This window comes from Pinus tabuliformis, chromosome 4_2 (genome assembly GCF_031772625.1).
Source record: "Pinus tabuliformis cultivar Carrire ecotype Pingquan chromosome 4_2, CPIR1, whole genome shotgun sequence".
Classification (NCBI taxonomy): Eukaryota; Viridiplantae; Streptophyta; class Pinopsida; order Pinales; family Pinaceae; genus Pinus; species Pinus tabuliformis.
The window spans coordinates 951,805,411-951,877,499 of NC_142304.1; positions in this window are offsets into that span (position 1 = coordinate 951,805,411).

Here is a 72,089-nt window from a genome sequence, read left to right on the forward strand (position 1 = left end):
TACCAGCCATTACCATTCTGTATATTTGGACAATAATTCTGAATGGTATGCTAGCTGGCAAGCGGGGTCTGCCTAGTTGGTTCCAGTCAAAGGACACAACCAGGTTGCTTGGTGGTGGGACCGAGTAAATGGCCGGATAGCGCTCTGATGAACTTCCTTCCTGCGATAAAGGAATGGTGGCATTGCCCCCATGATCATCAAAGTCAGTGCTGATGAAGAGAATTTGGACGGTGTCGTCTTTATTCTCCTCTGTGATGGTGTCATCCGAAGATAGAGCCTCTGAAGGCAAAACCGGGTCAACTGCCGTTTCAACCTTTAGACTTCCATCAGGTATGGATTCAAACGGTTCATCTTCAATGACAGGTACTTCGGCTGACCACCTGGGCGGGTCAACCGAATTCTCAACTAGCGAGGGATTTGGAAAGAGATTTTGATATCCAGGAGGAAGATTCGCTCGTAATATCGGGCGATCTTCCAGAACTCTTTTCGCCTCGTCTAAGAAGGGACAACGGTGGATGGCGTGATCACCTTCACACAGTCTGCAGGGAAATTTAGCTTTCCGGCTTTGTCCTGGAGCTTCACTCCCACTAGTTGACGGTGAACAATTGACATGGCTATCAGAGGTCGATGCTACCGAATTGTGCAAACGGGGGGACCAGTCTCTTAATATCCGGGGGATACATGGACAATCTCTATGGAAGTGGTCTCCCCTGCATATGACGCATGGCGATTTAGGCCTTACGAGTGCTGTGTGTGGATTTTTGTTAGATGACGATTGTTTGCCCCCAGTCGCCTTAGGCTCCTTCTGCTTCTTTTCTTTCTTCTTCTTCTCCTTCTTCTCCTTAGGAACCCAGTTCTTTGAACGACCAGTTCCTTCAAGCAAAGAGGAAAGAGGAGAGGAAGATGAAGTGGAAGGCTGGTGGGCAACTCTTGTCTGATCTAACTGTTGACTTGACTGTTCAGGAATGGTGGCATTCTGAACGACATTGGTTGAAAAGAGCCAAACTGGTAGGCCAATTGTCAGTCCCGGAAGCGACAATGTGGCCATGTGGGGCGCACCAACATCTCCCCAAGAGGAGAAGGGACTAGGATTTCCACCAAGGGGAACTCCTCGGTTGGAGTGCTCCATCTTTTCAAGCTAAAGATCAACGCGGGAATAAGGGTGATTGTTCCGTTTAAAATAAATTGTTAACGACGCTTTAGACCCAACTTGCTTTTTCAGTTTTAAAGAGTCGAGAAAAAGCTAAAGATGACTCTAGTCTCCTTCGATGTTTTAACGAGCCCGAAGTGACAAATGCTCGGTTGGACTTTTTCTGTTATAGAGTCTGAAAAATGCCAAAAGAAACTGCTCTGGAGATCTAGGCAGAGGGTGTGCCAAACCTTTCGAAAAACCACAGAATACGTTTTACGGTACGGGTGGTCAATCTTCGTGAATGTTATGTTCACTGCATTGCGATCAGTAGGGCGGCCGACACGGCTTCCTAAGGATAAAGGATATATGCCTATAGGGGTCTCCCAATATATACGCGACGGTACGTGGGAGCACAAGTCCGTATTAGTGTTATCGTCCCTCAGGAGGAATCACCCACCTTCTTAGAGATCGACAGTCACTACGTTTAACGACGCCGGAACACGTCTCTACCTAGACCTCTACGATGAGTGTTATGTTGCAAAGCGTTGTTAGGTTCATTCAATATATTTTAAGTTGATCTTTTTAAAGTTTGTCTTTCAGGATCACCACGAGATGTATTGGTACAAATTCCTAAATGCAGTCTAAGATGATAAGCAAGCTTTATAATCTTTCAACTTTGAACATCCTAGCTACTAAGGGAAAAGAGAGCGACTATCTTTTCTCAAAGAGCAATCAGCACACTCTAATGCACTCTTCCTAAATCCAACACGCAAACTTATCAAAATGCAAATGCACAATGCAGGTGTTTGTTTTCACTTTCTTAGTATAAATGCCTACAAAGAAAGTTGTTTGCACAACTTCGAATTTGCTTTTAAATGACTGAAAATAAACAAGTTTACTTTTTCCCAAATCAGTAAGGGTAGAAGAGATTACAATCACTTTGCGATTTTTCGAAAGAAATACTTGTTTCGACACTTAAAAGTGACAAATTCAAACCAATAAGCAAAAGAAAATGATAATCAAACTGCAAACAGCCAATGAACTCTCTCCTAAGATCACAATCAATCACTGAATCAGATCTGAATCAAGGCTACAGGATGACTATTTCACTCATGCAAAGGAAAACTGTAAATGATGCCACAAACACATAAAAACACTTACAGTCTTTTTGTACAAAAATGAGGCGGAATACAAGCAAAGAAAAGGGGTTATCAGAGGTTGTACCTATGCTGGTTAAAGGCTGCAAAAACAGAGATCAAAACAGGGCAAAAGACAGCAAGGAACCCCAGCTGCACAAGGCCACACTGGTTCAGCGCAGGTGTAACACTGTCAGTTTGACATTCAGCGCAAGTAGCCTTCACGGGACCTGCGTTGAAATTCAGACTGCCTTCACAATGCCTGCACTGAAAGGAGAAACTCTCGTTTCACTTGGTTTCCGAGTCATAAAATGCTCAAAAATCAATTGTTTCAGGCCAAATCAGAAACACGAGAAAGGTATAAACAGAGGGATGCTTTGAGAGGGTACTAAAGACTATCAAAAAGGATCATCAAGTCATTTGTGAGTCCATTGTTGAGATCATAGACAAAAACCCAGTGAAGGATCAAAGCAGCAACATTCTACATCGCAAAGCAGCTCGATTGTTGCTGTTGAGTCTCTGAAGTAAACAATGATGTAAACACAAACAAAATGACTAAAACAAATGTCCCCAGTGGAGTTGCCAATTTGTTGTGGGGAAAAATGCCTATGCAGGACGATCCTATCCACCTAAGGCGTGATAGTGCCTTAGCAACAAACGAATGCAGCTACTTCGGTTTCTTCCTTTATGAAATATGAAAGAGAGGAGATTGGTAGACTTACCGTTATCTTTCGGTTGTCCCTCGATCTAGATCCTCTCCTCTTTGGGTGTCCACAGCTACTTGCCTCCTTGCTTTTGCTCCCACGAGATCACAAGAGAACAGCTACCTGTGACAAGAGAACAGCTACATGCAACAAGAGAAGGACACAACACAAAGAAAAATTATAATATTCATAAATGATTCAGGATTAGAAGTAAATCAAATACACTAATGCAAATCATACAATAAACACCAGCATATAGGAAGGAACCAAGAAGCTTTTTTTATTGATAAACAAGGTTCAGGAAGAGATACAACCCATAGGGTTCCAACCCAGCATCTCCTTCCCAGCAGAATGGAATTCCTTCTTCAGCCCCTTTCAAAGCATAAACACCCAATGATCCAACCACAAATCAATAGCAATTCTTTGCAATTACAATAATCCAGCCTCCCTTGACCTCATGAGAGAGATCTATATATAGGAGTTTTGGAGAAAGGATGAGTCAGCTTGAGGCTGGCATGAATTTGACTAGTGTCCTCTCCCACTTCAGTTCTTGAGTCCACTTGGAGGTTCTTTCTTCCACTTGGAGATTTGGAACCTCTTACTCATCACCAGTCGAATTCCCTGATCCAAGTGTCATTTTGGAAGCTTCCTGGGCATTGACACCTTGAGAAATGAGTCTGCCACTTGTCCAGTTACGCTCAGCGCAGGTAGCCTTCTTTGTAGTTGACATTCAGCGCAGGTAGACAGTGGAGCAGTTGACATTCAGCGCAGATGCTCAGTGGAGCAGTTGACATGATCCAGAAATGGCCTGTTTTTGAGTGTTTTCAGGTGGAGAACTTTTGTGAACTGCTGTGGTTTGCTGGCCTTGTTCCTCTAGGGGTAGGAACAACATGTTTAGGGACTTTGGATCCCTTAATTATTGACATTTCATGCTCAGTGATGCAAGGCACAAAAATGTCTATAACATAAACCTATAAGGTTTCTCATCTCAGGCAGAAGCAGTGGCGAACCAAGTGCTTCCCAAGCTGTTGAAGAAAGGATACTCACAGGAGATCCCTCATCAATAATTGTACCGGCCATAACCATTCGGTAGACTTGGACTATAATTCAAATTGGTATGGAGGCTGGTAACCGAGGATTGCCTAGTTGATCCCAACTGAAGGAAACAACTAGGTTCCTTGGAGGTGGGACCAGATAAATGGCCGGATATGATTCTAATGGACTTTCTTCCTGTTGCGAAGGAATGAGAGGGATGCTCACTTGATCATTAGAGTCTATGTTGATGAATAGAATTTGGACGGTGGGGTCTTCATTCTTTGCAGTGATAATATCATCTGAGGATGGAACTTCTGAAGGAAAAACTGGGTCAACTGTAATCTAGACCTTTTGAAAGACCGGGTCAACTGTCATCTGGACCTTTGGACTTTCGTCTGGTTTGGATTCAGATGTAATATCATTTGAGGATGGAACTTCTGAAGGGAAAACCGGGTCAACTGTCATCTGGACCTTTGGACTTTCGTTTAGTTTGGATTCAGATGGTTCATCCTTGATGATAAAGTGGTGCATAGATGATGAATGTAAATCAACACTCGTTCCGACCAGGGACTGGTCTGGAACAGGCTGAGCACAGCTAGGTTCGGGAAGAGAGGGCTAGATCAAAGGGGAATCATGCTTGATCACTTGGTTAGCGGAGAGATGATCTGCAGTTGCAAAAAGACGCTGATATCCAGCGGGTAGTTGGGGTAAGGGAGCTGACAGACTTTCCAAAAGACGGGAGGCTTCATCCATAAGTGGACAAAGGCGAAGGAGTTGATTACCTTCACAAAGTCGACAAGGGAAACGAACCTTTCCTTTTCTCTTACCAACTGATAAGGTATTGTCAATCTGCGACGACAAGGGGCGAGTCGGGTCACGGGACCATATATCTAGGATCCTGGGAATACCAGGACAATCAGAAAGAAAATGGTCCTCCTTGCATAATCGAAAAGGAGACTTAGCCTTCCGCGGAGGAGCAGAAGGTGGTTCTACTTCAGGTATTTTCGGGGTAGATGTGACCTTTCCCTTAGGAGACTTCTTCTTTTTGGTCTTCTTCTTCTTCTTCTTAGCCACCTGGTTACTGAAATCCAGAGTTTCACCAGGCGAAGTAGAAGAGGAGGACGCAGCAATAGGCGAAGAAGGGGAGGGTTCCACCTTAGAATCAACATGGTGTTGTTCGGGTGGAGGAGGTGGTGGTGGAATAGGAGTTATCACACTCGAGACCACCGAGTTTGAAAACAAGCATACGGGCAAACCAATGGTTAACCCAGGCAAAGACAAAGTTGCGATATACTGAACACTGACATTTCCAACATAAGGAAATGGATGAGGGTTTCCATCAGGAGGAACACCTTGGCTGGTGGGCGCAGGGAAGGCTGCCATTGAACGAGAAATAATCCTACTCAAGCTAACGCAAACAAAATCTAATTTGGTAGATGTTATCGTGGCCAATAAATTTTAAGACACTGAACTTAACCTTTTCATATTTTAAGAGTCGAGAAAAGGATAAAAGATGACTCTAGTCTCCTTCGAATATTTAATGAGCACGAAGTGACAAGACGCTCACAGGCACCTTTTCTTTTAGGGAGTCTGAAAAGGATCAAAAGTGACTACTCTGGAGACTCTAGGTAAAAGTTTTACCAAACAATCCGTAAAACTGCTTATACACCTCGGCAATCAGATGAAAACCAAGGACTTCCCGTACTGCAGTCAATCTTCCCAAATGCTGTGTTCAGTGCATTATGGCTTGTAAGGCGGCAGACTCGGCTTCCTATGGATAAAGGATGATAGCCTAGTGGGGTCTCCCGTATATACGCGATGGTACGTGGGAGCTCAGTCCGTATTGGCACCTATTGTTTCACCGTGGAGGAATCACCCAACCACTCGATGATAAACTACCAGGTTTAAAGACGCCGAAACACGTCTCTAACATAGACCTCTAGAATATTTGCGTTATGTTCCAATGCGTTGTTATGTTCATTGAGTTTATTTTAATGTTTATCTTCAATTATGTTTCAGTTTTTTGGTCCTACCGTATGTGATATCTCAAAAACTTCTTAAATGCAAACTACATGCCAAAACTATACCATTTCATTCGATGAATTCTATCTACAGGAGGGTTGAGATATTTACACAAGCGAAATGATCACTTAGCAAACAACAAAGATCCTAATGCAGCTAATAACAAGAAATGAAATTTTGTCTGTTTCTTTTTAATAGCAACAAATAACAATAAACGCTAACTAATATGATGCAAAAGATCTTTTGTTTTTCTTTACTTTAAGATGGCATGATGCATTTAAACAAATCTTAAGAAATATGCACAAGTATACACAATCCAAGCTTACTCAATGAAATAGAACCAATTCTGAAACACCAAAATGAACTATGCAAGCAAGGAAAAACACAAAGACTTTCAATGAACCATGTAATCTAAGTTCAAATGAAGTCGAGTAAAAATCCAAAGAGGCTAGAAGTGAATCACCCAAAGCATAGAAGATCAAGCTTTAACAAACCACTGGATAGGTGCGGAGCACAACCAACAAGTTGACTGGAAAATCAAAAGACCGAAACTTCCCACAGAAGGCTAGACATGCAAAGCCACTAGATGTTCTAGGGCTGAGACGGAAATCAATAGAAATAAGCAAACAACTGAAGGATAAAGGGTAAAACCAGTCAAACAGGGGTTCAACACACTTCCAGAGGCTGTAAGAGATATAAAAAGAGGCTGAAAGAGCTTCCCACCCATACACAGGCAAAATTTACAGGGTTGGCGCGACTGTCAGCCTGCAACTTGTGCTACCAAAGGATTGGCGCGAGTTGCTTTTGAGCAACATGCGCCAACTGGCGCGACTGTCAGAGTAAAAACCGTGCCAATTAAGCTTGCCCGCTAAAAAAATAAATAACACGACCCCAGGTTGGGCTGACAGTGCTCAGATGGATCAAACCATAAAGAATAATCTCAAAACTGACCCAGAAAGCTCATTCACTCAAGCAAGCAAGAGAAAATTAACATGCAAGACAAACTCCAAATAGCTTCTCCCCAGTGGAGTCGCCAAATTGTTGCGTAGGTAAATCCCCTCTGCAGACAGAGGCGATCCCACTAGCCTAAAATAGAACTAGCCACAATCGATTCATGCTGCCACGCAAGTTCCTAGTTGCACACTAAAAGTGAATTAAGATGACCAACCTGGAATCCAATGCTATAGTCGAAGCAGAGTTGGTATTCCCGCTCCCTCGCTCCAGCAAGTCACAATCTTTGCGATCCTTGCAAACGGACACCTACACATGCAAAGGAAGAAACAGATACAAGCATAAAATCCACCAAGGCACAACTATATTTCAGTCAGAAAGGAAATAAATCAAACATCACTATAATAGACGATGAGATTGGAACTATAATAGCAGTCGTTCATTAATTAATAATAGACAGGAAAAGTTACAACCAAGGTTCTGACGTTGAACCTCTCCTCTGGCTGGGTGAGCAACTATATGTGTCTTGCAATGTACCTCCTCTCTGGCAACATAACCTCTCTATGTCAGCGGTGTAGGCCTTCTCAAAACCAACATCTTCGGGCCTGAAAAACCTTTTAACTGTAACCTTTACAGACTTCAGGTCAGCTTTCTTTAAGCCATTTGCAAGTTTGATTTCCAAAATTTGGCAAACGGCATAGGCTTTAAGTCCTTTATTTCTACCTGCTTTGAATTTTTCAATTTCCAGGGATGTCCTTTTTCATAAAGTTGTGTCTCTCGGGCCCGAAAAAGTATAAAATAATACCCGAAAGAACCGCCCGACCATTACGATCAAGGAGTACTTTTCATAATTAGTGATTTCGACCTGAAAAAGTAAAAAAGTGATCAAAATCATGTCGTTTCGTAACCATTAACGAGTTTGAAACGACAAAAACCCGGTAATCTTTTTATGTTTTAACAGTCGACAAAAAGAACTTAAAATGACCACCCCTTATTAACGTTTAACGAGTCAAGAGGGAAACTCGGCAATCTTTTCGTTTTTAAATGGTCAGAAAAGAGCTGAAAGCGGACCTCCATTTTTATTCTCTTTAACGAGTCAAAAAGGAAAAATACTCGGCAATCTTTTCATATTTTACGAGTCAGAAAAGAGCATAAAGGCGACTCGTCCTGAAGGAACGAGTGGTATAAAGGGTAGCAACTGGTTCCGGTAATGGTGGAACTTGCTCAAAACATGTAATGGTCAAGAGGCTGGCTAATAAAACCACTCATCGCTGCGGTTCCTCAGGAAAGGATAAACAACCAGGTGAAAGCATATGATCGGCCAAAGAGATGGTGGCGATGGAATGAAACAACCAAGGCTCATCTAGCAGAATTTAGCAGATAAAAGGCAATCACGGGATGTAAATCAGGTATGGGTTCATTTTTACACAATCTTGAACCATGGAGAACTTTGCTTGGATTCGGTTTCATCTTTACACAAGCTTGAAACGAAAAACTATGCTTACTATAAATTTGCATTCCCCCAGCATGATAACGCAAATCGAGGTACATGCCCCCCAAGCTTCATGGCATTCACGGAGTCCTTCAGGACGAGTCGCCTTTACGCTCTTTTATGACTCGTAAAATATGAAAAGATTGCCGAGTATTTTTCCTTTTTGACTCGTTAAAGAGAATAAAAATGGAGGTCCGCTTTCAGCTCTTTTCTGACCATTTAAAAACGAAAAGATTGCCGAGTTTCCCTCTTGACTCGTTAAACGTTAATAAGGGGCGGCAATTTTAAGTTCTCTTTGTCGACCGTTAAAACATAAAAAGATTACCGGGTTTTTGTCGTTTCAAACTCGTTAATGGTTACGAAACAACGTGATTTTGATCACTTTTTTACTTTTTCAGGTCGAAATCACTAATTATGAAAAGTACTCCTCGATCGTAATGGTCGGGCGGTTCTTTCGGGCAAGGAAAATTTTAAGGATGGAAAATTTTCTTGAAGTTTAAAACATTGGCGAATCTCACTAATCCCTAATATGCAAATTATAAATTTATATTGATATATTTGTAAAATTAATCAAATTTATAATTATTTTATATATAGTCTCTCTATAATGTTGGCGATTTTTAAGGTAAAATAATTTTATATTCTAAAATTTGGGCGAATCGTCTTTTATAAAATTGGAAATTGGCGAATCTTTTTTGTGGAAAAATCATGGAAAATTAGCCCACTGGGCGAACATTAGCCCCTAAAATTTTCCATGCTTTCGGGTATTATTTTATACTTTTTTGGGCCCGAGAGACACAACTTTATGAAAAAGGACACCCCTGGAAATTGAAAATTCAAAGCAGGCAGAAATAAAGGACTTAGCGAGTTGCTTTTGAGCAACATGCGCCAACTGGCGCGACTGTCAGAGTAAAAACCGTGCCAATTAAGCTTGTCGGCTAAAAAAAATAAATAACACGACCCCAGGTCGGGCTGACAGTGCTCAGATGGATCAAACAGTAAAGAATAATCTCAAAACTGACCCAGAAAGCTCATTCACTCAAGCAAGCAAGAGAAAATTAACATGCAAGACAAACTCCAAATAGCTTCTCCCCAGTGGAGTCGCCAAATTGTTGGATAGGTAAATCACCTCTGCGGACAGAGGCGATCCTACTAGCCTAAAACAGAACTAGCCACAATCGATTCACACTGCCACGCAAGTTCCTAGTTGCACACTAAAAGTGAATTAAGATGACCAACCTGGAATCCAATGCTATAGTCGAAGCAGAGTTGGTATTCCCGCTCCCTCGCTCCAGCAGGTCACAATATTTGCGATCCTTGCAAACGGACACCTACACATGCAAAGGAAGAAACAGATACAAGCATAAAATCCACCAAGGCACAACTATATTTCAGTCAGAAAGGAAATAAATCAAACATCACTGTAATAGACGATGAGATTGGAACTATAATAGCAGTCGTTCATTAATTAATAATAGACAGGAAAAGTTACAACCAAGGTTCTGACGTTGAACCTCTCCTCTCGCTGGGCGAGCAGTTATATGTGTCTTGCAATGTACCTCCTCTCCGATAGCATAACCTCTCTATGCTTCACTATCACTCATGACAAGCCTAATCACAACTAGCATTCCTCCAAGAGCTCCAAAACTTTCACTCATTGTCTAATGCATGAGGACAGATATTTATAGATGGAGAAGGTAGAAAGATTCGATGAACCAGGACACCTATTGTGGATTGGCATTATCTCTGAAAAATCCACTGTGGATAGATGTCAAGGATAGATGTGACTCTCGACCTCTATCAACCGGATTTTACCCTTAAAAGACTTCGTGATCTGAAGGGAAAAAGCAGAAGGGCGTGATTTTGGCAAAAATCATTACCAAACTAGGCTGGCGCAGGTGTTGTTCTGTGGCAGAGCGCCAATGGTCGCGCCCTCTTTTGAGGATCTCAGTGATTGGCGCGGGTAAGATACTATGGACCTGCGCCAATGGAAAAAGATCACTTTCCAGGGATAATTTGTAGAAGGTGTCTTCAGGGAACATGAAGTACATACTCAGGGGAACATAATGCAAGTGTTTTTGGGTTATGTCACTGCTCACAGGTCCCGGAATGCGTCCTCCAATGTATGGAAACGGGGCGATAGGGACGGTGACTAACGGTGACAAATTACTGTGTAACACCTAGCAAAAGTAAAGCCATTAAGGAATGGAAAATCCCCACATCCATAAAGCATCTGCGAGGATTTCTTGGCTTGATAGGGTATTAGCACAAGTTTGTTCAAAATTATGGGAGAATAGCAGCACCTCTAACAACATTATTGAAGAAAGATGCATTTTCATGGACTCCAGAAGCAACAAAGGCCTTCGAGCATCTTAAAGAGGCAATGTGCCAAGCACCGGTCTTAGCTACACCAGACTTCACAAAAACCTTTATTATGTAATGTGATTCTTTAGGAAATGGAATTGGTGTTGTTTTAATGCAAGATGAAAGACCCATTGCTTTTGAAAGTCGTCCAATCAAGGGAAAGTTTTTACAAAAAGCTATTTATGAGAAGGAAATGTTGGAAATACTCCATGCACTTAAGAAATGGTGACCCTACCTAATGGGAAGACACTTCAAGGTAAAAACGGATCATGATAGCTTTAAATACTTTTTAGAACAAAGATTGTCCTCTGAAGAGAAACAAAAGTGGGTCATAAAGATGTTGGGTTATGACTTTGAAATCATCTACAAAAAAGGGAAGCAAAATGTGGTGGCAAATGCACTCTCAAGAAAGGATGAGGATGTGGAAGCATTGTTGTGCATTATTTCTATTATCCAACCAGATTGGATAAACGAAGCAAGGGAGGAATGGAAGAACGATGAAGAAGTGTGGGCACTTATTTGAAAGTTACAACAAGACTCCAGTATGTCTGATACATTTAGCTGGAAAAATGATTCGTTATGGTACAAAGATCGCTTATACCTCTGTAAGAATTCCCAGCTAAAACAAACGATTCTTATGGAATTGCACGCTTCTCCCTTAGGAGGGCACTCAGGATTTTTAAAAACTTACCACAGGGTTAAGAAGGAATTTTTTTGGGAGGGACTTAAATCAGATATTCAAAAGTTTGTGGCGGAATGTTTGGTTTGCCAACAAAATAAAGTTGAAACAATTAAGATATCGGGTCTATTACAACCTTTATCCATTCCAAGCCAACATTGGGAGGAGGTTTCAATGGATTTTATCACAGGTTTACCCAAGTTCGAGGGAAAGAGTGTCGTCATGGTGGTAGTTGACAGACTTACCAAGTATGCACATTTTTGTGCATTATCACATCCATTTAAAGCCAGTATAGTTTCTACTGCATTTATGTAAACAATTCAAAAGCTACATGGAAACCCAAAGATTATTGTAAGTGACAGAGATCCCATTTTCACTGGAAATTTTTGGACAGAATTATTTTCTTGTCTTGGTACTCAGTTAGCTCATAGCTCATCTTAAACAGGCCAAAAGGAGCATATAATGTACACACGCACTTTCATAGAATGAAAAGCGCATATATCTTAGAAAACTAAGTTTTGGTCCAAGGTATTTGGTCCATGGTATTTTAATCCATGGTATTGGTCCATTGTATCTGGTCCGAGGTATTGACCCTAGGTATTTGGTTCAAGGTATTGGTCCTAAGTGGTTTTGGTCCATGGTATTGAGAAAGGCCTAAGACTATAAAAGTAAGAAAAAATCATTAGGCCAGGGTGTGCAAGAATTGAACATCTGATGAAGTGTGCGATCTAATATGCAGGTTATGGGCTTATGGTGTTGTGCCTGATATAAATCAAGGATGAACCTTAGTGGTTGATGAGGGATAAGATCTAATGATGGATCATGATCTTAAGGCTTGAAAAGAATTATCATTATCCAGTTTGATTATGTATAATCTATATCTGAATGTTAACGCATGGGTTATTCTATAAATGTCATGATCTGGGTATGACTGAATTCTGAAATAGATGTGAAGTTGTGTAAGTTAGTATTTTCCAATCTGTATGCAGGTTCGATTTGGTAAAAGCGTGTATACACGTTGGTTTGGCTCATCAAAGTAGCATATATATTATGAAATATAATATCTGAATTTGCAGTTGGTTCTAGTGGTTGTTGCAGAGTTTTTGGTTTTGTTCTGTGTTCTGGTGACTGTGTATTGATGACAGGCTTTTGATGATTTAGTTGTGGGTGATTCAAAGATTGATGATTTAGTATTTAATGATTGGTTAATCCAATGGTTGTATTGCAATGGTGATTTATTTTGAGCTTCAATGTTATTGATGGGTCCAGTATGAAAATTGGATGAAACAAGGCCTTCAGATTATGGTGTTGTGTTCCAGGAGTATCCAGTCTCAAAATTTACGAAACGTGGTCCCTGGAGGAAGAGAGAAGGTCATAGCCTTCTGTAGGTTGGCACCTACATACTGGTAAACATATCGGCCAGTACAAGAGCTGAGGGGTTGGAGCTCCCTTCCAGCAGTAGCTGGAAAATGAGTGAAGGTTAGAGCCTTCAGTAGGCTGGCACCTACGGACTAGTAAATAGATCGGCTAGTACAAGAGCTAGGGGGTTGTAGCTCCCTTCCAGTAGAAGCTGGAGGACAAGAGAAGGTAGTAGCCTTTTGGAGGTGGGTGCCTACATATTGGTATGAGTCTGTACCAGTACAAGATTGTAAATAGGTTTTTCTTATATTAAAAGGAAGACAGCAACAGGTGGTTTTTGTCCCGCATTGGGTTTCCACCTTATATCTTGGTGTTCATGTGTGTTTCTTATGTGTGATGGTCTGTTATGTTTTTACTGCACCTAGTTACTGTTTATATGGTTAATGAAGTATTGATACACTGATTAAAGATCAACATATGATGAATTAACTGAATCATAAGTTTGATGGATATACGCTAGTTTCCTTAAACACAGTTGCGTGTACATGTGGGTTACCTTCATTGGAGTAGCGTATATGAATTTGAGTATGCAGAAAGAAAAATATTATTGACTTGACTAATACTGATTCACCCCCCCCTCAGTATTATTTCCAACAATTGGTATCAGGGCAATTCCTTCAAAAGAAGATTGATCGATTGAAGGGAGATCCATCAAAATGAATAATTAAGAGAGCATGGGATCCAACTAACCGCCAATCTTCGATGGGAGCAATTTTTTTTACTGGAAAATAAGAACCATAGCCTATCTACAATCACTTGGAACGGATGTTTGGGAAATTGTGGAAAAAGGATATACATTTCCAACAACCATTCCTACAGACACGGTAGGTAAAAAGGATTATGAAACCAATGCCAAAGCTATCACTATTTTATTGGGAAGTTTGTCAAAATCAGAGTTTGTCAAAGTCATGCAGCTCAAATCAGTGAAAGAAATATGGGACAAAATCGTTCTAAGCTACGAAGGAGACTCTCAGGTAAAACATGCTAAGCTTCAAACTCTCAAAATTCAGTATGAAACTCTTAAGATGCATAGTGATGAAAGCATAGCAAATTACTTCCTACATATAGATGAGATTGTCAATTGAATGAAGAATCTGGATGAAGAAATTAAGGAAGTTGTCTTAGTTGAGAAAGTTTTGAGATCCTTGTCTGCTAAATTTGAACCCAAAGTGTCTGCCATAGAAGAAAAATAGGATCTGCAAATATCACTATGACACAGCTTCACGGAATCTTAACTACCTTGTGGATGAGAAAAGGAAGACCATCAGATATGAGAGAAGCCATGTTTAAAGCATCAGCAAAGGGAAAAGAAAAAATCTGTGAATCAGGACACATTTTAGAAGAAGAAGATGAGGTAAATTTTGTCAAGAAACTTCAACGGGGTTCTGGAAGGTTCAAAGGTAAGCTACCTTTCAAATGTTTTTCTTGTGGTAGAGTTGGTCATTACGCTACTAGATGCCCTCATAACAAAGGAAAGATGTCTGAAGAAGGTAATAGAAGTTATTATACTCATGATGATAGTGATGGCTTGTCCAATAGTGATGAAGATGATCAAGAAATTAAACTACTCATGGCATATTAAAATAATGGCTTAGAAAAGGAATATTTCCTTAAAGAAATCAGTCAACTTAAAATTAGTTTGGCAGAAAAGGATACAGTCATAAACGTAGTGACACATCAACTCACTGAAAAGGACAAACACAATGAAGTGTTAGAATGTGAAGTAGTAAGTCTAAGAAAAGAACTTGAAAAGAAAAAGACTCTGAATCTTAGATTTTCTAAAGGACCAAAACATTAGATGAAATCCTCAAAGTTCAGCATTCGCCCATTATAAATACTGGTCTTGGTTTTCATGAAGGTGAATCTAGCTCACAAGGTAAGGTAAGATACTCCAATAAAAATCTGAGATGCTCAACAAGGAAATAAAAGGTCAACCCCAACAACAACCAAGGAAAGAAATTCTTCAAACAAAATCATTTACTCCTAGCTATGGAAGTGATAGTCGGTTATTTCCTTCAAGGAATTATGTTGATTGTTTTATATGTCATAATTTTGGACATGTTGCAGCCAGATGCAGAAGTAGAATGGTTCAAGACAATTACACAGAAAGATCATCACATTCCGGGTACTTTAAGTGATATTGTTTTGCTTGAAATATGTTTGGTCACAAAGCTAGTGATTGCAATAAAAGGAGTCTGAAACATGTAAGATGTTATGTGTGTAACAAGTTTGGGCATAAAGTAAAGGAATGCAGGAGAAAAATTCGGACACCAAACCAGAAGGAGCATACATCATCCCAATCTGAGATATTGAAGAAGATGGAAATATTGTTAGAAAGATGTGGCATAGCTCAGTTTGCAAACATAACAGACCCAGGGGAATTTGAAAGTGTAAAACTTCAGTATTCCAATTTTCACACGTAGCTATTATGAAGAGAAGTCATGTATATACACGAGTTAGATGTTTCACATTCGTGTATATGGCGTTCTGAAGAAAAAGAATCGGGACAGACTCAAGAAAAGGAGTCTGATATGTATCAGTGATTTATCTACTCTGTTTGATGATGGTATGTGTTGGTTGGCACAGGTTCAGGGGGAGCATATGCTTCTGATAATGCATTATTGGCATTATCTTAGAAGATCTTGATACAGATCCACATAGTTTTTTTGATTCAGGTGACTCCTTTGATGATGGAAATATACAGGTTGTTGATCCTGATGTTGTTGACGGTGCAGATCATATGGTGTATGATAGTTGTTGATGACCATTATGATCTTGTTTAGATCGGTTGTCCTTGTTATAAATGTCATTTATATCATTTGATTTAAAGGTCATGAAAAGACCTAATTTGTAACCCCATTATGCATGAGAAGGATGATGTAATATTTTCTATGTCATTCATGTATAAACATTTGGTATATCCCCACTTGGTTGGGTGGATGAGTCAAAATTGGTGTATCCCCACTTGGTTGGGAGATTGATCTATGTATAAGTCATTGGTGATAAGAAGGTCATACTCACTTGGTTGAGTTGTAGAGTCATGTTATTCTATTGAAAATGTTTTTGCAGACTCTGCATGTGCTCAGGGGGAGCATGAACAGTTTGGTGCAACTAAGCATGTACAAAGGGGGATCCCTATCAGAGATTTCAGCATCTACTTAGAGGGAGTATGGACAGCGTAATGTATATCAAAAGGGAAGAATATCTTGGTCCACCCTTTGCCCTTGATGTCAAAGGGGGAGAGTGACTTGGTGTTGTTGTTGTCATCAAGTCCAAAGGGGGAGATTGTTAGCATTATGATACATGTGTTGTCCTTGATGGAAACTCACTCAGATAACAGATCATAGTGCAGCATGATCAGACTACAAAGAACAAAGAAAGAGAGGAATATGCAGGTTCACCTTGACAAAGGAGCGTATACACGTGGGTTAACAGACCAAAAGGAGCATATAACGTACACACGCACTTTCTCCGAATGAAAAGTGTGTATATCTTGGAAAACTAAGTTTTGGTCCAGGGTATTTGGTCCATGGTATTTTGATCCATGGTATTGGTCCATGGTATTTGGTCCGAGGTATTGACCCTAGGTATTTGGTTTAAGGTATTGGTCCTAAGTGGTTTTGGTCCATGGTATTAAGAAAAGCCTAAGACTATAAAAGGAGGAGAAGATCATTAGGCCAGGGTGTGCAAGAATTGAATATCTGATGAAGTGTGAGATCTAGTATGAAGCTTATTGGCTTATGGTGTTGTGTTTGATCTGAATCAAGGATGAACCATAGTAGTTGATGAGGGATAATATCTAATGATGGATTAGGATCTTAAGGCTTGAAATGAATTATCATTATCCTATTTGATTATGTATAATCTAGATTTGAATATTGACGCATGGGTTATTATGTAAATGTCATGATCTGGGTATGACTGAATTCTGAAATAGATGTGAAGTTGTTTAAGTTAGTATTTTCATATCTGTACGCAGGTTCTCTTTGGTGAAATTGCATATACATGCTAGTTCGGCTCATCAGAGTAGCATATACATTATGAAATATGATATCTAAATTTGCAGTTGGTCTAGTGGTTGTTGCAGAGTCTTGGGTTTTGTTCTGTGTTCTGGTGACTATGTATTGATGACAGGCTTTCTGTGATTCAGTTGTGGGTGATTCAGAGTTTGATGATTGAGTATTTAATGATTGGTTAATGCAATGGTGATTGATTTTGAGCTTCAATGTTGTTTATGGGTCCAGTATGAAAATTGGATGAAACGTGGCCTTTATATTATGGTGTTGTGTTCCAAGAGTATCCAGTGTGAAAATTTATGAAATGTGGTCCCCGGAGGAAGAGAAAAGGTTGTAGCCTTCTATAGGCTGACGGCTACATACTGGTAAACATATCAGCTAGTACAAGAGCCAGGGGGTTGGAGCTCCCTTCTAGTAGTAGCTGGAAAACGAGTGAAGGTTGGAGCCTTCAGTAGGTCAGCGCCTACGTACTAGTAAACAGATCGGCCAGTACAAGAGCCAGGGGGTTATAGCTCCCTTCCAGTAGAAGCTGGAGAACGATAGAAGGTTGTAGCCTTTGGCAGGTGGGTGCCTGCTTACTGGCATGAGTTTGCACCAGTAAAAGATTGTAAACAGGTTTTTCTTATATTAAAAAAGAAGGCAGCAACAGGTGGTTTTTGTCCCGCACTGGGTTTCCACCTTATATCTTGGTGTTCATGTGTGTTTCTTATGTGTGATGGTATGTTCTATTTTTACTGTGCCTGGTTACTGTTTATATGGTTAATGAAGTACTGATACACTGATTAAAAATCAATATATGATGAATTAACTGATTCATAAGTTTGTTGGATATACGCTAGTTTCCTTAAACATGGTTGCGTGTACACGTGGGTTACCTTCATTGAAGTAGAGTATATGAATTTTAGCATAAAAAAATAAAACTATTATTCACTCGACTAATACTAATTCACCCCCCCCCCCCCTCTCAGTATTATTTCCAACAAGAGTTGCAATATATTGTTACGGCATAGGCATCTAAAATAAATTGAGCATTTTTGTTTTCTTGCCACAACGAAGGGATTTTTTTGCAAATGCATTTATCCACACATCGCGAGGATTTATTTTCAGTGGTACAATTGGCCGATTAATACAAAACCATAATAGCACGATGTATTCTTATTTTTAAATTCCAAGATCGGCTAAAAACATGGCAAATGCTATGTCCATTGAATAGGATTTGTCCTGTAGAAGAAACGAAACTTTATTTTTCATTATTTGCATGTCATTGTTTTCATTGGACAAAGGATGCAAGATACAAGGTTCATCAATTGGTGGGATAGGGAAACCAAATATACAACTAGAATTTTTAAGTTTTTTGCAAGCTTTTGTGTGGTGATGAGTCTGAAATTAAATAATTTGATTCGACAAAATTATTGAATCTCAAGTCAAATATTGATCAATGAAACCTATGAAATTGACATCAGGGGATTGTTGATATATTGGCACATTTTGAATCCAAAGCAATCCATGGTCATGCATTGTTCCTCTACTTTGGACTTCTGTAATAAAAAAATAATCTTGCACTTGACCAAATAATTCATTGTTTTTTTTATCAAGGAACATAGTGACGAGATTATATGCCTATAATATCGACTACATATGACCAGTTAACGTTTGATCAATGTGTCAATGCATTCATCATCAAATTTATTTGCCTCATTTGTTATGGAGTCAATACTTTGTATTTTTAATGCATTTATCAATGGTTCCCAAAGATGATCAGCACTAGTGAATGTCACAAATAAATTCAATGGACCAAGTTAGGCAATGTGAAAATGCTTCTTAAACATTGATATGCAATTGGTGACTTTAATAATTTCAAAAGATTGATTTTATTTTTAATGCCTTTGGCAACTAGTTTTTGTCCTTTTAGCTCTCCTTTGAAAATATAAATTCAAGCTAAGTTAGAAACTTGGTTTATCAAAATAAAAATTTATTTTTAAAAATATGTTTGTAATATGTGTTGAAAATTCACCATACTTGTGCAACAATTCCCAGTGTGAAATTGTTTGATATGAAGAGTGATTGATAACATCAGTAGGGCAACTTGATCCAAAGAACAATGTCAGAAAGTTCAGTTCTTCAGAGAATTTTTCTTGAAAAATTCCTAGGGGAAAAAATCATTAAGAAGGTGCAATTTGTATTATTCTTGTATCAAGATCATGGATAAGGTGGGCCTCTGAATAACCATGTACAAGTGTTTCAGTTTCTTGCTCTAGATCATTATCTGCATTTGGTGAGTCTAGTTCCTTCATTTTTGGACTATCATTCTGATGATCTTGCCTACTTTGATCAAAATGTTTTTTCCATTCATATTTGATTACTATTTGTTCGCTCTTGTATAGAGATGTGCTTCACAAGTCATGTAATGCACACATCACTTTCTTGGGTCAAATATTTCCAGACAAATAGGCATTCTTGTATTCCAATTTTCTTTTTAGCATAATTCCCACTGTCATATTATCATCAATATCTCTAGGCAATGCTCTCTTAATTCTACCCAAACTAGAAGGAACATTTATGATTGTTCCTGTTAATCTAATTTGTGATTTTTTGTAGCCAAGTTGTCTTATTTCTGCAAAAGTTGTCCTTGGTGCCACTAACCTCTCTTCCAAATATGTCAATTGTGTAATGGACATCAATTTTTCATTTCGTCTAATATAAAGAGGTGATGCAAATGTAGGGACTTTTTCATTGAGTATTGCATTGTTACAATATTTGCATATTTTTTCATTGAGTTTAATGGTTTTGAACTCTGAAGCAGGCATTAGATAGAAAATAGTAGATAATATGTCTTTGTTAATAGATTGCATGTCCTTTCCAAAGGACAATATATCACAAATGCAACATGCATATGTAGGCGTGTCTTGGATTGATTGCAAATATGCCTCAATTGCTTTATTTGAATTTACATGTTTCTTTTGTGCTTCTTGTATTATAGCACCTTGTGCTCGTATTGCAGATTTCAATTGATGTAAGTGAGTGTACCGCTTACTATAGGCATTGGAAAAAGAAGTAGAGACTTCTTTGTTATTTTGTGTCTCCATTGAAAAAGGATTATTGTCCTCATTTGATGATGTGGAATCCTCTGATACTACAACAATTTTATTTTATATTATATTATGTTGTCAATTGACAAATTCTTTAATTGAGTAGAACATCTAGTAAACCTAGATTCTTTGCTAATAAGATATCTATGAGGCACACTTGAGGTTGGATTACAGTTATCTCTTTCCAAGATTCCTTGGAGCATTTGTGGTGAATTGTCAATATCACTAATATTCTCAACATTCTGAATTTCTAGAATTGCATGGAAATGTGCATGCGTTGTAGATATTGGTACATGCATAAGGTACATGACTTTGGACCAAGCTTTTTATGAATGGAATCTCAAGGAAATATTTTTGTTTCTATATTCTAGATATATATATATATATGTATATATATATATATATATATGTTAACATCAAGGAGTTCACATATCCATTGTATTGCAAAACCTTTTCCCTCTATATGTCCATATACATATGGCATTGATAAATTTATAATATAAGCTTGACAATCATTAATACATTTCTCTGTTCAATGTTTTAGCACTTAGGTGTTGTTGCAAGAAATTGATAGCTCTATCATCATTGCAAATGAAACAATTGTAAAAAGTTTGTGCAATTGTTTTTCTTATATTAGACATATCAAACCATGGTGCAAGTGCGAAAATAGACCCAAGCAAAGAGTCATGACGAACACTGAAATTTTGTCGATGGATCATGAAACTTTGTTCAAATAAGATTTGTTCAATTGACAATATGTCAAATTGTCCATGTGAGAATTGGTATGGGAAAATTCATGGGCCAATTGTTCTATTTATTGAAGCTACACTATCTACTATGTTATGTAGCAACAGTGGTTCAAAATGTCCACATGTATGATTTTGATTATGTAGAAAAATATTATATTGATAACCTTGAATGTCTGAATTGAACCATAGATATGCCCTGCCATTTATAAATAGCCAAACATTGAGTGGAACTGACAACCACTTGGAAAACCATTTGATACAATTAAACCCCCCCATAAGCTAATTATAGTTGAAGCACAAATAGAAAAAGGTGTAGACAATCCTTTCAATTACATTTCAAGATAATTAACATGATGAAAATCATGAAGGTATTCAGGAGTAAATTCTATATGCAGTGAATGAAAAGCATCATCATGTCCATGAGATAGGAAATGTCGAAAGTGGTTTACAATTCCATGTTGTATTTCAACTGAACTATAGCGAAAGTGAATAAGAACAACAAATGAGTCAAATAAACAGTCACCAGGATAATAGAAGAAATGCTCTAATCTATGTAAATTGAATCTAGATAACTTGTGATCAATTTCTTTCAATTTTGATCCTTTCAATGCAAAACTATTTTTCATTGCCATAAAGTATATTGAGACAAACTGACAAATTGTCCAAATGTGACAATGATTTATAGCATTAAGAGCATGGATTGCATTGAATGTCCAATCAACACATATGATACTAGGAAATGTTTAGACCTCATATATTATCTAGTCTATATTGTCTTTGTGATTATCTTCTCTCCCTATTTTTTTTGTTTCACAATAATCTGAAAATGAGTACCTAGCTCTGTGACAAGTGTAAATGAATTTGCCATAAGGAACCTTGAAGATTGCATTTTTTTGCAATTGAAACATGATTTAAAACTAAAGACATATATGCAATTTTTAATAATAGCAACCAAAGCATTATTATCATTTTAACAAATTTCGAAGCACAATATTTAATTTCCAAAATTTCGTAAAAAATATTTGACAATTACTATAAATTCATTTCAAAATGTATAAATCAAATAGAATCCAATTATTAGCTTCAAAAACAAATTACAATGTAGCTTTCTATAATAAACAACTCTAATATAAGATAACAAGAACAAAGCTACTTAAAACAATTACATATTCATAATCATATTGAAATAATAAACATATTCAAATTATTATTACTGTAAAGCTATCAATTGCACCATGTCTATGCTACTAACCTATTGTTGCATTATAAAGATGTTATGCTATGCAATAAAATGTAAAGTCTTTAGCTTCCTAGCATAATGAAATATTTTTTTTTAAGATTTGGTGTAAATGGATATAGCTCCAATTTTTTTAGCATACCTATGGCCAACACATGAACATTGTAGTTTTTCTACATATCCACATCATAGCAGCTAGACAAAGTCCTGTAGCTAGTGTATGCATATGCAAGAACAAAACCCAGGCATAATTAGTAGACAAAAAAATAATTCATGGAGTTAATGGAAAAACTGAAAACTATAAAAACCAATAATTTATGTTTCTATGTAGCAAGAAGTACCAAAGAAAAACTATAAGAATTTTGATCAATAAAACACACCACACATTATTGATTTTTTGACAAATACCTATGCAAATGTTTTTTTGCAATAATAAATCTAGTATTTTTTGTTATACATATGATTTTAGAGTTCTTTTATCTTAATTGTCTCTCTATGATTTATGAGACAATAAAATTAATGACATCAGTTCTATATACTTTATATTCATGCATAGCCTGTACATGGTTCAACTTTATTTGTGATCACACACTGGTCATTAAGAGATTGACATACCTAGAATGAGACTACATGATAATCACCAACAATGTATGTAAGGCACAATAGTATTAAAAGAACTAGAGCCGTGAATTTATGCAAGCTACGTACAAAGACAAATTAACAATTCATTCAATTCTACTAGAGCGATATATATATAAATCTAGTATTTTCTTTTTATACATATGATTTTAGAATTATGTTACCTTAATTGTCTCTCTATGATTAATGAGACAATAAAATTAGTTACATCAGTTCTATATAGTTTGCGTTCATGCATAGCCTATAAATGGTTCAAATGTATTTGTGATCACACACTGGTCATGAAGAGATTGACATATCTAGAATGAGACTACTCGATAATCACCAACAATGTATGTAAGGCACAATAGTATTAAAAGAATTGTAGCCATGAATTTATGCAAGCTACGTACAAAGACAAATTAACAATGCATTCAATGCTACCAAAGTGATATATATATATATATATATATATATATATATATATATAACCAAAAATGGGTAATGTGATTATGTATCATATTGTTTACCAAAGATTGAAAGAATTACCTATTATGTCATAAACAATAAACAATATTCTAGTGACCCGTGACTAAAGAAAGCACAAATAAAAAATCATTTCCCAATCGTAATCATAGCACTATAACTACATTAAATTGCAAACAAAGGTGGGCGGGCCAAATTTGTAACATATTATTTGCTAGACATTGAAAGAATTATCTATTATTCCATAAATAACAAATAACATTCTAGACACACATGACTAGAGTAATTTCAAATAGAAACCATCCCTCATTAATATTCATAGTTCTATAACTACATTAAATTGCACATGTACTTTAGTAAATGTGTCAATTTGAGCAAAACATATTGCACCAAAATTGTCTAGAAATGCAATAATTTAAGCTTCCATAACCACTCATCTTGGAATATAGATTCCAAGTAGACATACACAATAAAAATGATTATGAGATTTAAGGGTGCAGTTAATATCTCTTGATTTTAGCATTATCCTTCAAAATCCTTTCTCACTTGAGACATAGTGAATCAACAAATTTAACATCTAAATCACACACAAAAAATTGTTGCATGTTGGCCTTTGACAGTCATTCACTGTTCTCTGGATTTGAACAAAGATATTGCATGCAATAGCACAAACATTTTCACCAATTAAAATTGCAACTAATCCACCTGCCACGGAAATTGCATTCAAACTACTCATTGTTTTTCCTCTTATCTGATTTATTTGCATAATGCAATTTATGATTATCAGTCTCCTCCTCTTTATAAGTTTTTGAAACAACTTTGACAATTCCACAACTACACATTCCATGACTCAAAATCATTCACAATTGCATAGCATTGTTCTATAATAGATTCCACCCAAACTAATAGACATCACCTGAATCCAGTATATCATCAAGTCAAATAATGATTCTACAATGTAAATAATACTACACTCTAAAGGCATGTCAGTATCAACTACAATAAATAATACTAGGGAAAAGTATTTTAAAAACTAATTTCATTAGTCAAAGATGTTCAAGTGTAAGCAAATTAGACATTATACTTCAAATCATACCAAATGTCAATTGGCCAAAAAAGTAAAATCTAAGTATCTAAAAATATTTGAAATCCTTTATAATTGTTTCTAAGTGTTTAGACATTAAATACTATTAAACACCACAATTGCAAATAGCAAAGGTTGTAGCATTAGTTAATGCCTTTTAGTTCCCATTTTATTTTTATTGCTTTCCACTTGTTTTGAAAAAAAAACATAACTGCTACATAAAACATTAATATTATCCCATGATTCAAAAATCCTTTAAAAGTTTAACTTGAAATCTAGCCATAAATAACGTGTAATTTAATCCCAAATTAATGCACAACAATAAAGTTCATTTACAATTTCTAATAAATATGTCTAAGTTTTGGCTATTGCCCTGTCTAGATAAAAGCATTCAATACTTTAAAACTTAAAGAAAATTCAAAATTGCACAAGTGTCTAAAACATCCTAATCATTACAATCCCATAGCTATAAAATAAAAAGCACATGCAGATTCAAATATTTCTCAGCTAATATGGCAATTTCTTTATCAAATCCAAAAGATATATATTTCAAAGGTCCATCATAAACATTATGAAGGAATTAAACCAATGCATGATCTATCTACATAAAACACCTAGGTAGAATAATTTATATTAGCAATTTATATCTATGACTCTATATTTATTTTTTGCTCAAATCAATCTTTATTTTTTTTCCCAGTAACAATTGTTCATTGAATACCAAATAATGCATCATGATTCAAAAAAATCACTAATAAAATTAATAACATGTTTCTAACTATACATCACTAAATAATAATAATAACAATATATTTCTATAGATATATATAGATATATATGTATATATATATATATATATATATATATATATATAGAGAGAGAGAGAGAGAGAGAGAGATATTCTCTCTGTTCCCATCAAGTGCCAAATTTATACCCAGCTTCAAAATGAAATTGTTTATTCAAATAGTTCATTCTCAAGTTGACAATTAAGGTTTTGCATAATGTAAAATGTCTTCAGACCAAAGGTGGAGAGAATAGACGAGTTCTGGGAGCGTGGAATGGAGAAAGAACCCCAGTGGTTTCAATTGTTGGGCTAGGGTTTGCAGTTTTACTGCAAAACCCAAGTCTTAGTGTTTTGAGGAGTTGACAGCCACCAATTTTTCCTGGATTACTATGTGACTCACTGCGAAACTTGACCCTACACCCGATGCAGTATTTGTTTTATCCTGCTCATGGTCATGAGGTGTGGCGTTTTTAAATTTGTTTTTTCAATCTTGATTGTTTAATTTTATATCCATTATTACCTCCACGGGTTTCTTCTTGGGCACTGTCAGTTGTTGGAAGGCATTGTTTTTGCCAGAGGCTTTTTACCAGGATTGTTATAGGTGCTTTACACTGCAGTGAAAAGGGATTTTACCAACCAATCACTAGGTTCCGAGGAGGTTTCATGTTGGGTCCCTATAATACTAGTGATCACCCCATTACTATTCTAGTTGTATCCCTTATTAATATTGTTGTGCCCCTATTGTCCCCATATTGTTATTATTGCGCCCCATAGAATCCCAATATTGTTATTTTTGTGGCTTTATATTATTATTATTAGGTTGGCTAGGTTATATTGTGACTCCTTAGACTCCTATGTATAGAAAGGAGGTTTTTTCATTTGTGTCATCCAAGAATTGTTCATTTGTGTAATTTAAGGAGGTTTCCCCCTCGAATAGGTTGAATTCTAAGGCGTTGATCTCTCTTTTCAGAGCTTTGGATTCTAGGGTTTCGCTTCTCCAAACAGGTCATCGTGGAATTTTCGCTATAACTTTTTTTCTGCGACGTTTTAGAAGCTAAAAACAAAAACCCATTTGATAAGAAATCACGCTGAATCGTGGGTCCAAATTTCAGAGTTGTTTGCGCTATATTTGTGGAGATATGATCTGAGGAAGTTGGCCTTTTTGCAGACTTCTGAATTACATTCCAAACAGGTGACCTGGGGATAATCGTCATAAATTTCTCTCTGAGCATCAGATTTAAATTTCGTAAGAAGGTACAGAACGAGGACGGACTATAGTTTCTTGTATATATTTTTCAAAGCCAAAGGTCGAAATAGTGACTCGTGGAACGTCGTACAAGTCTGCTCTACTGAACTAGTATATAATCAGGTCATCTTGGGAGATTGTGCATAACTCTTCCTTTGAGAATCAAATTTGGATCAGACTGGTGGCATTGGAAAGAGGACACAGAGGGCTACTACAGGTTGCAATTTCAGAACTGGATGATCCGAAATTACAGAGATACATCAGAGTCAATATCAAGCTTCTACAAAGTGAAAAAAGGTGTGTAGTTTTTTTTAAATTTTTGCATAAGCTTGGTTTGAAAAATTAGTTTGAATCGGTAATTGATGCCCCGAGGAAAGAAAATGCAAACACCTAGTAAGCAACCTGAAAGCTCTAGCATGATTCATGAGGAAGAGGAATAAATGAAACATGATATATCAAAAATATGAGACCATGTGCAACAAGTGTCACTTGCACAAAAGGCAACAAAATCTAAGATGGATGGTTTAAGGAAAGATGTAGAAGCTAAGATGGATGGTTTAAAGAAAGGTGTAGAAGCTAAGATGTATTGTTTAAAGAAAGGCGTAGAAGCTAAGATGGATGGCATGGAATCTAAGATGAATGGCATGCATGCTAAAATTGATGGCATGGATGATAAGATTGAAGAATTGAAGATAAATATGAATAAGTTGCTACAAGAAATGGTTACTAATGTTGAAAGGGTAGTAAAGGAAACTCATGATGGGAACAGAAGAAATGTTAATCATGATTCCATAGACTCTAATGTTGGATCGAAGACCCACCATATTCCAAAAATCGATATGAGGAAGTTTGATGGCAAGGATCCCGCAACATGGATATTATAAATGGAGCAATTTTCGATCTCAATAATGTGCAAAACACACAAAAGCTACGTATTACAACTTTATATTTCGAACCAAATCAGTTTGTATGGTATCAATGGCTTTGCTCTCCTAAACAAATTATCACTTCGGCAATTTTTACAAAAGAATTGACAGCATATTATGAGGATACAAAAAGCAACACTTCTTTTAGCCAATTGATAAGTCTCAAACAAAAGGGTTCAATAATGGAGCGCATTGAGGAGTTCCAAAAATTGAACATAAGGGTAAAAAACATTCGATAGGAGCATAGGATTGATGTATTCATAGGGACTTTAAAGGATAATATCCAACATAATGTTCGCCTTTGGGAACCTGATTAATTAGAGAAGGCATTCAGGTTAGCAAGAAAAATGGAAAGCAAAATTATGGCAACCAGGAAGCATACCGCTCACAACTATAAAAATGGAAGTTTTGTTGCTCCTAGTCTTCCACAACCTATAGGGTTGACACCACAACAATTGGAAGAAAAATGAGCAAAAGGGCTTTGTTACAGTTGTGATAGCAAATACACTAAAGGTCATAAGTGTGCTGAGAAGAAATAATTCTACATAGGTTGTGAAGAGGAAGAAGAAAAGGAGCAAGAAAGGTCGAAAGAAGAGGATATACTCCAGGAACAAAGCCTAGATAAAGAAGAAATGAATCTGACCATATCTTTTAATGCATTGGTAGGAATTACCACTCCTCAAACCATCAAGATATAAGGACAAATCAAGAAGAAAAAGGTAATAGTGTTGATTGATTCAGGAAGTACCCACAATTTTATTCATTGTAAGGTAGAAAAAGAATTTAATTGCTTCTTATATCCAGCACCAAAGTGTCAAGTGATGGTTGCAAATGGAGGAACAGCTCTGGAAAGTGCCATAATATCAAGCTATCCATGGGAGAATATGTATTGACTAGACCAATTCTTTCCATTCCAATGGGAGGTATCGATGTTGTACTAGGAGTCCAATGGCTACAATCCTTGGGTACAATAGCTTTTAATTTTCAAGAACTTTTCATGAAATATTTTGTGGAAGGAAAGGAAGTTGAATTAAGGGGTATTGCAGGGAAACTGGGAAATATAATCAACTCTAACGGTATGACAAAGCTTCTAAAAAAGGAACAAAGAGGTGTAATTGCACAATTATGTTCGCTAGATGTTTCCACGTTGGAATCATATATTTCTCCAGATCTCCAAAAAGTTTTGGACAATCATTCCAAGGTATTTGATACTCCCAAAGGTCTCCCACCTATTCGTGATCATGATCATGCTATTCATCTGATTCTAGGAAGTGTTCCTCCAAACATCAGGCCGTACATATATCCCTATGACCAAAAGAGTGAAATTGAACATATGGTTGCAGAAATGATATAGGCTGGTATAATTCAACTGAGTCAAAGTTCTTTCTCTGCTCCAGTAGTATTGGTGCACAAGAAGGATGGATCATGGCACATGTGTCCAGATTATAGGGAGCTCAACGAGCTCACTATTAAAGATAAGTTTCCCATTCCTGTCATTGATGAATTACTGGATGAATTGCATGGATCAATTTACTTCACCAAGTTGGATCTTCGTTCAGGATATCATCAAATCAGAATGAAGACTAAAGACATTCTGAAAACAGCATTTAGAACTCATGAGGGTCATTATGAATTTTTGGTCATGCCTTTTGGCCTTACCAATGCACCTTCAACATTTCAAGGTTTGATGAATTCCGTTTTCAAACCTTTCCTTATAAAATTCGTGTTAGTATTTTTTGATGATATACTAATCTACAGTAAGTCTTGGAAGGATCATGTTGAACATGTTGACAGGGTACTACAACTATTAGAGGAGAAACAATTATATGAAAAAAGATCCAAATGTTTCTTTGGAGTACAATAGGTGGAACATCTGGGTCATATTGTATCTCATGAACGAGTTAAGGTAGACCCTAGCAAAATTAAAGCCATTAAGGAATGGAAAATCCCCACATCCATAAAGCATCTACGAGGATTTCTTGGGTTGACAGGGTATTATCGCAAGTTTGTTAAGAATTATGGGAGAATAGCAGCACCTCTAACAACATTATTGAAGAAAGATGCATTTTCATGGACTCCAGAAGCAACAAAGGCCTTCGAGCATCTTAAAGAGGCAATGTGCAAGCACTGGTCTTAGCTACACCAGACTTCACAAAAACCTTTATTGTGGAATGTGATGCTTCAAGAAATGGAATTGGTGTTGTTTTAATGCAAGATGAAAGACCCATTACTTTTGAAAGTCATCCATTAAAGGGAAAGTTTTTATACAAAGTTATTTATGAGAGGAAATGTTGGAAATACTCCATGCACTTAAGAAATGGGGACCCTACCTAATGGGAAGACACTTCAAGGTAAAAACAGATCATGATAGCCTTAAATACTTTTTAGAACAAAGATTATCCTCTGAAGAGCAACAAAAGTGGGTCACAAAGATGTTGGGTTATGACTTTGAAATCATCTACAAAAAAGGGAAGCAAAATGTGGTGGCAGATGCACTCTCAAGAAAGGATGAGGATGTGGAAGCATTGTTGTGCGCCATTTCTATTATCCAACCAGATTGGATAAATGAAGCAAGGGAGGAATGGAAGAACGACGGAGAAGTGTGGGCACTTATTCGAAAGTTACAACAAGACTCCAGTACATCTGATACATTTAGCTGGAAAAATGATTCGTTATGGTACAAAGATCGCTTATACCTCTATAAGAATTCCCAGCTAAAACAAAAGATTCTTATGGAATTGCACGCTTCTCCCTTAGGAGGGCACTCAAGATTTTTAAAAACTTACCACAGGGTTAAGAAGGAATTTTTTTGGGAGGTCCTTAAATCAAATATTCAAAAGTTTGTGGCAGAATGTTTGGTTTGCCAGCAAATTAAAGTTGAAACAATTAAGATATTGGGTCTATTACAACCTTTATCCATTCCAAGCCAACGTTGGGAGGAGGTTTCAACGGATTTTATCACAGGTTTACCCAAGTCCGAGAGAAAGAGTGTCATCATGGTGGTAGTTGACAGACTTACCAAGTATGCACACTTTTGTGCATTATCACATCCATTTAAAGCCAGTATAGTTTCTACTGCATTTATGGAAACAATTCAAAAGCTACATGGAAACCCAAAGATTATTGTAAGTGACAGAGATCCCATTTTCACTGGAAATTTTTGGACAAAATTATTTTCTTGTCTTAGTACTCAGTTAGCTCATAGCTCATTTTATCATCCTCAATCTGATGGGAAAACTGAGATAGTAAACAAATGTTTCGAAGGATATCTTCATTGCTTTGTATCTGATAAACAGACACAATGGGTCAAATGGTTGCCTCTGGCTAAATGGTGGTATAACACTTCCTTCCATACAGCAACAAAAATGACCCCATTTATGGCACTTTATGGATATCAGCCACCATCCTTCACATCATGTTTAAGAGAAAATCCTAAGGTTCAAGCAGTTGAACATCACATTGAACATCAACAACAAGTCCTCCAACTCTTAAAGGATAACCTCATGTTGGCACAGAATAGAATGAAACAACTGGAAGATCAAAATCGCAGCGAAAGAAGTTTTGATGTAGGTGATTGGGTATTCCTACGGCTACAACCATATAAGCAAATGTCCCTCAAGCAAGATAAGAAGGATAATAAATTATCACCAAAGTATTATGGTCCGTACAAGGTGTTGCAAAATATTGGCACTATGGCATACAAATTGAAGCTTCCTGCAACTTCTCGATTGCACCCAGTTTTCCATGTTTCATGTTTAAAGAAGGTTATAGACGACAAGCTCCCAGTTCAAACAATATTGCCAGAACTTGACGAGGAAGGAAAAATTATATTGGAACCAGAAGCAGTCACAGAAACAAAAACTCGACAGTTACAAAATCGATCAATTTCGGAGTATCTTATCAAGTGGAAGAACTTATCCACTGAAGATTCCACATGGGAGGATGAGATTTTTATACAGAAGCATCCAAAACTACTCAAGCATTAAGGACAACACTTTTTTGAAGGAGAGGGGCATGTTGGGTTCCTATAATACTAGTGATTACCCCATTACTATTGTAGTTGTATCCCTTATTAATATTGTTGTGCCCCTATTGTCCCCGTATTGTTATTACTATGCCCCATAGAATTCCTCTATTGTTATTTTTGTGGCTTTATATTATTATTGTTAGGTCAGTTGGGTTATATTGTGACTCCTTAGACTCCTATATATAGAAAGGAGGTTTTGTCATTTGTATCATCCAAGAATTGTTCATTTGTGTAATGTAAAGGAGGTTGCTCCCTCGAAGAGGCTGAATTCTAACGCGTTGATCTCTCTTTTCTATCTTTTTGTGAGCTAGTTTCATAACATTTCAGCAGGGGTCAGCAGACAGGGAAGGGTTTTACCCATTTTACTCAAAATAGTTTTCTTACTACCAACGACCCTTGGAGATTGAATGGAAGAGGTCCTCCTAGATTATTCCTCTGACTCATTTACCCCATTAGACATCCAAGTAGAGGACAAACACACATCAAAAGCTGGGAAAGAACTGGAGATAAACAGTCTACTAGCTACACAGGTCACGGAACTCTCCACTTTAATGGATGAGATGGAGATCACACTCCAAGGTTTGGGTAATACGCGACCAGCTACTGTCATTTCTGAGGGGTTTTTTTGTTTGGGCGAGGGCTCTGAATCACCATTCCTCTCCATCCCATCTCCATCATAATTTCAAGCATGGTCTCAAGCACCATCGAGTATTTCTTTCACTCAAGGAGGTGTTGGTGTCTATGTGGCTAGTTTTAGTGGTTCAGTCCCCAAAGGGTGAGGAATTTCTCCTACCCACCTTGGTATTCTTGGAACTACTCCCGAGGGCTCCACCCACCAGGTATCTGCTTCTACTCATCCCTCTGGCTACTTTGACGGTATCTCCAAATAGGACACGGGTCTAGAAGAAAACGGATCCTCAGATTTAAACGAGAATCCACAAGCTAAGGGTGCTCCTGCAAATCAACAAAAAAGACCAGGGGATAGGAAAAAATCAAAACACTCAAAATTTTAGGAACAAGACCTTCAACTGGTGTTTGGGGATGTCATTTCAATGGCTCAAGTGGCCCTAATGGAGAGCATTGTTCTAGTTGATTGGATTCACAGTAGAATTATACCCCTGCCCGACTGAGAAAATGGACTGCGGAGGTCTAGGGGAACCTAATGATGCAACTACCTGGTGTCATCACTCTATATTGGGGGTTGTTTTCTCATCTTCCCGCAGCCAGACTAGGTGGATTGGGTCTTGAAGAGGTACTATCATATTGAAATGACTCTAGTCCTACTTAAGAGGTGGACGCTGCTTTTTGATCCCACGAAAGAAAACATGGGAGTTTGTTACAGGGAAAAGTGTCTATTTAGAACTGCTCTATCCCACTAAGGTGTGACAGCTGCCTTAGAAACAAACAAAGAAAAACTACTTTTGTATTTCCTTTATGAACTATAGATAGAGAGGAATAGAAAGAACCAACCTGTGTCTTGCGCTAATCCTTTGATCCAATCCCTCTCTTCTTTGACAGTCTCCAGCTACCTGCTCCCTTACTTGCCCAGCTTCACCAAGTACCTGTAAGATCACAGAAGAAGAACACTATACAAAGACATGGATCTATATTCATAAACAACTTAGGATCAGATTTAAGTTAACCATACAAATGTAACAAGCATCAATGATACAAAAGCATGGAGGAAAAACTCAAATAGTTTTTATTGATAAACAAGAAAAGGTCCAGGAGGAGTTACAACCGATGGTTCCTGACCCAGCATCAACCTCCCAGCAAAGAAGCCCCTCTTCACCTCCAACAAAGCATAGATCACCCAATACTCTGATGTTTGTCTCAAAACCAACAGAAATTCCTTACAATAAGAGAAATTCCAGCCTTTGGATCTCTAAGATGAGGGATCCATATATAGATATGTGTAAAGAGGATGAGTCAGCTTGTGATTTGATTAGTGTCTTCTCTCTGTCAGTTCTTGCTTCCACTTGGAGACTGAAGGCCTCTTACTCATCCTTGGTCGAATTCAGTGAGGCAAGTGTCACAGGAGAAGATTCTGGAAGCTTCCATTGTCTCTCCACTTCGTAGAATGACACTGCCATTTGTCATTTCTCGCTCATCGCAACCCACAGAAGGGACTTTTGCAATGCAACGCACCCTCACAGTGTATTTAGGTGCAATGCAACGCACCAAGCCAATGGAGCAGCTGAAATGATCCCGTTTTGACTTATTCTGAGCAGTTTCTGGTGGAGAACTTCTGGGAGAAGCTGTAATCTGTTGACCTTGTTCCTTTAGGGGTTAGAAAAAAAATTTTAGGGACTTAGGAGCCCTTGGTTTATGGACATTTCATGCTTAGAGTTGTAAGGCACAAAAATGTCTATAACAGAGTTGGTCTGATTTGGGTTCGCCTTCCTAGCCTTCCACTCCAATTTTGGGTTTAGGACATATTCAGGGTTATTCGAGATGACATGGGGTGTATCTTGACCATGACAGGGCTTACCAGGATACAGGTTGTATGGATTTAGCTATAATACTGGTGTATCTTGACACCAGAGAGGGCCTAGTGGAGAGCTATCTACTTCAAATGGGAGAGATCACCAAGAGACAAATTCTCGATTACGAGGGTATCCCTTTCGTTGTTTATGGTGCCACAAGGTGGGTCATCTGTAAAAATACTGCCCCTTCATGTCTGGGAAGCAGCAAGAACCTCCAAGATCTATGGTTTTAGCAAGTACACAAACGATGGAGGTGGATTTTCATCCACAGTCAGGCCCTCCTGAGGTTTTGGGGCCTCAACAACACGATTTTGGGGTGCCATCATCGCAATCAGATTCTGTGACATCTGTGGCACCTCTCACAAGAGCTCAGACCAGAGAATTGGCTTTCTCAAGTAATACTCCCCCTCCTCCTTTGTTTTCACATGCATGTTTGTTATCTAAATTTTCTTCTACATCTATGGTTTTGTCTGGTTCGGTTTTGGAGGTTAGAAAGTTTTGTTCCCCTATTTTCCCTGTTTTATTATCCCCTCCCCCTCCCCTCAGTACAAAACCCTCTACTATCCTAATTCTACTCTCTCTAACTATCGGAAGCAGCCCGACCTCTAGTGGTTCTCACTGTTATTATCTTGCTCCCTCCCTGTGTTGTGGGGAAAAATGCCTATGCAGGACGATCCTATCCGCCTAAGGTGTGACAGTGCCTTAGCAACAAACAGAGACAGCTATTCTAGTATTCTTCCTTTATGAATTAAGAATGAAGAGAGATGGATGGACTAACCGGTGTCTTTCGTTTGTCCCTCGATCTGGTTTCTCTTCTCTTTGGGAGTTCACAGCTACTTGTCTTCTTGCTCGCCCAGCTTCAACAGGTCTCTACAAGATCACAAGAGAAGAACACTACACAAAGACATAAATTCATAACCATAACTAGTTCAGGATTAGAAATAAACTAAACATACTAATGCAATCATACATCAAAGATACATCAGTACATAGCAGAAACCAAGATAGCTTTATTGATGAATAACAAGGTTCAGGAAGAGATACAACCCAGAGGGCTCCAATCCAGCATCTCCTTCCCAGCGAAATGGAATTCCTATCTTCACCTCCCTTCAAAGCATTAAGCACCCAATGATTCCAATCTCAAACCAACAGCAATTCTTTGCAATAACAAAATTCCAGCCTCTAGATCTCATGGAGGAGAGATCCATATATAGATGTTTTGGAGAGAGGATGAGTCAGCTTGAGATCTGACTAGTGTCCTCTCCCTCTGTCAGTTCTTGATTCCACTTGGAGGTTCTTGCTTCCAATTGGAGATTTGGAACCTCTTACTCATCACCAGTCAAATTCCCTGAGGCAAGTGTCATTTTGGAAGCTTCCTGGGTTTTGACACCTTGAGAAATGAGTTTGCCACATGTCCACTCTCGCTCAGCGCAGGTAGCCAGTGTTGGCTTTGACATTCAGCGCAGGTAGCTAGTGTTGGCTTTGACATTCAGCGCAGACAGCCAGTGGATCCATTCACATGATCCTGAATTGACTTGTTTTTGAGCAGTTTCTGGTGGAGAACTTCTGTGAATTGTTGTGGTTTGTTAGCCTTGTTCCTCTAGGGGTAGGAACAACATGTTTAGGGACTTTGGATCCCTTAGATTATGGACATTTCATGCTCAATGTTGTAAGGCACAAAAATTTCTATAACAGTTGCCCCCTAAAGTATGAGGCCGTTTATCGGGTGAAATGCTTTATCCAGGAGGGTTCGAAGTTAATCCAATGCTGGGAGGAGACCTGTAATAAGATGCAATACAATACATTATTTTTCATACTACTTTCATGATCTAGCTGAGGCGGGCATTCCCATGCTCAGCTTTATAAATTCATTTTCTGTACATAGAACAGACAATCGTCTGATGGTAGACTGATAATTTTGATGAAATTATCATCCTTTGAGTAGGATGATCATCTGCTGCAATGATGTACATGTCAAATGTCTTTATCTTTCCTGAATATATATCGCAGCCCGGATGGATGAAACTAGATCCAGGGTCTTCAAACTCGTTCAATCTTCACTCTAAGTACAAGTCGATCCATGTGAGAATTTTTCTGAAGTCGAACATGGAAAGACATCGCTTGATTACCGGTCAATGAGGTAAACCGTTAACAAGCGCGAGAGGAATCACCGATAATGATGATGACCCTCAAGGTACTGCAGTACAATTCACATGGTGTGAATAAAAGACTTGGCGTTGAACACCACACAAAATCTTCTGGTCGGAGGTCATTGATGTATACCTGTCGCCGGAAGTGAGAAACTTGCCATTGAGGCATGCAAGCTTCAAAGTAATGAAGGGGTTGTTCCTAGATCAACTTCTTGGATAATGAGCTGATGTCGACAAGAAGCGATCCATCAAAGGAGGGCCTTAATGAATCCCACATCAGTGACATGGAACGAAGCTAATGATTTTGATGGAGGTGAAAACGATCTGTGACATGTGATTCAGGGTGGCGGTCATGAACGGATGAAGGATAATGTATGGCAGTGGATGGGACATGGTTGACTCTTTCTGAATGACTTCTCTTGAACATATGGCGACACTGATGCGATGGATCGGTAGCAATACCCCAATTATGGATGGTATGGCGAGACCATGGTGATGTGACCGGTGAATGAAACAACCCAACCCGATTGTGGTACGGAGGAAAAGTGTCATGTTCAAGAGCGACTTGCTACCATCAAAGTTTTCTTGAGTTTCTCCCAATTTTTCCCCAGTCATTGCTGACCAGTACCTCTTTATTTTTGTCAAGCTTGAGGAGGATAACATATGCTTGTTCTATAACCTGCCCTTTGGGCAAGCCCATCGCTATGTTTTAACGAGCCTAGCGATGGTGAAACTCGTTCTCGTCTAAAGACAAGTTTGTCGCTATTTAGTGATTTTAACGAGTCTAACGACAAATATAACTCGATCCTTTTCATTTTTATAGAGTCTGAAAAGGTACATAAAGTTAACTCCAAAAGTCCTTTTTCGTCATCTAATCCCTTAAGTCCGAAAAAGTATAAAACAATACAGAAGGGATGAGTTTTCGATAGTTTTAATGAGCTGAACAAAACAAGCGCTCGATCTTTTTGTGCAATAATCCCTCAGGTCCAAAAAGATTAAAATCTAGAGGAGGGATAGCACTTCTTGTCCCTTTAACGAGCTGGAAGGCCAAGGACTCGGGAATCTTTTCATATTTTACGAGTCAGTTGAAAAGAGCTCAAAGAAGACTCGTCTTTTGAGGAACGAGTGATAAACAGGGTTAACAACTGATTCCAGGTACAGGTTGGAATTTTCCAATCACGGCAGCGTCACAAGGATGGCTAGGTGAAATCACTCTTCGCAGCTATTCCTCAAAATGGGTAAACAATCATATGGAGGTGAACGATCGGCCAAATGAAAAGTGGAGGTGACGGTGCAAACACGACCAAGGCTTTAATGGCTAATAAGGTTACATTCACAGTGGTTATTTACCGAGTGGAGGTTCATTTTTTATTTTAAAATGAGCTTAAACGCTGATGGAAACACTTGCTCATTGCTTATGTTTATTTTTAACGAGCATGAAGTCCGCGTTAAAACTGCTCGGATCTTGCGTTTATTTTTTAACGAGCATGAACTTTGTGCTAAAACTACTCGATTATATGGTCAAATTTTGATTTTTACCATAACTAGCTTTGCCCTTTTCAAAGATAGTACTGTATTCTTGATTGCTGCATCAAACTTAGTTAGAAATGAATAACATTTGTTTGAAAATGAGATTAAAACCCTAATATTTCGCTTTGAACTACGTAAAAAGCAATTAAAAAGTGTTTTTACCTCTCATTTTACCATTTCATTTGAACTTGGTTTGTTGGAGCTTTGGAGGTGCCTCTTCCCCCTTGATTTTCACCAGCTGATTTCGGGAGATTCTGTGGACGATTCTCGGTGCCGTCTGGACCAGGTAGGAGCTAAACCCTAGCTCTTTCTTTTCATGGTTTTATTTTTCCATTCTGTGCCTGTTTTCCTGTCTCCCTGAGCACCTGGGGTTTTGTTAGGGCGCTCTGCCATCAGCGCAGCTGGTTCACTCGAAACCTGCGCTGAATGTCAAGCTGCCTTAAGGCAATTTGACCTTCAACATAGGTGGAACACTGGCTATCTGCGTTGGGCACAGAAAACTGGTTTTGTTGCACAGTTTTTGATGAAAATTTCGCCAGTTTCTCATCAAATCCAGGATCTTACTCTTTCTCTTGTTTGTTTTGCAGGGACCTTTGAGCAAAATGACCCTTACATGGCGAGAACGAGAACATGAAGAAGAGGACATGATTGCCCTCCATGATCCTGTCACGGTGAATGCGTTGTGGAACTGTGGCCTGTTGAAGTTCTTCTGTATCTCTAGTATGAGAGCACAGATCTCCTTACTGCAGTATATGCTTGATGCTTGGGATCCTATCAACCAAGTATTCCAGATTAGGGGCAAATCCATCCCCTTGACCATAGTAGACATTTACTTCTTGACTGGGTTGTCAAGGCGGTGTGCCCCCATTTCTTTGTCAAGTTCGGCCCGAGGGAATGACTCCGTGAGAGATTATGTCCGCCAGTATTGCAGGGAAGGATCTCAGCCGAGCAGAGACGGCAAGGTCGTTATCCGTGAGATTGCTGACAGGTCTCTCAGGTCCATTCTGTATACTATTGGTAGGATGGCCAGTAGTGCATCTCTTCATGTTGCCAACAGATCTTATGTGCAGCACGCCTTGGAGTGTCTCCAACCGAAAGTATTCAACTGGTGTGATGCAGTACTTTTTCAGATGAAAAGCCAGTTGACCAAGGTAAAGGACGGGAAGCTGAAGAACTTTGGATTTGGTTCTATTTTGACTGCCTTTGCCTTGGAGAAAATACCACTGATGCAGCCTCAGTATATTGCACTCGACTTGCCTTCTCCTACCGAGCCACGCATGCAAAGATGGGTTGATCACATGTCTAGGCATGCTGGTCAACCTCAGATTTCTTTCACTGGTATCTTCTTCAGGTGGTTCGAGCGTCAGGAGATGGTCTATTCCGAGTATCCATATCTTGGCATGGATTTCCGAGGTGATCCGGATTTGGTACTACCGGATGGCGAACAGTGGGGCGCTATTGGTGAAATCTTCGACCATATCAATGTTTACTGTTTTTATTCATAATGTTTCTGTGCTTTACTCTATCAAGACTTTAATCAAACTCTTGTGTGCATGCAGATGTTGGTCCTGTTCATCCAGCAGTTCGCCCGAGAGCGCCAGTCGCTGCCCCAGCAGGGGAGCCTGCTGGGAGGGTTATTCTTCACGACCTTGACATGGCTGAGACCCTTACAGTTGTGCAGGAGCAGGTTGAGAGCCTTACTCTCGGTATTCCGGATGTACGGATCGACGAGTTACCTTTACAGTTGCAGCGGCATACTACTGGTGTGCCTAGACGATGGACTCGTCTCTTGCGCATGATTGCACAGGCCGTGACGTGCTATCATGAGCATCACTAGGCTAGGGTGCCCCCTAGCATTTTTGAGTTTTTGGGTCATGCGACCAATTTTGTCTTGGTTACAGAACATTATGTGTAAACGATAAACAACTTTTATATATATATTTTGATTTTCGGGGTTTATTCTGGTTGAGTTATATGATCCACTTGTACAACATTGATGATGCATTTCTTTTTATAAATGTCGCAAATGTCTATCTAACACATAGTTTGCTAATGAGTCGGTTAATGTGTTTAAGTTCCTGGAAATATGTTGGTATTGAATTAAATCAAACTGTCTTTCCAAAATCTTAACCCTTAGAAACATACGATAAATAGCTGGATTGCGGACGGAATATATACCATTGAGTTGTAGTATCACGAGTTGTGAGTCTACGCTGACGATTAGTCGGCGTATACCATGGGTGATGGCATCAGAGAGTAGTTCTATCAACGCGTTATACTCAGCGATATTATTCGTTGATTGCCCAATACACACACCTCTGAAACTTACTAACTCGCCGCTTGGATCAAAAATGACCTAGGCCGCGGAGGACAGGTTCTGCGAACTACGACTCGCTCCGTCAGCATATCCCACACATGTCTCAGAAAGGTTCGACATCTGCAATAAATGTAAAAAGGTGGATTACTCGACCAAAAAAAACACTTTAGCGAAAACAAAATACAACAAAAGCACACAGGTTACTATTTAAGCATAGTAACGCTTGAGGTACAACCCATTGCGGGGTTGCGCCAGTGGAATTCCGTCATAATCCATTAACTCGTAGGCTCCTTTTGCTAACACTCGTTTAACAATATAGGGGCCCATCCATAAAGAATTAAATTTACCTGCTCCCAATTTGTCGGATTCTTGGTCGTAAAGCAAGACCAAGTCACCTTCTGAGAAGACACGGGGTTTGACATTTTTGTCGAACTGCGCCTTGACTCGTTTCTTATGGGCTTCGTTAGCCAAAGCGGCGTCACGACGGGTTTCATCCAATTGGATTAATTCCAAGAAACTTGCCTCTTCTTCTGAAGTTCCGGGGAGGAGATCAATTGCGAGTTTAGGAGATGAAATTTCAAACTAGACTGGTAAGACTGCCTCCAGGCCATACACCAGTTGGAAAGGTGTGAACCCGGTCGCATTTCTTACTGATGTTCGGTAAGCCCACAAGGCTGAGTACAGGATTAGGTGCCACCTTCTTTTGTGAACTCTGATCATCCTTTGCAACATACGCTTCAGGACCTTGTTGATCGCTTCAACTTGTCCATTGGCTTGTGGATAATACGAGGTAGAGCTGTCGTGAGATAGCCCTAGCTTGGCAGCTAATTCAACCATCATGTGATTGCGAAAATGCGACCCATGATCTGTAACTATAGCCTGTGGTACGCCGAACCTGGCGAATACATGATTGAAAAAGAAAAGGGCAGTTGTTTCACCAGTGTTATCTAATGTAGGCATCGCCTCGACCCATTTGGTAAAATAGTCAACGGCGACTATAATATACCCATGCCCCCCGGTCGAGGTGGGTTACATGTCATGAAATCGATGCCCCATTTGGCGAAAGGCCCAACAACAACTATTGGCTGTAAAGGTGCGGGTGGTCTTCTGGTTTTGCTATCAAAAATTTGACAAGCATGGCAACTTCTGACTGCGGTTATGCAATCTTTGAACATGGTTGGCCAGAAGTATCTTGCTCGTAAGATTTTTTGTGTTGTTGCATATCCAGATTGATGCCCCCCACACGCGCCTGAATGACACTCATTCAGGGCTTTTTCGGCCTCCTCATGGGTGAGGCACCTCCTCAGAACTGTATCGATACCCCGACGGTAAAGCGTATCACCGACGATCATGTAGTCTTTAGCTTGGTATCTTATACGTTTCTGTTCAGAGTGAGAGGTGTTAGGTCTGAACTTTTGGGTTTGGAGATAAATTATTATATCTCCATACCACTCATTGCTTGTAGATATTAGAAACAAATTCTCATCCATGAATGATTCTTCAGATGTTTCATCGTTGGACGACGATGGGAGATCGCACAATAATTCTGCGAAAACTAGAGCTTTCTTTGATTTGGATTTTACAAATTCCAGATCAAACTCTTGAAGGATCGCTATCCATTTTGAATATTTGCCCCCCAGCAACTGTCGCGACAGTATATAAGTCATGGGGTTGCAATCTGATAAAATGGTAGTTTTCTGAAAGAGGACATAATGTCGAAATCTTTGAATCTCTTGAACAGCTGCAAGCGCTAGTTTTTCAACATAAGAATATTTGCTTTCTGTATCATTCAATTTTTTACTTAAATAATATATAGGATGTTCAATTCCATCGACTTCTTGAACTAAAACCATTGCAATGGTCGTATCCGCTGCAGCCAGATACAGGTTAAAATCTCTTTGATAGTCTGGGGCATACATTAATGATGCTTTTACTAGAGAATCTTTCAGAGCATCAAAGGAGGCTTGCGCCACCTGATCCCAGACAAAAGGTACATCCTTTTTCAAAAGACGAGTATAACCTTTAGCAAGTTCTGCGTAATTTGGAATGAATCTCCTCAGAAAGTTTGCTTTCCCTTGGAGTTTCTGAATCTGAAGCAAATTTGAAGGTGGAGGCAAATTAATGATTGCCTAAACCTTGCAAGGGTCGAGACGAATCCCATCCTTAGAGACTACAAAGCCAAGTAAATGACCAGAACCGACGCAAAACACACATTTGTGTGGATTGAGTCTTATCTTGTAGTGTCGGCAACGTAGAAATATCGCTCTTAAATGCTGCGGATGATCAGTCCACTTTCGCGAATGAGCTGGAAGGTCATCGAGATATGGTTGAACGATGTTCTTGATGTCATTGAAGGCATAATTCATTGCCCTCTGAAACGTTGCCCCTGCGTTCTTTAAACCAAAGGGTAATTTTCGATAAGCGAATGTGCCCCACGGACAAATAAATGCAGTCTTTGACTGGTCCTATGGGCGGATATTTATTTGATTATACCCGGAAAATCCATCCATAAATGAAAAGATTTCACATCCGGCGCATTCATCAATTATCTGGTCGATGAAGGGTGTAGGGTAGTTGTCCTTCGGACAAGTTTGGTTTACATCCCTATAGTCGACACACACTCTAATTGTCCCTTGTTTCTTCATAACAGGGACAATATTCGATACCCAATCGGTTAGAGGAACCGGGTAGATGAAACCAGCATGGAGAAGCTTTTCAACTTCTGCTTTAATGGCAGTGGCTTTCTTGGGGTGCACCTGCTGAAGTCGTTGTCTTACTGGTTTGACATCAGGATACATCTTAATTTCATGTTCAACGATACTCGAGTCAATGCCTGGCATTTCATCATATGACCAAGCAAAGACATCTCTGAACTCGCGAAAAAGAGCGTTATATATTTCCAGTTCTGAAGGATAACAACCTTTGCCGACATAAATATTCTCTACAACATTTGTTTTAGTCGAGATATTTATGGCTATAGTCTCTTCAATATTGGATAAGTTCCGCTCGAAATCCACCGTATTTACAATATTTGATAGGAATTCAAAAACTGAAGGGTGATAAAGGTCATGCTGAGTATCTTCTTCATAATCTGGAAGAAGGGAACGATGGTGGCAATCATTCCATGGTGCCCCCTCAATCAACATTGATTGTAGGATTCCTTCGTCAGTCCCATGTAGTTTCGACCAAGGATCTAATGAGGTACTGTATTCTCTAGACCTATCTACCCAAACGCTTGATGAGCGTTGATTTGGGTTCGCCTCCCATGCCCGAAACATTGATTGCTAAAATATTTCTATTAGGCTTGGGGGAAAAACCATTGCATGATCCATGTCGATATCATCTTCCACGACCTTCGTAGAAGATATCATGTTGCAGGCTGCTACCAAGGCTATTTCTCCTATATAGATGGGAGGTGGCAGTGCGAAAGTTCCCATTAATGTGGGGTCTTTCAGTAGGCCTACTCCGATATCTTGAAGCGAATGGTTGCTTCCATGGATCATGGGAATGCTTCCCGTAACTTGTGAACCATTAGGGAGGAAGTTTTGTTGGTCGACGATCGTAATCCCTCCTTGAAAAGGGAACGCGATCTTCCTAAAATAAGTCGACACTACAACTGCCATGGCATATATCCATGGTCTTCCCAGTAGGATGTTGTAGTCAAGATTCCCATCGATGACTTCAACATCTATTTCTACTATTTTTCCCCCTAGTTCAACCTTCAAGTTATTTAGGATACCGTACGGGGTGTACGTTCTTCCGTCGAATGCTTTTAATGTCGTCGAATATCACGACAAGGTTGGAGATCCTAAAGTTTTCCAGCAACTCATCGACATGATATATGTAGATGCCCCCTCATCAATAATTGTTCGGTGAAAAGTTTTGTTGAGGGCTTTCACTTGAATAAGGAAAGCTAGTTGAGCTGGTAACTGAGGATCGTATCCTTTGTGGTCGAAGGATAAAAGATTGGAATCCGTAGGATCAATCCCACCAATAGCCGATAACAACGCCTGCCTTTGGGATGGACAATTTTGTAGTACTTCAAGAGTCGACATAGCGGATGGCGATTGGGCCAAATCTTCCACTATGTTATAATGTTGCGCTGCTCTGGCGCGAGGATTAAATGTCGACTTGTGTACTACTCCCTTTGGCGGTTTTATTGTTAACTCAGGAATGATGGGTGGTACAACTTCTGGCGAAGTTGTTTTCGAACTACTTGGTTGATCTTTACCTTTGTAGTTCGACAGCTGCGGATTCTCGTAATATTTTTTCCTTGTCGAAATCAAAGCATCATTTTGTTGCTTGTAGATTAACAACATTAGCACTTGCGACGGGGAAGCATTTCCACTATCAAACAGATTTTGACCTAGATTGGGAAACGGATCAGTTAATACAGCTGAGGTTTGCGAACTTTTGAAGAACCTCTTAAGCTCAGCTCTGTATGGACAATCTTGTGTCCAATGATCCTCATCACATATAAAACATGGATTTTTTGGTTTCCCTTTCCTAGGAGGCTTTGAAGAAGTTTTTTCATGGGATGACTCACCCTGTTTCTTCTTCTTCCCTTTGTTTTGCTTCTTCTTGCTTCTTGGTTGATTGGTTTCTTTGCCTCTATCTCCTGATACGACATTTACTTCCGAAGCAAGAATTTCTTCTTTCGCATTTTGATCTGAAGTCTTACGGGATTTCTTAGACGAAGCCTTTGTCGATTTCGCGTTTTCCGTGCCAATCACACCATCGCCGGCATGAGAGTCACTATTTGATTTAGGAGGAGGAGGAATTGAGAATTCCGGTCTAGGGGCGTCAGGTATTTTGTCGTAGAGCGTGCCAGACTGAGTGTATACTAAGTCTAGATATTTTGCACGAGCAATAACTTTCTCCTCTGTTACGACTCCCCCCTTGGCCACATCCTCCGTTATGGCAGGAAGTAACGACTTGATAAACCATTCAGCTAATAGCTGATCGGGAACGTAAGTCTTCACCATCCTGCGACGACGACGCCACTCATGTATATGATCGGATATATGGGTGGCCGTCGTCTGCTTGAAGTTGGTTAAGATTTCCGTTCCAGTTTCATACCTTATCGATAATTGAAAATGGGTTAAGAAAGTCGTGGCTAGGGAATTGAAATTGTCAAAAGAGGCTCTAGGTAATTCAATATACCATTTTGCCGCTGGACTCGTTAACGTCCTCTAAAAAAGGTGAAGCCTTATCGAATCATCGTTCAGGGTGTTCGACGAACACCACAGATGAAAAGTCATCACGTGATTCGATGGGTCTTCACCTGGATTTCCATTGAATTTAGGAATGTCCGATGGAATTTTGTGAGGAATCGCTGGCCACCAAGGGGCATAAGCAATTGGATTGTTTGTTAACCGGTGTAAATCGGGTAACTCCAGAGTTGCCACGAATAGTAACTGTTGATTCAGGTTAGGTGAAGCATACCCAGGGTACGATGGAATTGCCTGAGCAGTGGGCCTTTGCATACCATCATAATGTAATTGATGTTGGTATGACTGATACGGTTGGTGGACTTGACCACTGTAAAGCGGTTGGTTTTGACCGTTTTGAATATACGGTTGTCCACTGTTCGCAAAGATCTGCTGCTTAGAACCTTGGTAAACTTGCTGGAATTGTGGTTGTTGGTATTGCACCAGCCACGGTTGTGAAGCCATGTTCTGCTGCGCTATACTAACCGTAGGACCAAGATATGGGGTAATTGTACCCGTTTGGACCTGTGTCGCCCCACCAGTTGGCGATTGTGGTTGTGTCACAGGGTCAAGGAGTTGTTGCATTACAACCTGAGAAATCTGAGGTTGACATACAACAGGCATCGTTTGAACTTGTGACACTGTTACAATAGCTGGTGTTGTCAGGATGTTCGACATAGGTACACATTGTTGCATAGAATACACAACTCTTGGCTGTTGGGGTAGCATAAGTACCCAACCACTTGTCGTAACTCCAGTATAACCTGAATACTATTGAGAACTCCCGTATGGATATCCTCCCGGAGGGGGTAATGAAAGGGCATACTGCCCCCCATACGGTAGCAATCCGGAACTCGAGGGGATAGTTTTCCCTTGGGGACTGAATGGCCCAAATTGACCTCCAAAGGGATCAATCTGGCGAGTCTCAACATAAGAGTTGCCGGATATTATTCCGGAGGAACAAACTAGAACAGACCACATTGTCGAAATAGTCCCTGGGTGGACTCCTTCTAGCGGTTGTGAGCTAGTTGGGACAGATGGTATGCCGGCAAACTTTGTCGGAGTGACGACAGGTAGTTCTGTTGTCGCTGTGTCATTCGACACAGTCCTAGATGTTGACGGTTGCTCAGACATTTTGAGTCTATCCAATAGATTGCCTAGCGAATCTATAGGAACTTCCACTGGTGATAGACTAACTTCTAATGTAGAAGGAAATAGAGTGACCCCTACTCCAAAATTCGTTGGAGTACTTGCTTGCAGATCCTCTACAATTTCCTCTATCGCAATCAAACCAGGTGGAAGAGGAAGACCGTCAGGTCCGTAAAATATTTCTGGTGCCGAAGAAGGGGTTGATTCGACAGCGACAGTTGTTTGAGGAGCAAGACTCTCTGAACCGGTCACAGATGGAACTGGTTCAGTAATGCAAGTATTTGTTCTCAGACTAGGATCAGTGTCACTGTCCCTTTGTGGCTGTTGAACTTCTTCAATAGAGGCAAGGTTTCCAAAAATGTTTGGAGTAACCGGAATCTCAGATGTTGTTGGAACACTTGTTCTAACTTTGATAGGAGATTTCGAACCGGTTAAACGAGTTCGCTTTGTCCGTACTGTTTTCGATTCCGGAGACAAAGACAGTTGAATTGTAAGCCTCCGCGAACGACGGGGTTTCAATTGACTTTCTTCCACGATTGCGGATTACTCGATCAACTAAAATACAAAATGGGAAAGTGTGTTTCCGAATTGAATGAATTTTTTAGACGATTTAGACACAACTTGATTTTTCACTTTTAAAGAGTCGAGAAAAAGCTAAAGATGACTCTAGTCTCCTTCGATGTTTTAACGAGCCCGAAGTGACAAATGCTCAGATGGACTTTTTCTGTTATAGAGTCTGAAAAAGGCCAAAAGGAACTGCTCTGGAGTTCTAGGCAGAGGGTGTGCCAAACTTTTCGCAAAACCGTAGAATACTTTTTAAGGTACGGGCGGTCGATCTTCCTGAATGTTGTGTTCAGTGCATTGCGATCAGTAGGGCGGCCAACACGGCTTCCTAAGGATAAAGGTTATATTCCTATAGGGGTCTCCCAATATATACGCGACGGTATGTGGGAGCACAATCCGTATTGGCGCTATCGTCCCTCAGGAGGAATCACACACCTTCAACAAGATCGACAGTCACCAGGCTTTACGACGCCGGAACACATCTCTAGCCTAGACCTCTATGTTGTGTGTTATGTTGCAAAGCGTTGTTAAGTTCATTCAGTTTATTTTAAGTTGATCTTTTTAGAAGTTTGCCTTTCTGGATCACCACGAGATGTATGATACAATTCCTAAATGCAGTCTAAGATGATAAGCAAGCTTTATATCTTTTCAACTTTGAAAATCCTAGCTACTAAGGGGAAAGAAAGACACCATCTTTTCTCAAAGAGCACTCAGCACACTCTAATGCACTTTTCCTAAATCAAGCATGCAAACTATCAAAATGAAAATGTACAATGCAGGTGTTTGTTTTCCTCTTTCTTAGTATTGATGCCTACAAAGAAAGCTTTTTGTACCACTTTGAATTTGCTTTTAAATGACAAGTAAAAACAAGTTTACTTTTTCGAAATTAGAAAGGGTAGAAGAGATTACAACACTTTGCGACTTTCGAAATGAACACTTGTTTCGACACTTAAAAGAGACAAACTCAAACCAATAAGCAAAAGCAAATGTATAATCAACTGTAAATAGCCAATGAACTCTCTCCTAAGATCACAATCAACAGATCTGAATCAAGGGCTACAGGATGATTATTTCACTCATGCAAAGGAAAATTGTAAATGATGCCACAAACACATAAAAACATTCACAGTCTTTTTGTACAAAAGGAGGCGGAATTGAAGCAGAGAAAAGGAGTTATCAGACTGGTACCTATGCTGGTTACAAGCTGCAAAAAACAGAGATCAAAACAGGGCAACAGAGAGCAGAGAACCCCAGCTGCACAAGGAAAAACTGGATCAGCGCAACCTCAACACTGGGGTTTTGACATTCAGCGCAGGTAGCCTTCATGGGACCTGCGTTGAAATGTAGAATCCCTTCACAGGGTTCACGCTGAACGAGAAACGAGAGTTTCTCACTGGGTTCTGGGTCACAGATTGCTAATTAATCAACGGTTTCAGGCCAAATAAAAGCAACAAGCAAGGTACAATCAAAGGGATGCTTTGAGGGGGTACTAAGATCTATCACAAAGGATCATCAAATCATTTGTGAGTCCATTGTTTAGATCATAGACAAATCCAGTGATTGGATCAAGGCAGCAACTGTCTACTTTGCAACTGAGAATAGCAGAAGAAGTTCGATTGTTGCTGTTGAGCCTATGAAACAAACAATGATAGAGACACAAATAAAATGACTAAAACAAATCTCCCCAGCGGAGTCGCCAATTTGTTGTGGCGAAAAATGCCTATGCAGGACGATCCTATCCACCTAAGGTGTGACAGTGCCTTAGCAACAAACAGAGACAACTATTCTAGTATTCTTCCTTTATGAATTAAGAATGAAGAGAGATGGATGGACTAACCGGTGTCTTTCGTTTGTCCCTCGATCCGGTTTCTCTTCTCTTTGGGAGTTCACAGCTACTTGTCTTCTTGCTCGCCCAGCTTCAACAGGTCTCTGCAAGATCACAAGAGAAGAACACTACACAAAGACATAGATTCATAACCATAACTAGTTCAGGATTAGAAATAAACTAAACATACTAATGCAATCATACATCAAAGATACATCAGTACATAGGAGAAACCAAGATAGCTTTATTGATGAATAACAAGGTTCAGGAAGAGATACAACCCAGAGGGCTCCAATCCAGCATCTCCTTCCCAGAAAAATGGAATTCCTATCTTCACCTCCCTTCAAAGCATTAAGCACCCAATGATTCCAATCTCAAACCAACAGCAATTCTTTGCAATAACAAAATTCCAGCCTCTAGATCTCATGGAGGAGAGATCCATATATAGATGTTTTGGAGAGAGGATGAGTCAGCTTGAGATCTGACTAGTGTCCTCTCCCTCTGTCAGTTCTTGATTCCACTTGGAGGTTCTTGCTTCCACTTGGAGATTTGGAACCTCTTACTCATCACCAGTCGAATTCCCTGAGGCAAGTGTCATTTTGGAAGCTTCCTGGGTTTTGACACCTTGAGAAATGAGCTTGCCACATGTCCACTCTCACTCAGCGCAGGTAGCCAGTGTTTGCTTTGACATTCACCGCAGGTAGACAGTGTTGGTTTGACATTCAGCACAGACAGCCAGTGGAGCCATTGACATGATCCTGAATTGACTTGTTTTTTAGCAGTTTCTGGTGGAGAACTTCTGTGAATTGTTGTGGTTTGTTAGCCTTGTTCCTCTAGGGGTAGGAACAACATGTTTAGGGACTTTGGATCCCTTAGATTATGGACATTTCATGCTCAATGTTGTAAGGCACAAAAATGTCTATAACACCCTGCCTCTCAGACCCCAACCTATGGATTGGATGAGGATCCCCTCCCTTCCATCCCTTTAAAACCCCCCTGTGGCAGATAATCTCATCTTTCTAAAGCCATTAAGAGGGTTGGCATCAAGGTGGCTTCAGGAGTTCAAACCCCCATTGACTGGGTCCTTAGAGCAAAGGAAACCCTCAAAAAGTTACCCCATGAAGTGTCTCTCCTTCAACTGCAGGGGCTTGGCCAGCCCGAACAAAAAACTGGCTCTAAAGAGGTTATGTAATTCGGAGAGACTAGATGTTATTTTTTTGCAAGAAACTCTAGGTGAAGGGAGCCTGGTAAACAAAGTGCTCCTGAATTTCCTTCCGGACTGGGTTTTCCACTTCTTGGATGTTAGAGGGTGCTCGGGTGGCTGCGCCATGGGCTTCAATAAAAGAACAATTAAATTACACAATGTATGGGGGGGGCAAGGGTTTCCTAGGTGCCGACATTTCATCCTCAATTACAACTTCCCTCTTAAGCTCTTCAACATGTATGGGACCTACCATAACAGGGAATTATTCTAGGGTAGACTACTGGAAGCCGATTTTATGCAAACAGAAAAATTGATCATTGGGGGAGATTTAAATTTCTCTCTTGGGCTAGCAGAATCCTGGGGCAGCAGAGCCTAATGTGATCCCCTTAGCTTTTTTTAAAGCTTTTTTGGATTCCGACGACCTATTGAACATTATTTTAGCCAAGCTTATGCCGACATGGAGGAACAGAAAGATGGGGGAGGAGGCTTTGGCTAGAAGGCTGGACCGCTTTATGATAAAGGCCCCTCTTCTATCCATATTGGATCATTTTCACCAGTGGGTGGGTTCAGGAGGGATATCAGACCACTCCCTGATTTTTTTGGAGATCAGGGATGACAATCTCAAACCCCAGGCGCCTTTTAAATTCAACTCGACATGCCTATCTGAAGTCGGTTTCCAAAAAATATTCACTAACTCTTGGACACACTGTTGGTCTGATGATCTTATCTCCCTAGCCTAGGTCATTGCAAAAAATTCGGCATGCCTAAAAATAAAAACCATTGATTGGGCAAAGGAAAAATAGCGAAAGGACGAGGTCGATCTTTGAAGGATTGAAGAAGACCTTAAATTATTGGAAGCCTCTAGGCTTACTAGTTTTTCATCAACTGAAACGAAGGCACAATTAAATTAGAAAAGATTAGACTATTGAAACAGAAAGAGGAGTCATGTTGTTTAAAAAGAATAGCATTATGGCTAAAAGATGGGGATGAGAATTCCAATTTTTTCCAACAATATGCCTGAGGGAGAAAGTCTATCAACACTATCTTGAAGCTACATGATCTAGAAGGCAGGGAGGCAAACACCTACAATCAACTGGCAAATATGGGTGTTCATCAGTTTTCAAAAATATATAAGGCCCCAAGGGGTTCTACCCTCCTTGACATCATCCGCATTGTAGAGGCACTGCCTATATTTGTCAAGCCAGAAGAGGAGGAGGCCTTAATTGCACCGGTTTTGCAGGGGGGAACTTGAAGCTGTGATGAAATGTTTCAAAAAAGATAAAATCTTGGGGTTGGATGGCTGACCGATGGAATTCTATAGAACTTTCATTGAGCTTATTAGGTCGGATATTCTTAAGGCTATTGAGGATTGCATAGTCATAGGCAGAATGTATGAGGAGTTCAATGCGACATTCTTTTCCCTCATCCCCAAAATTGACAAACCCTTTATCTTTGATGATTATCATCCTATCTCCCTCTACAAAAGCATCTACAAAATCATATCCAAAACCATCTCCCTTCGTCTTAAACCTATCCTCTCTAGGATGATCTCCAAGGAACAGTTTTCTTTCCTCAAGTCATCGTCAGATTCATGAAGTTATAGGGACTGCCAAGGAAGGCCTCCATTCGATCAAAAAACAAAACAAAAATTTCATCATTTTAAATATTGACCTCTCAAAAGCCTTTGATCATGCTAGTTGGTCCTACCTTCATCTCATTCTCACATATAGCGATTTCCCCCACTCCTTTATCTCCTGGATTATGTGTTTCTTCTCTTCTGCCTCCTATAGTATCCTTATCAATGGTGTAGCTTCTGGTTTTTTTCATGCTGAGCATGGTCTAAGACAGGGGTGTCCTCTCTCCCACCTCCTCTTTCTTCTAATCATGGAAGGTCTAAGCAGACTGATAAAAAATGCTCGTGAGACTGGTGACCTGGGGGGAGTCTAGATATCAGATATGACTACCCTCTCACATATTTTGTTTTTTGATGATGTACTTATATTTATAAATGGTTCTTTTCATGACTCATATGTTTTCAAGAACATATTATCTCTCTTTTGCAAAGCAATAGGTATGGAACCAAATTATGGGAAATCCACGATCATCTTTGTGACCTGCCTCCAAAACAAGGAAAGGTACGCGTCCCAACAATTTTCCTTTGTCAAACAAGAACTTCATGCTGGCCTAAAATATATGGGGTTCATACTGAAACCAAATGGTTATTGCATCGCTGACTAGGCCTCGCTCATTGTAAAAATTGAAAGTAGAATAAACATCTGGAAGTAACGTTGGCTCTCCAAAGCGGGTAGGCTCACTCTGATAAAATCGGTGCTCGAGGCCATTTCGGTATACTCGATGACTCTTGCTTGGATCCCAAAAGGTATTCTAAATAGGATACAAAAAATCTATTGTATATTCCTCTGGCGGGGTCAGAATATAGGGAGGAATTTTGCCTAGGTCCGCTGGAATAGGATTGGGAAACCTCAAAAACTGGGTGTTTGGGGTTTAAAATACCTTCAGTCCTTTGCAATGGCTCTCACGGAAAAAATGGGTTGGCATGTAATCAAGTCTGAAAGCCTTTGGAAAGAGGTAATTTATTTCAACTGCATCCATCACCTCTCAATTATGGATTGGATTCACAGTCCCAATATATTCTTTGTTGGTGCTTCCATCATCTAGAAGGCAATCTCCAAATATTTCAATATTATCAAGAATGGCCTAGCATGGAAAATTGGAAATGGAGCACAGGTTCGTTTAGGCATGGATTCCTGGATTGAGTGCGAGAATGCCCATATCCTACCAAGGGCCCTTCGACAATTCCTCTTTGGGACAGGAATCACAAAGATCACCCAAATTGTTGTTTCCGATTACGACCTTTGGGTGCCTCAGCGATGGCTGGATCACAGAGAATTGAACATTCCTGACAGATGGTATTGGGTCTAGAATCGTTTAATTGGGGCACTAGAGGAATCCAATATCAAGCTAACTAAGAAAGAGGATGAGCTCATCTGGGCCACTATCCCTCATGGGCGATACTCCCCAAAAGCAGGCTATGCGGCTCTTATGACAGCTCAGGAAAATGGCATAATTAGCTAGTGGTGGTGCCACCTTTGGAAACTAAAATCCCCCATGAAAACTAAGTTGTTCATGTGGTGTATTCTCACAAACAAAGCCCAAACTAAATTAAACCTCATGAAATGGTCTTTTCACGGTCTCTCTAGATGTTGTTTCTGCAAATCCAATGTTGAAGATATGAACCATCTCTTCTTCCTATGCCCGATTACGGCACAGTTTTGGTCCTATATAATTTCTTCCCTTAACTTAAAGACAAATTGGTCCGGCCAAAATTTCGAGGAAGCATGGCACTGTTGGTGGTCTCAGGCTCACACTCAAAAAGACATAATCCTACTCCTGATTGTTTGTTGGGGCATTTGGATAAACAGGAACTGATTGATCTTCCAAGATGCTCCAATCAACTGGTTAACCACATGTACCAACTTTGTTTCCATTTTTAATCTTATTCCAGACATCCCGGACAGTAAAGCACCACGGGTCATCAGTCCATAACTCTTCTATTCCAGTTTTCCGTGGGGTTATTTTGATGGCTTTGCCCAAGCCGAGGGCTGTGGGGGGGGGGGATCTGTCCTTCACATCAATGAACATTTGTCTTTCAGAATCAAATTTGGTCTTGACAGGGGTACAAATAATTTTTTTGAGCTTCACAGTTTAAAACACCTTCTCTTATTTGCGAGGGAACAAAATTGTCAAAAGATTCAAATCTTTGGGGATTCACAGCTTGTTATAAATTAGATAAATGATGCATATCATTGTCACTTGCACACACTCAGGGACACACTCAATGATGTCTTTACTCTAAAATCATAATTTGATTTTATTGTATGCTCTCATATATATAGGGAAAGGAATGAGATTGTTGATTGTCTATCCAAAGAGACCGCGTAGCTGAACCGGGGTCAATGGTTAATTCAGGAATTCGGAGATGGTGTTTTCTATCAGTTATTCCACCGTCCATTCATTGACATGAATGAGAATCACTCAAAATGATCTTCTCAAATCATTCCATGTTTATTTTTGTTTGTGTCTTTATCAGTTTTTTTTGTGCATTGCTAAGTATTTAAGTTATCTCTGTTGTTTATAATTTCTTCTCTACAACCTATGTTGTAATCTTTATATATGGGTTCGAACTCTTATGAATTGTTTCTACAATGAATGCATCTCATACATGTTGAATGATACATGTAATTTTCTTAATATAATTAATGAAAATTGTGCCCTTTTCCTTGGAAATATATATATATATATGAAAATTATCATAAATTTAATTAATTACTTAATATTCCAAATACTTAATTTACAAAACATATGAATAAAATTAAATTAAAATTGAAATAAAAATTAAATTCACGTTCAATTCACTTTAAACAAAGTACCTTTTACTTTTATAAAGGTTAGTCAAAATAATCAAAACACTCACTGAAAGTTTAATTCATTTTGCAACCATCCACAATTTTAAGTAAAACCAATAAAACTTAACAATTTAGTCACTTGCCACAATTAAAAATAGTTAGGACCCAAAAAAAACAAAGAAGAACATGTTGAACAAATAGAGATAAAATATTTTCATATAAAATGTATTATAAACCAAAAGTTAAATATACTGCAAAGTTGTATTTTAAATATAAATTGATTAAACTATATTTTAAATATTTAATATATATATATATATATAGATTAAGTATCTAAATAAACTTAATATTTTAGAATCCATTGTCTAAAATTATAATTTAAATAAATAATTTTCAAATTTAAAAAAAAATTGATTTAGGATGCTTCCATGCAGTATTGTAAATGGAGCCGATTTGGTTGGGAACTGTCAATAGTCGAGAGTGTCTAGAGAGACCATTCAAACAACAAATCTGACTTTCTACCTCATAGCTGGACTCGTCTTTCGACTTGCTTTCTGTAGGGACCACAAAAAAAATATGTACATATAACACCGTCCAAAAGACAATGTTTACAAGGAGGCAAATTGGTTGCGAAATGTCATATCATTGTCGAAAAGAAAATGCCGACCTCTGATCTCATAGCGAGCCCACAAAAAAAACATATATGTATAATTGGCCTCTTTATAATTTATTATTATTTTTTTTTTCATATTACATATTATTTGATAAAATTAATTCAAAATAATTTATTTTTTTATCAATAAAAAAAAAATTGAATAAATTATACCTATAAGATAAAATTTAAAAGATGGAAACCCATTATCCAATTCTTTAAAGGAAAAATGAAGTATTGAAGCTAGAGCTGAATAGGTCGGGAAGTGTTAGTAGTCAAGAGTGTCTAGAGAGACCATTCAAACCATAATGCCGACCAACAATCTCATAGTCGAGACTGACCTCCGACTTGCTTTCAGTAGGAGCTACAAAAGAAATATGTGTGTATAGTTATGTGTAACCTCATAGTCAGCCCGACCTCCGACTTGCTTCTACAAAGGCCCACAAAACAAACATACGTGTCTATAATTTATTATTTTGTTTTTTCACATAACATATTATTCAATAAGTGTAATTTAAAATACTTTATTCCTTTATCAATAAAGAAATAAATTCAACAAATTATTCTTATAAGACATTTAATATTTAATTTATAACATATTAATTCACGATAAACTTCATCATATACCTCATTTAAGTGGTTTATAAGAAATAATAGTAACAACAACAATGAACCTAGATTCTAAGCTGAATTGGCCAGGAAGTGTCAGTATTCAGGACGCTCTAGAGATATCATTTAAACGACAATGTCGACCTCTTACTTTCTTTCAGTAGGGGCCACAAAATAAATATATGTGTATAGTTACACATATTTACAACAACCACCTCCGACATTGTAGTCAGCTAGACCTTCGACTTACTTCTACAAAGGCCCATAAAACAAACATAGTGTCTATAATTTATTATTTTGTTTTTTCCCATAACATATTATTTAATAAATAGAATTTAAAATAACTTATTATTTTATCAATAAACAAATAAATTCAAAAAAATATTTTTATAATACATTTAAGATTCAATTTATAACATATCAATTCATGATAAACGTTATCATAGACCTCATTTAAGTCATTTATAATAAATAATAATAATAACATCAATGAACCTAGATTCTGAGTCAAATTGGTCGAGGAGTGTCTGCAGTCAAGAGTGCCTAGAGAGACCATTCAAATCACAATGTCGACCTCCGATCTCATAGTCAAGGCAGACCTCCGACTTGTTTTCAGTAGGAACCACAAAAGAAATATGTGTGTATAGTTATGTGTAACCTCATAGTCAACCTGACCTCCGACTTGCTTCTACGAAGGCCGACAAAAAAAACATACATGTCTATAATTTATTATTTTATTTTTTCACAAAACACATTATTTGATAAATATAATTTAAAATACTTTATTCTTTTATCAATAAATAAATAAATTCAACAAATTATTTTTCTAATATATTTAAGATTTAATTTATAACATGCCAATTCATGATAAACTTTATCATAGACCTCATTTAAGTCGTTTATAAGAAATAATAATAATAACATCAATGAACCTTGAGCCGAATTGATCGAAGAGTGTCTGTAGTCAGGAGTGCCTAGAGAGACCATTCAAATGACAATTTTGACCTCCGATCTCATAGTCGGGGCCAACCTCCGACTTGTTTTCAGTAGGAGCCACAAAATAAATATATGTGTATAGTTATGCATGTTTACAACAACCACCTCTGACCTCTTACTCAGCCTAACCTTTGACTTGCTTCTATGAAGGCTCACAAAACAAACATATGTGTCTAATTTATTATTTTTTTTTTCACATAACATATTACTTAATAGAGACTGATGATGGGGAGGAGCTCAAAACCCTAGCAATATAGGAGGGTTTCAGTAGATAATGGGATGGTGACAAGTGAAGCCATGGCCTAGTACAGCACATACATAGAACATCATGGGGAAGGTTGTCAGGAAGGTGAAGGAAGTTGGAGATTGATTTGGCCGCAACCTTTTTGTCTTGGGAAGGATGTGAAACAGGGCATTAGGGCAACCAAAGAATGGAGGAAAGGGTAAAGGGATTCATGTTGTTTGTCCATTACGTTGTCGCATCTAACAACCTACAGATGCCCATTGAAGGAGAACATGCTTTCGGTTTCTGGGGAAACCTAAAAACTGTTAACATTGGAAAGGGAGATGGTCAAACAAATGGATCTCATTGATTTGGACCCTATGCCTGAGGATATATTGTCGGTTTGGGTGATGGAGGTCACGGAAAAAAATATTTAGCAGTATATTTGTCTAGTTGGACTACCAAGAGGGAAGAGAGGAGGTTCGGGAGTGGATCGAAAATAGGGGAAAAAGTTCAGGCTTTTGGAGGAGAGTTTAGGTTGGACTAACCTGGGAAACTGGATAGGTCAAGAGCTGGAAGGGAGACAAGATACTTTACTTCTTGGGATGGACTATGTGGTTGGAAGTGCAGAGGCTATCCAACTAAGTAATAGTTTTCCTAGCCCGCTTAAAGATTTCTATACTGGGGGTTTAAAAGATATCATCATTAGTTGTGGATTTAAGGGCCAAGAAGGCTTGAAATCATTCATTTTGGAAGATTTGGGTTCAACAGAGGTCAGGAAAGGGTTTTGGTTGGACAATACATTTGCATGCAAGAGCCCTCTACATGTCAAAATAAGAGAAACCTTAAACCTTGAATCGAGCTTTCGTGTAGTCTTATCTGGTTTAATTAGACATGATAAGAACTTGAATGGTGAGTGGAAGGGGTCGAAAGCAGGGAGGGGGGGAATTGTGATTTAGGGGTTTGTGGAGATCCTCTCTTTATTGAATATAAGGAGGGTGTTTTTGAGGCAGAGGGGTTTTTAGGAAGAAGAAAGTTTTTACATTTATCAGGCAAATCAGTCCAAGCTTAAGGAAGAGGGTTAGACATTCCTAGAATTTGTAGGAAGGAGGGACATTCTGAAATGCTCCAAGAAGCTACCATCAATGCGAACGAGATCATGTTGGGAGGTGGGAAGCGGGGTGACACCAGAAGAAAGGGAAAAAAATTAAGCAAGAAGAATAAGGAAGTTGAAAACTTGGTCTTAGGGGTTGATATCCTGATTGATGAGGCCATGGAGGCTTCGGAGCTAACATTGGTTTCTCAGGAAAAAGGTAAAAATACACTGCAAACTACATCCAAGAATTGACATCCAATAATTGGCAGGATACGTCAGACAAATCATTTGTGGTTTCATCCCTTGCCAAGGGCTGGTTCATGATCAAATTCACTAAGAAAGATGCTCTGGACTAGGTGTTAGTAATGAACTGGAGTTTTGGGATACACCTGATACTTTTTAAAAAATGGAACCCACTGTTCGATGCCCAGAGAGAGAGGGTGGATTAAATTATAATGTGGGCCAGACTACTTGGGATTCCTCCCTTCTGTGGGTTGATTCAGTATTCAAGACATTAGGGAATCACTTGGATGCATTCTGGAAGTTGATATATCCTTTGTGCATACTGGAGAAAAAGGAATGGCTAGAATTCTGGTAAGCCTAAACCCTTGGGAAGGACTAACAGAGGAAATAAATCTGAAATATAGGGAATTCTCCTATACTTAAATGATCGACTATGAACAATTGTCATTTCATTGTCACAGATGTCACAAATATGGACATCTGGCAAGGGAATGCCCTCTCAGGTTCAGATGAAGAAGGTGGTAGAGAAAGGAAGGGGGAATGGAAGAAACACAAGGGGAGAAAAACTTGAACAAGGAAGTTCTGGTCACAGGAGGGGATCATATGGATGTAGATAAGATGCAGGAGGATGTAGTGGAAAGAATGGAAATTTAGGAGGAGAAGATCTCAATCAGAATTCAAGAGCATCAGGGGGAACTGGTTCAGCCAGAAACAGCGGTGGGAGATGGAAGGGGTCCATCTCTCCAGCCAGAGGGTACAGCTCTGGAACCTATCCCCTATCCCAATTCTTCATTTTTATATTTTCTCAATTCATTGTCCAAGTCTGGTCCCCCCAAACTTATGAATTCAAATAGCCTTCATGTTAACAATGTAAATGAATAATTAGACAGTATCATTACCTCCATACCTGATTTACATTTGAATCAAAGCCTTGTAACATGTGAAGGGGTAGAAGTTCTGACTATTGCCTTCTTCGTAAAATCCCACTACAACCTTGGACCTCGTGATAAGAAACTCCTCCCTTGGGAGGCAGTGGGGGGTTTGGGTATTCAGCCTATTCCTATCGGACCTCGTAAAACTAGAGGTAGGAAAACAAACATTTCAAAGGCCCAACAGAGAGCCAAAATTGATATTGTTGATGGCAAACAACTTTCCATTTCAGGGGTGCTTAGAGCAACGTAGAACCCCCCCTTTGTTTCTCAATGATCATTATGTCTTTCAATTGTAGAGGATTAGCCAGTTCTCCTAAAAAACTAGCTCTGAAAGCGTTGATTAATAATTACAACCCTGATGTGCTATTGTTGCAAGAAACTCTGGGTTCTGGGGAGGATATTAGTAAAGCTTTACTGAAAATTTTTCGTGGATGGGCTTTCTAGGCTTTGGATGCTAAAGGTAGATCCAGTGGATTCACAATTGGATTGAAAGAGGGAAGGTTGAAGTTCCTTTCCTCGTGGGGAGTGGATCAGGCTCTAGGAGTAGTAGTTTACTCTTTGGAGTTGTGTACAAACCTTCTCATTCTAAACATCTATGGACCTTGTCAGGATCGGGTGTCATACTGGAACAACTTGTTCTCCAAGTCCTTTATGGGAAACCCAAACCTAGTGATTGGGGGGGATTTGAATTTTTCCTTGGGTCTATCTGAAACATGGGGACCCTCAGCGCACGTCGACCCACTATCTATTTTTTTCTCAAACAAGATAAGTGATAAGAAGTTGATGGACATAAATCTGATAAATCCTAGACCTACTTGTAGGAATAGGAAAACAGGGAAGCTAGGGTGGCTACGAGGTTGGATCGCTTTCTCATGAGAGAAGAAGTGGTGGCCAAGATCCTGGTATTTAGACACTAGGTAGGAGAAGGAGGAGACTCAGACCACCTATTAGTTTTTCTTGAAATGAAAGGGCCAAATAAAAAGCCGACAACCCCATTCAAATTCAATCCATCCTGGCTCAAGGAGGACTCTTTCAACAATTTATTTAAAACTACATGGAGGTCAGGGGCATCAAATGAGGGAGGGGGGAAAGCCTACTGGTTCATGGAAAATCTGAAACATTTAAAGAAGGCAACTATAGAATGGGTCAAAGCGAAGAAATCTAAAGAAGAAGAAGACCTAAAGTAGATAGGAGTAGAACTAGATCAACTAGAAAGCTCGGAAGAAGATGGATATGAGACCGAAGGTAAAAGGGATAGGATCAAAATGTTGGAGTTAAAGCGAAGAAATATACTAGAAATTAGAGAAGAAGAGTGGTGGCTAAAAAGTAGGGCAATTTGGCTGAGTGCAAGTGATGAAAACTCAAAGTTTTTCCAAAATTATGCAAAAGGTAGGAAAAACTCAAATACTATTTGGTCCTTAAAATCGGAGGATGGAATGCAGGCCAAATATTTTGAGGAATTGTCTCTGTTAGGGAGGAGTCATTTCAAAAAACTCTTCAAAGCTCCCTCAGAAGTATCAATTGCTGAGGTGGTCAGGACAACTCAAATATTCCCAAGGTACCTGGAGGAGGAGGATAATGAAACTATCATGGGGGAAGTAACTAAAGGGGAAGTTGAAGGAATATTAAGGTCAATGCAAAAGGATAAGAGTCTAGGCATGAATGGCTAGATAGTGGAGTTCTTTCAATTCCACTTTCATAGCCCTAGTAACAAAAAATGAGGACCCTTCATCTTTTGAGGATTTCAGGCCAATATCATTATGTAACTGCATCTACAAAATAATTGCAAAAGTAATTGTAGTCAGATTGAAACCAATCCTTTCAAGGAAAATTTTAAAATGACAATTCAGGTTCCTTGATGGTAGACAAATTCATGAAGCAGTAGGAGTCGCTCAGGAAACCATTCACAACATAAAAAAGAAAAAAAAAAAGAGTACAAGAAAAGGTGCTATAGTGAAAATAGACCTATCTAAAGCATATGATCGCATCATCTGTTCTACATATGAATGTTGTTGACTCATTTGGGATTCAACATTGGATTTATAAATTGGGTCATGGGATGTTTGAATAATATTATTTTTGCTATCTTGAACAATGGGACGGTTACACCTTTCTTCTAGAGTCAAAGAGGACTGCGACAAGGATGCCCTCTCTCCCCCCTTCTCTTTCTTCTAGCTACAAAAGGTCTCAGTCAATTGATATTAGAATCTAGGAGAAGAGGAGACACAAAAGGAGTAGAAGTGGCTGTCAATTTATATATAACCCTCTTGTTGTTCGTGGATGACATTTTTCTCTTCAGTAATGGTAGCAGGAATGAAACAAAGGCTTTAAAACATATTCTAGAGTTGTTTCTCAAAGCTACGAGAATGTGCATTAATAAATAAATATCATCACTTATCTTGGAAGGCTTCATAAGGATGGAAACTAGGAATATTGTAAAGGATCTCCCATTTTAGGAAAAGAAGTTGGATGATAGTTTCAAATACCTATGGTTCCATTTAAAGCCTGACTCATATAGGAACTAGGACGAGTATTGGCTGGTGGCTAAAATTGAAAACGGGATAAAACATTAGAGCTTTAAATGGTTATCTAGAGCAAGTAGACTAGTCCTAATAAAATCTATAGTAATGGAAATATCGGTATATTAGGTGGCATTTACCTGGGTACCAAAAGGAATTTTGGAAAGAGTAAGGAAATTATGCAGCAAATTACTATGGGTTGGTTCAAAAAAGGATTCGGTACTCCCCTGAGTGGCATGGGACAAGGTGGATAGGCCAAAGGAGTGGGGAGGGTGGGGTATCAAAGATCTCACAGCCTTCGGACCATCTTTAGAATCAAATCTAGGATGGAGGCTATTAACGAAGGAAAATTTGTGGACAATGGTAGTAAAAATAAAATATATTGACCCCACCCCTCTAGATGAATGGATCAAGAAGACGGATAAGAAAAATGCACAAGCGTCAGTAGTTTGGAAAGAAACTTTGGACTCAATCAAAATTATTGAGCAAGGACTCTCCTGGTAGGTGGGAAATGGAGAGCAAGTAAGAGTAGGGAAGGATCCATGGGTGGGATGCAATGAAGGTTTTTCCCTATCCCCGACCATCATTGACCAATTGGAAACAAGAGGGATTCATCACTTGTGACAGATTGACAAAGTTGGTCAATCAACGATTTGGGGCCAAGCATGGTTGTCTGAAGGAGAACTAAACCTTGATAAAAAATGGGTGGAGGAGTGGCGGTACTTCATTCGAGAACTTTCAAGATCAAATGTACGACTTAGAGACAGACCAAATAGATTGAGGTGGTTATATGCCTCAATAAGGAATTATTCTCCAAAATATGGATACAACTTTCTTATGTCTAAGAAAGGATGGGAGACTCCGGAGTGGTGGGTGAAACATATCTGGAAACTTAAATGTCCAGCAAAAGCAAGAATGTTTTTTTGGTGCATCCTTTGAAATAAAGTTCCAACATGGGATAATCTCCAAAAGAGATCCAAGGTGGGACCGAGTTGGTATTCCTTGTGCAAAAAAGATGAAGAATCAATACAACACTTATTCCTGAAGTGTCCTTTCAACATAGCGGTGTGGCTAGAATTGAGGAGGTTGTTAAATAAAGTTCAAAGATGGGATGGTGGAGACATTAGGGAGGTATGGAAAAATTGGTGGAAGGACTCTCAGGAGGAAAATATGCATAACTTACCTCTTATAATATCTTGGGGTACTTGGTTGGCCCAGAACCGAAGCATCTTCAAGGATCTGGCTCCTTCCTTTGAGCACATTGCTAATGAATGTGTTTCCATTTATAAGAGTATCCATAAACCAATCTACAAAACAGACATTAGAGGGATAAGGGAGGAGCAGATAAGGTGAAACACTCCCTGGGCTTATTTCAATGGGGCATCTGATCAAAGGAATAGGTGTGGGGTGGGCATGGTGATTCACTTGACTGCAAAAAGAAGCCTAAAGGCCTCGATGGGGCTAGGTGAAGGACCTAATAATTATGTTGAACTTCAAACTTTAAAACTCCTTCTATGCTGGCTCACACACCTGGGAATTACTTCAGTTTAGATTCTTGGTGATTCTCTAAATGTCATCAAATGGTTCAATGGAGAGAGAAGATGTCAAAACTATATTCTGTCCCCATTTTTAGAAGAATCCATAAATCTCAAACATTTTTTTAATTCTATTATTGTATGTCACATTATCAGGGAACAAAACAATGCAGTAGGCCACCTTTCTATGGAGGGTGTGCAACAGGCTTTGGACTGATGGCGCATAGAAGAAGCAGAAAACGAAGAGATCCGTGTGTCGGATCTTCCTCCTTTTGAGACTTAAATAAATTATAGAGTCATTTCTACAACAATTTTTTTCTTTTTGCCCAGCACTCAACTGTGTTTTTGTAATTGGATTACTATGGTGGACACTCATACTTTTTTAAAAATGGTTTATGTTTTTTTCTTTGAACAAAGACAAAACATTGGAATATTGTTTGAATTTTGTTGATCCTAATCCTGCTTGGGTTGTTTTCCTCATAGAGGAGGCTCGGGAAATGGAATCAGTGACCATTTTTGTTCATATTTAGATGGGAAAGTACTTTTTATGCTTACTAGCTCAGGAAAACTCTATGTTTAGATGATAAACATACAGTATTCAGAATGCTTAAGTGCATATACTATGTAACTTTTTATTGCCTTAATAGAAAGTTTGATTTTTTCTTTGGAAAAAAACATATTATTTAATAAATGTAATTTAAAATACCTTATTATTTTATAAACAAATAAATAAATTTGAAAAATTACTTTTATAAGACATCTATTTAAAGCAAATTTATAGGAAGATTATTATTCTTTCTATCTAATAGTTTAAGCTAACAAATCCAAAATCTATGTACAAATTAAAACCAAATTATGATTAAAATTCTTAAAATATACAAACCTGTCATCCCTCGTCTAAAGAATAAAATAATTTGGATATGGTTCATAAATTACAAAAGCCAAAAACAACTAACTTAAATGTCAGTTGTAACTTCAAGACCGCTCGAACCTCATCCTTTGCCAAGATGGCTCAGAGCTCAAGATTTTCCTTATGATTCTTCTCTAAAGAGATGTCGACTTCCTAACCATGAAGATAGTCCTGACCTCAACTACGGGGTTCCTCTGACTCCAAAGAAACCAAAAAAACTGAAATGGAGACAGATGTCCCTATTCTAAATTTGATTTTTTTTAAACGTGCTCTTAAAGAAATGGTTGAAACATTTCCCTCTATGCATAAAATTTAGGAAGAACGTACATTACAACATTCCACACTTGGAAACTCAGAATACTAGTAACATTGGTCTCAAAATTTCTCTAATATCGTTGAAACTTGAATTTTGTCATCAACTCTTTTATGTTTTTTTCTCTAGTTGGCAACTATCTGAGACTATAGTCTCTCGTCACTTAAAGTATAAATTTTATTCCAATAAATTTAGTGTTTTGAAATACAAATTAATAAATACTATGTGCCTTATGACAATTGATTGAATGTAATAGGCATATAAAAACTCCCATACACGAGTCTCCTAAAATGAAAACATGCATCAACTTCTGACATCGCAATGTGTCACACATGACTGAGGTCGAAATTATCTTCTTCCCGAGCTAAATGTTTATGTCAATAGAACTTCGACCCCTCGGCTATCTAAAACAACATGATGTGCAGTCGAAACCACCACCTTGCTCACAAGCCTTCTAAAAATGCAAAGATACCTATACTCCTGACTTCGCGAGTTTTAGAGTAAATTCTAGGAAATCTTGGTCATAACCACTACAAAAAATCATGGAATCATGGTTGGCACCTTACCCACAAGGCTTCTGCAAATGCAAAGATGGGATGACCTCTGACCTAGATTTGGATAGTCAATATTGGTTTATTCCTACAACATTACATATAAACCAACGAAACTTGAGACGGAAATGTATTCAAAACTTATGATACATTAAACTAGAGTTTGCGGATGGAGAGAACTCAAAAACTTACTAGGTTTCCACTGCTAGAATCCAGCAATCTGCTTACCCAAACAACTCTTATGCTTGAAATCCTAAACCCTTACCTGCAAATTCTGCAAAACAACGAACAATTAGAACTCCAAATTATGCACAATGACCATTAAACTAGAAAATAATGTTCATACATTTACCTGTCAAATTGTCATCGAGGAGGTTGGAAAACCTGTGTCCTGCCACATAGCTGAACAACTTCATCATTCCGCACAAAATTCTTACTACTCGCACCCACCGAAAGAAAAGAAAAAAACAAACAAACAAAAAGAGAAAAAAACAAAACAAAAACAAAAACAAAACAAAAAAAAAAAAAAAAAAAAAACAGAAAAACAAGCAGAAACAAAAACAAAACAAACAAACAAAACAAAACAAAAAAACAAAAAAACAAACAAAAACAAAAACAAAAAACCAAAAAACCAAAACAAAACAAAAACAAAAAAACTCACGTGGTAACAAGGAAAACCTTACAACGAGAAGTAATGTCGCACAAAAAATACAGGCACAGAAACAGGAAATCCAGCCTCACTAAGTGCCACAACAGTGACCAAGAAAAAATTAAAACAACCACATTGAATAGCTAAATTTGTTTCTCGATGATCCATCAACCATAATAATTAATTCTCCACCGACACTCTTAAAACAAAATTAACACCACCAGAGCTCAAAGTAGCCTAAGTTAACTCCCATGCAGGGCACCATGACATCGACCCTTGAAATCTGAAGTCAGGGATGCGGCGACGCACTAACGTCGTGAAAAAATTCAACCAAAAGCCTAATGCTAACTATGGAAATTTGAAAATTTGCGCTAGTACAGACAAACTAATAGCTTGGAACCGATCATAGATGTCACTGTGTAAGTAGTGACATAATAATACAATTCCTTGTCATGTGAAAAAATTATATTTCTTCCTTGTAGTAAAAGGTAAATTATATTTTTTTACTCATTACATTTCTTCCTCATAATAAAAGATAATTTATTCATTTTTACTTTTTCTTACTTTATATCTCTATATAAAGTTATATAAGATTAAGGTGTAAATTAAAGTATTGTAATTATGACCCACATTAATTTATTTTATTATTATTTTTTTTAATTTGTTAATTTAAATTATTATTTTACTATTTTTAAATGTAATGTTACGTGACAACATCTCTCCCATACTGAGTTGTAGAGCGCCTCTCAGCGCAATTAATTTAGATTTAATATAACTTAAAAAAAAAAATCTATTTCTATAAAATTTAATTTATTACTAAAGTGATGATATCCTTATAATATATAATATATTACTAAATTTATGATATTTTTAAGCAATTTAAATTTAATATTTATAACAAATCTTACCAATTTAAATTAGAAATTTCTCTCTCTAAATATGAGGATCAAGAAATGTAAAATAAGGCTTGTGAAGTTACTTGTAGTTGGGGATTTTCTCTATTTGAAGTTCCCCCTTAAAGAGGCAAGTGAACTTTTTTCTAGTAATAAAGATATAACATTTTGGTGCTATTTTGGTTCTTTATTTTATATTTTATTGTTTAAATTTAACTCTTTTTAATAATAGATATGAGTTAAATAATACAAAAAATGATGTCCTTTTAGATTTAAACTTATGCCAAATAATATATTTGATTATTTCTTAATGAACAACTCAAAATATTATTTTTTCCACATACTTATCATGTGATAGTCACTAAAATTCATATTTTCACATTTCTCATAACTAATATTACAACATGTTCACAACGATAAAGACATGTCTACTTTAAATAATTTGGTTATAAATACATAAAAATAGATATTTATTTTATATCATCTAAATAGGAAACAAAAATGCATCACCAAGTCTATTTGAAAGTCAAACAAATGCCTCTTCATCACCATCACAAATGTGATGCGCTTAATATTCTCCTCTCAAACCAATGCGATCATATTTGCAAAATGCACCGCAAAAATAATATTTAAAAATATAGTTATAGCTTGGTGTGTTTGATAATGTGAACATTATATGCCTGTGTAAATGTGTTATATGTGTGCACCGGTGCACAAGTGTGACACACCGCTATGAAATTTTAAATTTGTGAACCAACAGTGGTGTGTCATACATATGTGCGCACTGATTCTAGTGCGGTTGTGTTTTACAATGCAGTGGAGCCAATGCATGACTGTGTTTTTGGCACATTATTGATTTCTTTTTTAATTGAAAGTTATGTTTCCATATTAATAAATACATTTTTCATTTAATAAAAAAAATGTATTTTATGTATGAGGATGATGTATTTTATATGCCAAACATGTAGCAAAAACATCAACAGAGGGAGCAGGAGAAGAAGCAGGAGTGAATGGCGGAGCCATGCAATATGGTCCAACCATAGGAGGCCAAAGAGAGGGAGAACACTTAATTGTTGTCCTACAATACACACTCTAGGTGTCTTACCTGGATCTTAGAGGTCCCTATTACAAACCACCATGGCGCCATGGATTTCATAAATGGAACTTTGAAAATTTTATACTTTGTTAAACTCTGTCAGTTCAAATGGTAAAATAAGAGTGAAATTAAAAGACAGTGGTACAGAGAAAAGATATTATATTAGGGTTTCATGGTTCCTATCAGTCTCACACCAAATACCATGAAATCTTACAGGAATTCCTTTCACTCCATTGTCATATTGTACAGTTGATATCCTTCAAATCGATGACGTGATGTATATGGATTAGGCTCGTGACTTTCAATGACGTGATGTATGTGGCTTGGCCTCATGAACTTCAATGATCATTCTTGGAAGGATAGATTTTAATAATATATCACACGCAACACCTTATTATGTAGCCTTATCACTTATTACTACCAAACTTATAAAGACATGTCTACTTTAAATAATTTATTTCTAATGGTTAAGAGCATGTGTTTCCTCCTAAGAGGTCACAAGTTCAAAACCAGAGGAGGGTAGAATATGTATGCCTTCGTAGACTTAGCAATCAAATCGTTGTGCGGAGGTGGGTCCCTTGTCCCACAAACAAGGGGGTATCATACACCAATTTGGTGTCTGGCTTGGTTGTGACCTTAAAATTGGATAATAATAATAATAAATACATAAAAATATATATTTATTTTACATAACCTAAATAGGAAAGAAAAATGCATCACCAAGTCTATTTTAAAGTCAAACAAATGCCTCTTAATCACCATCACATTATTTATCATTTAATTCTTAGCCATAAAATATTTATTAATTCAACTTTTATTTATAATTACCATTGAAAAGAAAATTCAAAATTGTTCCATTATTCATTGTTAAAGTCCTCATAGAGTTATCACTACATGATGATTTATATTGATTTTGAACTAAACAAGAAGAAAAAACATGTGACTAAACCAATAAGTATCAAAATCGAGACTCTTCAACATTATTTCTAAATTCACTATTTTGTTCTCATTTTCCTATTTGAGAAGGGTTGTGACCTTGACTCTTTATTATCATAGATAATGTACACAATTGGAAATACTTAGTTTTAAGTACTTTAAAAATGTTTCCATTGCGAAAAAATGTGTAAAAAGATTTGTGAATATTACCAATTATATTATAAAATGCCAACAAGGCGAATAAAAAAATAATATAATTAGTAGAATAAAGAAAACAAAAACATACAACAATAGTATAAATGATGAAATAACACAAGTACATATCACTCTCCATTGTCATCACCATGATTATCTTCCTTTCTTGGCATGATAACACTATTTTTCTCAAAAATATGTTTTGATCTAGGGTTGTGTCTTAATACGAACCACCAATCCCTATCCAACACATTTGGGTTAAAAAAACACTTGGTTGCAGTGTTTTGGGAAAACATAAGGCTCCCTAGCTTCATGCCACATCTTTATAGAGTTGATAGATATCTGCCCACTATTCTGATCAAAGGTGTCCCACCACTAGCCACTAAAAATAACACTTTAGAACAAATAGAAGTCCACTTGAATGATCTCTTGTATCTTTCCAACGTAACCTAATGTCCCTTGCGTTAGGTTTTGATAGTGGTTGCTAGCACGTCTATATTGGTTGAACTCAACTTCCACTCCACAGTCTTGTGTCATGCATCCATAGATGGGAATAAATGCACCTATAAAAAAGTGAAAAAATCACAGTGTCATGTGTCTAATAACCCGAACATCATTAAAAATATAAAATATATATGTTAGAATGCAAAAGTGTAGCATGAAGTTAAAATTGTATAGAAAGAGATTACAATTACCGAGTTGTTGCACCCAATCCATATGTTTAGCGCATCCTCTTTAACACGCGGATAACGACCAGATGCACTGTGTTTCTCTCTAGCTTGATCAACAACACAACTCTTAGGACATGTCATTGGCATAGTTTCTTTTAAATGATCGCGATAAGGAAAACTTCTACCATTCAACCATTTGAATTATTTCCTATCACTATCCCATTTCCTCCTCTTCTCTTCGTACAATGCGACCCATGGTTGTGTCACTTCCATATTGTAAAGAATGACTTTGTTGATGGCTTCAATTTATGAATTCATTGATGAAATAAAACCAACATATATATATATATATATATATATATATATATATATATATCAGATCAAAATAGGCACTAATATTAAGTGTGAATGTTTATTGTGTAGTAATTTGACAAATGATAAGCTTGCACTTACTCTTTATCATGTGCCTCTTTCCATTCGTTTCAAGAAGCTCCCATTTTCTTTTGTCTTCATCCCTTTGGTCATCCCAAATTTCCCACCTAGTGTGTTTTCGATCTGCTTTATGTACTCACTAGCATAATAAAAAGACTCATACGATATATACCCCTCTTTCATAGATCCCTAGGGTTTTTCCCTTTGTTGAAAAAACCTTTCAATTTTTTCATTTGCCTCTCTAAGAAGAACATCCAATGACAAGAAACTGCCCCAACTAATTCAACCTCATCTAATAAGTGAATTAGAAGATGAACCTACAAGACCATGAAACTCATCGTCGGTTCTTTCTCAAACATACAAACAATCTTAGCTATCTCTTGACGCCATCGTAGAATGCTAGCCATATGAATCTCCTTTAATGTGATCCAACTTACAAATGCAGATAATTTAGATATGGCATGTCATAGGTCTTGGGGGAAGTCATGGTTCACACACCCATGCACGAGCAGAGGATAATGAAACTGCACAGTAAATAGTACATTATACAAAAATTAATTATAAAATATCTCATTACATAAAAATAATAATAATAATAATAATAATAAAATCATGTTTTTGACATACGTACTCTTAAAAATTTCAAATGGTCATGCGATTTCAACCCCGACAAACAGTCTTCCACAGTGAAGCAGTGTCATAGTGAAGACCCATATAAAGAAGGTACCCTCACACTCATTATAACTTCATTTTCCAAAGAAAGATCATATTTATTTAAAATCCATGGGACAATACCTTCTTTGAAAGACCATGAGGGACCAACCTCTCCTCTAGTTTCTTGTATTGGACAATGTTTATTTTTAGTTTTTAAAGAAATAATATATCTCCTAACAGATAATGTGTCACTTTCTTTCGATGATATGTGCCTCCATAAAGAAGATGAAACATTTTTAAATATAAGCATGGGATCTACTAAGTGGGAAATCTTAAGATGCTCCCAATATGGGAGCTCATAAAAGATAGATTTTTTCATCCCAATGGGAAATTTCTCAATGTGGTGTCTAAGAATTTTGGATCATCGAACATAGGCTCCCCATTTGAATCAAGCATTTCTACAAACTCCTTCTCCTTCTCTCTCTCATATGTTCTAAGCCATTCGACTAGTGTCATTCTCGTAGGCCTTTGGGTTCTCTCTAGTTTACCATTGAAAGTAGATGTTGCTTTTTTGTAAAGGTGTTCCTATGGGAGGAATACCCTTGGGCAGTCATACACTAGCTTTTGTAGGTTTTTGGACCGCCTTCAGAGAAGGTCCACAAAATTTACATCCATGATACTGTTGGGTCCCTATAATACTAGTGATTACCCCATTACTATTATAGTTATACCCCTTATTAATATTGTTGTGCCCCTATTACCCCCATATTGTTATTATTGTGCCCCATAGAATCCCTCTATTGTTATTTTTGTGGCTTTATATTATTATTGTTAGGTCGGTTGGATTATATTGTGACTCCTTAGACTCCTATATATAGAAAGGAGTTTCTGTCATTTGAATCATCCAAGAATTGTTCATTTATGTAATGTAAAGGAGGTTTCCCCCTCGAAGAGGCTAAATTCTAAGGCGTTGATCTATGTTTTCTTGAGCTGGTTTCATAACATTTGGTATCAGAGCTTTGGATTCTAGGGTTTCGATGCTCCAAACAGGTCATCGTGGCATTTTCACTATAACTTTTTTCTGTGATGTTTCAGAAGCTACAAAAAAACCCATTTGAGAAGAAATTGCACTAAACCGTGGGTCTGAATTTCAGAGCTTTTTCCGTGATATTTGCGGAGATATGGTCTGAGGAAGTTGGTCTTTTTGCAGACTCCTTAATTACATTCAAAACAGGTGACCTAGGGAAAATCGTCATAACTTTCTCTCTGGGTATCAAATTGAAATTTCGTAAGAAGGTACATAAATAGCATGGACTGTAGTTTCTTGTAGGAATTTTTCAGATCCAAAGATCGAAATAGTGACTCGTGGAACGTCGTACAAGTTTGCTCTACTGAACTAGTCTATAATCAAGTCACTGTGGGAGATTTCGCATAACTCTTCCTTGGAGAATCCAATTTGGGTCAGACTTGTGGCATTAGAAAGAGGACGCAGAGGGCTACTACAGATCACAAATTCAGAATTAGATGATTGGAAGGTACAGAGATACATCAGAGGCAATATCGAGCTCCTACAAAGTGAAAAAAGGTGTGTAGATTTTCTTAAATTTTTGCTTAAGCTTGGTTTGAAAATTTATTTTGAAGGAATTCAAAGGGAATAGTAGAGCATTATTATCGGTAACTGATGCCCCGAGGAAAGAAAATGCAAACACCTAGCAAGGAACCTGAAATCTCTAGCATGACTCATGAAGAAGAGATAGAAATGCAACATGATATATCAAAATTACAAGACCAAGTGCAACAACTGTCCCTTACAGAAAAAGGAACAGAATCTAAGATGGATGGTTTAAAGAAAGGTGTAGAAGCTAAGATGGATGATTTGAAGATAGATTTGAAGACAGACATGGACGAATTGAAGATAAATGTGAA